General features: G+C 35.7%; 7 protein-coding genes across 7 annotated transcripts in view; 5 read left to right on the plus strand and 2 right to left on the minus strand.

Annotated features, from left to right (window-relative positions):
• Positions 1 to 6308: 6308 nt before the first annotated feature.
• LOC140885252 (uncharacterized) lies at positions 6309 to 8318 on the minus strand. The gene is made up of 2 exons (XM_073292197.1): positions 8123 to 8318; positions 6309 to 6979 (listed from the first exon to the last, which is right to left on the minus strand). Exons 1-2 carry the CDS (start codon positions 8288 to 8290, stop codon positions 6443 to 6445), a joined length of 705 nt encoding a protein of 234 aa, XP_073148298.1. The 5' UTR covers positions 8291 to 8318; the 3' UTR covers positions 6309 to 6442.
• A 6636-nt stretch (positions 8319 to 14954) lies between these two features.
• LOC140883342 (anthocyanidin 3-O-glucoside 2'''-O-xylosyltransferase-like) lies at positions 14955 to 16710 on the plus strand. Its single transcript, XM_073289775.1, has one exon. The coding sequence runs from the start codon at positions 15093 to 15095 to the stop codon at positions 16461 to 16463; it is 1371 nt and encodes a 456-aa protein (XP_073145876.1). The 5' UTR covers positions 14955 to 15092; the 3' UTR covers positions 16464 to 16710.
• A 3331-nt stretch (positions 16711 to 20041) lies between these two features.
• LOC140883092 (uncharacterized) lies at positions 20042 to 22712 on the minus strand. Its single transcript, XM_073289403.1, has 2 exons — positions 22343 to 22712; positions 20042 to 21547 (listed from the first exon to the last, which is right to left on the minus strand). Exon 2 carries the CDS (start codon positions 21421 to 21423, stop codon positions 20455 to 20457), a length of 969 nt encoding a protein of 322 aa, XP_073145504.1. The 5' UTR covers positions 21424 to 21547; positions 22343 to 22712; the 3' UTR covers positions 20042 to 20454.
• A 1905-nt stretch (positions 22713 to 24617) lies between these two features.
• On the plus strand, positions 24618 to 28001 carry LOC140883093 (uncharacterized). The gene is made up of 4 exons (XM_073289404.1): positions 24618 to 24937; positions 25930 to 26064; positions 26877 to 26963; positions 27605 to 28001. The coding sequence occupies exons 1-4, from the start codon at positions 24809 to 24811 to the stop codon at positions 27761 to 27763; spliced, it is 510 nt and encodes a 169-aa protein (XP_073145505.1). The 5' UTR covers positions 24618 to 24808; the 3' UTR covers positions 27764 to 28001.
• Positions 28002 to 34634: 6633 nt separating this feature from the next.
• LOC140883090 (transcription factor VOZ1-like) lies at positions 34635 to 38080 on the plus strand. The gene is made up of 5 exons (XM_073289401.1): positions 34635 to 34736; positions 35320 to 35592; positions 36016 to 36159; positions 36583 to 37105; positions 37201 to 38080. The coding sequence occupies exons 2-5, from the start codon at positions 35362 to 35364 to the stop codon at positions 37752 to 37754; spliced, it is 1452 nt and encodes a 483-aa protein (XP_073145502.1). The 5' UTR covers positions 34635 to 34736; positions 35320 to 35361; the 3' UTR covers positions 37755 to 38080.
• A 756-nt stretch (positions 38081 to 38836) lies between these two features.
• On the plus strand, positions 38837 to 40192 carry LOC140883091 (cyanidin 3-O-galactoside 2''-O-xylosyltransferase FGGT1-like). Its single transcript, XM_073289402.1, has one exon. It carries the CDS (start codon positions 38837 to 38839, stop codon positions 40190 to 40192), a length of 1356 nt encoding a protein of 451 aa, XP_073145503.1.
• A 28288-nt stretch (positions 40193 to 68480) lies between these two features.
• The window catches only part of LOC140881132 (uncharacterized), a 6546-nt gene continuing 2937 nt past the window's right edge, over positions 68481 to 72089 (plus strand). The window contains exons 1-5 of the mRNA XM_073286192.1: positions 68481 to 68754; positions 69206 to 69246; positions 69883 to 69954; positions 70049 to 70132; positions 70221 to 70255. Of these exons, the coding sequence (XP_073142293.1) occupies positions 68688 to 68754; positions 69206 to 69246; positions 69883 to 69954; positions 70049 to 70132; positions 70221 to 70255 (299 nt within the window). The 5' untranslated portion in view covers positions 68481 to 68687. The remainder of the gene's footprint in view (positions 68755 to 69205; positions 69247 to 69882; positions 69955 to 70048; positions 70133 to 70220; positions 70256 to 72089) is intronic.

Below are 72089 nucleotides of genomic sequence, written 5' to 3' on the forward strand. Positions count from 1 at the left end.
ATATCAAAAATATAATTTTGACATAAAGCTTGTCATCTTAATAATCTAACTTTCTCTGGTTTAGATTCAATCTTATTCCATAAGAAAGCTTTTACTTGAGTATTATCAACCTTTAAGGTAAATTTTTTAGGAAGTAAAAAATAAAGGCCATTTTTCAAAAGCCTTTTTAACTACTTAAAATTCCTTTTCGTTGATATGTCATCTGATTTCCTCAGATTCTGTAAAAAGGCCGCTACAGTATCTACATGGTACTTCCCCATTTGGAGTGAGCTTAGTAAGGACTGTTGCCCACTAATCATCATTGACATCTGTAAATAATACCAAATCATCCTCATCAACTGGTATAGCCATGTTTGGGAGTTTCTTACATATTGCCTTCAGTTGGTTTATCCCTTTAGTATGGTCATCGGTCCATATAAACCTTGCGTCTTTTTTTAACAAAGAACTGAACACCTTCTTGTACATTGCAAGGTTGTTTATGAACATCCCTGCAAAATTAACCACTGTGAGAAAACTTTGGAGTTGTTTTACGTTTTTGAGTTTATCTGAAAAATTCTGTACCTTTTCTGCAATATGGGGCTGTAGAATAATTCCAGATTCATCAATCTCTATGCCAAGGAATTCGATTTTCCTTGTTGCTATGACTGCTTTCTTTTCAGATAAAACCAGTCCTTCTTCTTTACAAATTTTAGAGAAAATCTCTAAGTGTTTAACATGTTCGTCTATGTTTTTTGATGATATAAGAATATCATCAATATAAAAAACATAAAGTTAAAATAATCTTTAAATAGATTATCCATCTTTATTTGAAATATCTGGGTTGCATTAGCCAATCCCATAGGCATAACTTCCCAAATATAGTGTTCTTGTGGAGTAGAAGAAACTATGATTTTTGACTGCCTTCTTCCATTCGAATCTGGTAGAAACCATACTTACAATCAAACTTTGAGAACTCTTTAGCATTTTGTACGCAACTTATTAAATTTTCTCTACTGGGTATAAAGTACCTATCAAACTCTAGGATTTTATTAATACCTTGGTAGTTAATAACTAGCCTGAGTTTTCCTCTTTTTATTTCATCATGATTTCTTACCAGGAAACCTGGGCTGCTATATGGTGAAACTCCTTCTTTAATTAAACCAAGGTCCAAATGTTCCTTGATAATTATTCTCATGTCCCTTTGATCTGTTATGTTCATTGGGATAGACTTATTTCTAATGAATTCATATTCTTTTCCTTCTTTTAGAGTAAGGTTGGCTTTGAGTTGATTTTTATCTCACCATTCCAGAGGGTGCTCGTTATAAATTTCTTTGAGCTTATTTTTGACATCTTCAAGGGATACCTTGTTCTCTAACTTTATATCTCTGTGCATTAGAGTTACCTTGAGAAGATCTATATCTTCTATTTGAAGTTCTTGTTCTCCTGTTATTTTTAACACGATTTCTCCAAATCTCCTGGAATCTTTCATTTTTGGGTGAAAAAGTTGTCCTTTAACACCACGCTGGCTGCAAAACATTATCGGCATTTGTCGATAAAAGGCAACCTTGAGTCATTGAACGATAATCTTATAATCACAAATGGTGGTGAACACAAGTCGTCTTAACTCGTTATCTTGTGTATACTTTTTAAACATTTGTAAAAAGTTATTTTCTAACAAGATATCAGCTCATGTATCATGAAAATATATTGGCGGTGTCTTTACCTTGTACCGAGGAGTTTGACCTGCGCCTCCCATAAGGATTTCTGCTTGTTTTATTCCTTTGCAAAGAATTAAAATTCTTTTCGAGAAATCCCGTCCAGCAATTTTTGGCAAATCTTCTTTATAATTTATAGGAAAGACTCCTCTTTTTGTTGTACAAATTCTTGCTCCTGAATTAATATATGCTGCAAAGTATTCAACCTTATATTGTTCATACAACATCCCAATTGGAATGTATATGGAGAAAGGGCTGGTTGTCATTTTATTTTAAGAAATTACTAAATGGCCCGGCCATTTTCAGTAAGCTGTGTTGTATCTCAGTAATCCGATTAAGACTATTTAGCCTTAATTTTTCTAAGGCCTCAGTAGGTAGAGTATGATTACTCTTTTCTACTTCTTCAATGTGTTCTAGTAAATCATGTTCATGATTTACTAACTTCAAGAGTTCTTTCTTTCTCTGTTTGTGAACAGAGTTCTCAAATCTGGTTAGAGGATTATCCCTTACCCAATTTTCTTGGTTGGCCATCTCGTAGAATTTTTTATTGAATTCTCCAAGCCTTTTCTTTTGCCATAAACTCTATTCCTCCTTCAAAGCGTTTTCATGATTTATGGTCCTCAAAGAACTCTAGGCCAAGAATGAGCTGATCCACTCTTTTCCTGGAATTCCACAGATTTGAACTTCCAATTCTCCAATATATATCACTCCTTGGTAAGTTCCTTTTTCCTGTTGTTCCAAATAGTAAATTGAGTTACAAGGGAACTGGTTCCGATGACTTGTAATTTCGAATACTATTTTCACTTATTTCCATCCTTCTGGAGATCTAAGTTTTTCTATTATAGAAAACTCCTTTTCTTCTGGTGGAATTTTTTGAGTAGAAGATTTGTCTCATCTCCTACTTTTCATTCGGTCACCCTGGAAAGATAACCTCTTGGGTTCTATTTTAAGTTCTCTGTATAGAACTAGTTAGTCTTGAATCTCAATGTCTGTTTTCTGGATTAAAGGAAACTCGATTTTTTCCGGGTATATTGCTTGAGCAACCTTCTCAAAAATCTCTGGAATTTCAATAAACTTATTTCTAATTAATAATTCCGAATGGTGAGTATTAGAAAGAGCATATGAAATTTAATATGTAATAGAATATGGTCTATTACCTTCTTTCATCAATCATTTTTCCTTGAAGTTTTGATGCAACGTCAAGGCTCGACTAAAATCTCTGTCAGCTAAATTGTAGGCTATTCTTGGATAAATAACTCCCACAATGTTTCCTGCACACAAATTTCCCGAGATAGTTCCTAGAACCGCATCTTGAATATTCCTCATTCTTTTATCGCATACTACGATATCTATGGGTGAATCTATTCCCTCTTTAAAATTTGCTTTGATCATAATCTGGATTGCTCCAATATGAATCCAAGACATTGTCTTAGCTACTTCTGCTTTCAATTTCTGTAATTTCTCTCTAATTTCTTCAAATGGAATTAACTGCATCTCAATTTGATTACTGGTTAACTCCATAGGGATCATAATTTCCCTTCTGGATACCTTATAAATCAAATTATTTCTTCTTTGTCTAAGTCCTAAGTTTCCTAAAACTCTTTCAACTTGTCCTGCCAAAAATTCTTGATACTTCTGTAAAGTAGGATTTTCTCTCATAATTCTTTGGACCATATTATGAGATATAGTAGTTTGACTAAAGAACCCAGCCAAACTCTCATGTGTTTCATGCCGAAACACTTCATCTTTACTCTGATTCTGATTTTGATTCTGATTCTGATTCGTCCTCAGATTCTTCTTGACTACCGAGTATTTCTTCCTTGTATATGCTTTCATCTGAGGGTATATCTTCAAACTGATATACTTGGACAAGATCCTGAAAGAAGACCGCATCATCCATGTCAGACGTTGCTTCAAAGAGTTTGACTCTTTTCTTCTCATTTTCTGGACAATTTGTTGAAATATGTCCCCTTGCTCCGCATGTCCAGCAGTTGCAATCTTTAAAACTTTCATTTGCTCTCGTATGAGTTCTTCTAAAATTTCTTCTAGATGGTATTCTTTCTCTACTTTGAGATGAGCTTGTTGCTGGGGATATTCTTGTAGGTCCACTTCTTTTCCCTGATCTATAAGATCTGGCCTTCTGCTTGGACCAAACTATCCTTGGATTCCAAGAACCTCTCATTCTTTTGCTATAGGGATTATTTTTGAATTTCTTTCTTTTAAATCCTTGTGATCTATCCCAATGATTGTTGGGAGATCATTTTCTCTACAACATAAAGGAGTACGTTTATCTATACTCCTTATCCTTTTGTAGTTCTTTTGTAATGTTGTCATGTGACACCATTATGCCAATTTTCCTTTCAAAAAAGAGGCGCGTCTTGCCAATGTATCAAAATTACCTTGAACGTATTCATTTATCAGCATTTCTCTCCAGGGGCTTAGCATTTTTGCGAAAAATAGCTGAATAGCTACATTTTTCTCGACTCCCGAATTTTATCTGTATTTAGTGAATAACATAATGTATTCATCAACTAAACAGATATCATGTAACTCGAGGCTATACAAAGCTTGAGTATATCTTCTCTTTTTCTCTGTATCTTGATTATGAAATAGTCTACCCCTATGAATTGTGCTTTAAATAGGGTTGACATTCTTCCTCCAATCTCGCTGAAAGATTCTCCTGCTAAGATTGATTCCTTAATTTCTAGCATAGTCATCTCCCAAGAGATCTTAACAGATCCCATTAGACTAATTTCTAGAAGTTTAATGAATCCTTATTTATTGAGATCTAATGTTCCTGCTGCAATTCTCATAGCTGACGTCCAATCATCTATAAGATCTTCTCTGTTTTTTAAATCCAACACATAAAGGTTTAACATAACCCAGTATGGATGTATTGGATCTAAAACAGTTTTTCCGTAAGGAGTTTGATGGAGTGGGATTTTACCCCGTCTTGTCCTTGTTCCTGCTGGATATGAATTTTCTCCAACCTGAAATTCACTAGGTGGTTCTTCTATTTTAACAACATATCTCGGAGGATTCCCAATAGGTATCTCACCTTCATGGGAATTCATCTTTAGGTCTACAACTTTAAGATTTGCAAATGAATCTGCAAGATTTTGTAGATCCTCAAGATTTAATCTTTCTAAAGTAGTCATCAGATCGTATTCTTTTTTGATACTGCTTTTATAAGATTAATCATCATCTCTTCATCAGTTAAAGGTTTTTGTACCATTTTGGTTTTACCTTTCTGATGTAACAAAGGTTCAGTACCAAACGAGATTGGTAATCTTCCTCCTTTCCTAGAACTCGATGTTTGTTCTAGATTTTGGATTTTCATTTGAAGTTCCTTTAAAGTTACAAGAATTTTTTCTCGTTTCTTAAGGATTTCTAACTCCAATTTGTAGAGGTATTTCATACAGCTGGTTGCTGTAAAATTGTACCGTCTTTTGGATTTCTCTAAGATCTCCAGAGAGTTTAGAGGAATCTGGGGTAATCTCTAAAAATTGAGAGTTAGAAATCATTTTTCTTCATCCTTTCAAAATCGAGAGCATTATTGATCATAACCTGTTGTAAGGAATCTATTGTGAATAGATTAACTTGTTTACAGGATTTCATATAAACAAAATCCTCTTGATTCAAACCTTCGTTTGAAGTCATCTTTTGTAAAAAAAATATTCTCCTTAACAAAGAAAAGAATGAATTAACGAATAATATTACGTCTGAACAATTAACCTAAGGCTCTGATACCACTTTTGCGGATAATTATTTGTACCATAATTAAGCACAAAATCTTCAGATTTTAGCATAAAGTCTTTAGATTTTAAACTTAAATAAGCATAAATCAAGTACAAGAATTAAACATTTAATTATTCAAGTTTGGTGGTCCTAGGGAGCTATTGCAAAGAATCTTATGGGTAAGGAGCGCGCTAGGGCAAAGTCAAGTTTGAGTTTGGGGATTTATCACCAATTTACTCCGATTGAAAATCATTATTGACTTTTAATTTGTTGTTGGGTAGATCTATCTTTATTTATTGAGCTATTTTTTGAACAGCTAGATAAAAATAATTATATACGTTTTTGTCACAAACATGGACATATGGATTAAAATAGTCATAAAATAAAATAATTAATCAAAAAAAACCCAAATTCAATCAAATACTTAAAAAATTCAATAGGCTTAATGAATTTTTCGAATTCAAGTAAAATCGATTGCATCTGTTCACACCAACTTAAGTTCTACTGACTACAGTTTACAAGTGTAGTAAATTCAAAATTATTCTTACTTGTATCAAATTTCATATTATGTATTTTATTTGTGTTGAAAAATCTCAAAGATTTCACAAGTTGGAATAAGAGCTAGCAAGATTGATTCAAAAATTTGAACTTTAATTATATATTGATGGTTACGTACATTATACTTAAAATATCCTTAATATAGTTTTGAAATAATTTTTTTTTCCAAGTAAATCGCAAAATAATTTTGTAATTTAAAAAATCGAATGTGTATAAATCTTGCTACTAATTACAAAGGAATTGCTAAACGTCAAAGTTGTTATTTTCCACAGAAACTATGGTAGTGTTTAGTAAGTACTTCTCAGATTTTTCGTCACAAAATTTTGAAATTTTATAAAATTTTATAAAGAAAAAACTAAAAAAGGCTTATTAAAAGCTCCCTCAAACACTACCTGGATAGACTCGTTCCACACGTGAAACATTAAATAATTCAGCTCAAATGAGAATACATTTTATATGTGGCCCCCTTCGAATTTCTGGAACAGCTTCTTCTTTCCCGCCGACCGATTCTTGACCAACGAAGCGGTGTCGCTGTCGAGGGAGTGCAGCAGCGCCACCATGACCACCGACGTGGCGAACATGGGTATGGGGCCGAAGAACCACAACAACAAGGTCGTGGCGAAGTAAAGTGCCCTCAGGCCCAGAGACCAGAAATCGCCGCCACGGATCACCGCCAGCTCGACGTATTCCGACGGGACGTCGGTGCCGGGGGTGCTGATGAGATAGTTGGCGTGGATGAAGCATCTGGAAGACTGGACGAAGCAAGAAAAGGCCGAGAGGAAGCAGATGAGGAGTGAGATGTACTTGATGGACATGGTGGCGGGTCGGGTGTCGCCATAGATGAGCTTGCTCTGGAAGATGGCGGAGTTGTTTGCGATCCACGCGCCGATCAGTGCGCTTAGTGTTAGTGATATGGATGCCAAGTATGTCGCCGCCGAGATGTTGGCTGATAACACGTCCAACGCCGTTTTCACATCTTTGTTCTCCGACTGAAGTAAATCATCGATTTCGTGAGACACAGATCTTCTCTTTCGGATCTTATTATCAAAAAATATTGTTTATTATGTTAAAAAATATTACTTTTTTCTTTTATATCGATCGAATCAACACGTGTCCTGGATAAATATTTGTAAGAACATAATACAGGAGACCTGCACTTTCCCTATAAAAATAATATTTTCATTCTATATACAATTGATTTAAACATACAAAGTTGATTAAAATATATGGATTCAATATAATTAAATTAAAAATAGACAATTAGATATAATATAAAGATACTGATGTTATTTTAGTGTCTCATCAAACCATTTGCCACCATACATAATTGAAAATCATTATCATAGATGTTTCTACCGATTTCTCACATGTATCTTTCTAACACTGTTCTCGTTTGGTTAATAATGCGGCGCATCTAATGGCGCAATTTTGTGGCCAGGATAAAGATTTAATATTCAGGGATGCTAATGATATCCCTTTGTTTCTAAAGTCTGTTATATCAAATGATTTGATGCGGTTGATATATTCATGTTTTTATTTTTAAAAAAAATTGAAAATCATTATTGACTTTTGTTGTTAGGAACTTCCCATCGCTCTCTTTTTAACAGCTAGAATTTTTTTTTTAAGGACAGCTAGAAATTTAAAAATAATTATACACGTTTTTGTCACAAACATGGACAATTGGATTAAAATAGTCATAAAATAAAATGATTGATCAACAAAACCAAAATTCAAATACTTAATTAAAAACCAACCAACTTGAACGCAAAACGAGCCAGATTAATGAACTATAAAGTTATTTTTACTTATAAATAAATAATTACACCTTGAATATAAGAAAATCATAAAGTTATATTGCCCACCACAAACCATAGAAAATCGTATAATCCATTGAGAAAAATTTAAAGAGATAAAATATAAGAACCAAAGTTTAATTTAAATTAATAAAAATATATAACAAATAATATTGTTTTTATTCGTGTTCTTTTCTCCCCGTTTTTACACACATCATCTCCTAGATCCAAAATAAGACAAGTTATTGAACTTAAAAAAAATTATTTGAATTACCTGGATAATCTTTTGGATCCAAACCGATACAAGTTAATGAACTAAAAAATAATAATTTGAATTACCTCCATAATCTTTTGAACCCAAGCTTTTTTGTCGATGTTTTCGAAGCCGATGACGGTGGTGTGAGGGAGTTTAAGGCATCGATAGAGCAGAACAAGATGATAAGAAAACATTATAAGTAGGCCACAAGGTACCAGCACTAAATCAAGGTACTCTTTTTGCATCTTCATTTTTCTAAAAATATTTGAAGTCCCTAGCTTGTTAACTCTTGATCTGAACAAAATTAAAGGGCTTTGGGTTTGCTTTTAATCAAATCTCCACTTTGTTAATGCTTAGAAGGAACATTTGAGTGTCATTATGTTTTTTTCCCTTGACTTTTCTTTTAAAAAAGTTATTTTATGGAGTGATCTCCAAATCTAATCAAGTTTAGCTTGCTTTAATTTGTTATGTTTTCCTGATTAAGCAACTTTATTAACAATATTGTCCAAGATTCAAGCATAAAATAAAGATAAAATTGTACTCTCTTCTCTTTCCATTTTTTTTTTCTTTGTTGTAATTTTGACTTTTGTGTCATAAGTAACTGATATGACACTACCGTGTAATTTTTTATTACTTGGTATGTAATTGAGAAACCACACGTTGGTTCTGAAATCGTAAATTATTTAATGAAGGTATCTCAAAATTCCAAAAACCAACAATTAATCCGTACGTTTTAAATTTTGAACCTGGGAAAAGATGCAAGCCGTTGAAATACGCAAAGATCCAAACTGACGTATGCCAAAGTTTTGGGAATTTTCTCCATACAACAGCAGCCCACGTGCAGACGTGCGCGAAAGAAGAGTTTTGTTTCGGTTTTTTTTTTAACAAAAGTGAAAACATGTGATTTACTTTTAAAAAATGTTGATCCCGAATGAAATCTTATCTTACATGAGTTAGAGGTTCATTGGCTTATGCGGGGTTAAATCGAAGAATGTGTACGAGCGATAAAGACCTGAGAGAGATGGTCAACCCCCAAAACATACCCCAGGGCGTCTCCAAAAAATTGGAGGTCCTAGGCTAATTTAAGTTTTATATAAAATTTGATTAAATATAAAAATATTGCATACGACTTGGTAATAAAATGAACGTAATGATCACCAATTTATAATTTAATAAATCTAGTTATTGCAATTCCTTTTTTTTCTCTTTGAACTTCTAGATTTAAATTTTTTTTTTTTTTGTTATAATTCCCAATAAAAATCTAACGAAACAAATACAAAAAATAATTTAAATAATAACAAAGATTGATTGTTGATATGAGATTTAATATAAACACAATATAAACGTATTATAGATCGTAATAAAATGAACGTAATGATCACCAATTTATAATTTAATAAATCTAGTTATTGCAATTCCTTCTTTTTCTCTTTGAACTTTTAGATTCAAATTTTCTTTATTTTTTCACAATTCACAATAAAAATCTAATAAAACAAATACAAAAAATAATTTAAATAATAACAAAAATTGATTGTTGATATGAGATTTAATATAAACACAATATAAACATATATATTTTAGATCGTAATAAAATATTAAACATTGATTTTAGAATCAATACAATAATTTCATATAATAATCAAAATTTCAAATTCTTGCTACTAAAAATAATGACATAAACAATTGTATTAAAACTAAGTAAACATAAATAATTGAGTTTTGTTTCTAACTACGTTTAAAATTAAAGAAAAATTTAATTTTCAATATTTATCAAAACACCAAATCGATTCTAATTTTTTTCTAACAAAATAAAAACATTTAAAAAAAATTAAACTTATTTAAACATTTTTTTTAAGTTACGGCTTCTATATATCCCTAATCCAAACTGACTTTTTCTTTTTTTAAAAATAATTATCATTTCAGATTACAGTGTTCTAAATTTTTTACTAATATGATTTGATTTATATATATATATATATATATAGAAATTTTCAGTTGTCCAACCATGTTTTCTCACTTGATCTGCGACCACTAAAACCCGATAGTAGGTTTTAGTGGTTTTTGTTTTTTTTTTTCGCATCACTAAAATCCATGGGCAATCACCATGGGCAACTACGTGAGCAACAGCTGACGTGGCGCCTTGTACATCCAATGAATGATTGTCACGTTAGCTATTGCTCACATGGTTGTCCATGTGATCAAAACTATATATATTATATATATAATCAATTAAGGTCGTTAATAATTACATAATATTACTCGATGCATTATTTGAAGATTTTAAGAGGGGCATGTGTATCTGTCAGGTTGAGCTCATGTGACAATGAACGTGAATGGACCATGAAATATATATATAATTTTCTGTTCATAACTTCATGAAGCTTCAAGAAGATCCGCGTGTTTCTCTACGAACCATCCATTGGGAGACTTTGACGAAATTACTAAATAACGAATAATGCATAATGTAAGAATAATTATTATTCAGTATATTTGAAAAGATAATATTCCATGGAAAAAATTGCTTTTTTGGTCCTGTATGTTTGTCACTTTGCGATTTTGGTCCTTTATATTTTCAGATTGCAGTTTTAGTCCGTTATCTTTATTTTTTTGGCAATTTTAGTCCTTTTTCCGATGTGGCGCTGACGTGGCACCAATTCAATGCTGATGTGGAGCTGACGTGTACAGTGTCACGTCAGCATTTTCGAAGAAAAAGTACCAAAATTGCCAAAAATCGAAACATACAGGACTAAAACTGAAATGTGAAAACATAAAAGACCAAAATCGCAAAGTGACAAACATACAGAACTAAATTTGCAATTTTTCCATATTCCATGATATTAATATTTTATCGAATTTGAGCTAGCATTGAATAAAACTAAAATATATAATAAATCAATATTTTATCTTCGATGTCAAACGACCGAACCAATCGGCAATCAATGCCTAATTGCACGATCAATCAAAGTATATTTTTATAACATTATTATATTTCTTAATATATAAACTTTATTACATATATTAATTATTTAAAAGGTAAAATTGTAATTTACGTACCAATTGTTTTTTGTAAATTACAAAACCATGTACAACTCAAACTTTTTTAATAAATATTATATAATTTTTTTATAACATCAAATCAAATTCATTCAAACAAACATATTGAATATTTAATAATATACTTGTTTAAATTTGATATAAGATAAGAAATTATTGCAGAAAATGTAGTGATATGATCGAAAACGTGTGTAGATAGGATGAATACACACTTTTAGAATATTTTGAGCTACAATAGCTCGTTTTTAAATGTTAAAAAATAAATCGAGCATCGAGATATTATATTGAGTTTGGTTACAAAACCAAGCGGAAGACTCTAGACATAATCTTTTAAAAATCGATTAAGCATTTTGGAAATCGTTTGAAAAGACTGTAAGTTGAGATAATAAAAACAGTTTTGTTGAAGCATTTTATCAAACACTTTGTATGCAACATTTGGTACTTTAAATAACATATAAAATGTTTCAACAAATCATACCAAAACAGCAACAAGAAGTAAATGTGATAAAGTAAAGAGACACAAATTTGTTTATGGGAGTTCGAAGACCAAATCCTTCTACATCTCCCTTTCTTCCATTTCCGAAAGGATTTCACTAAAAGACTTTGAGCATTACAACTTCTTGTAACTACCCTATTCCAATCTTAGGACTTACCCGCTTCCTAAATCGGAACTTCTAGTCTCTCACTCTCAAATGGACAACACGTCCAAAACACATTACAAAGTTTACAAAGATTTGCACATTGTTTAATGTCTTTGTGCAAAGACTCTCACTAAATTATTCTATAAAATGCATCTCTCTTTTGTGTGTGAGTGAGTTGGGGCCGGTGTGAAGAACTTGATTGTGAAAGCTCAAAAAATCTGTTGTGTTCTTCACACCAAGGGCAAGCTCTCAACTAGCTGATAAATCTGTTTAGACGCTCTTCTTCTCTATATGATTTTTTTGATTGATGTTGTATTTAAAGCCTCCAAGAGATATATGCACGTTAGACACAAGAATATGACCGTTAGTAATAGTTTTGTACTGTTTCTGTCATTTAAACGGTCATATTCACGCTTCTAGCAACTTTTCTTATCTTTTGCTGATTTTGGGCTCTACTGGTGCAGTAGCTACTGGTTTTCTACTGGTTTCATCAGCTACTGGTTGCATCGGCTACTGGTTTTCAGTGATTACTGGTTTTTAGCGACTATTGGTTTGGACTCTGCTGCATTTCGGAGTCTACTGCTTTTCTGCAATTCTGATTTCCGAACCGTTGTTTTTAGTAGTCATGTTTTCTTACTTATATCTCTTGATTCATTGATTTATGGGCAAAGTTATGAACATGAAAGTTGTAGCTCTTCGTATTTTCTTTCCAAGCATCAAGAATCACTCTATTCTGAGTTCATATAAGAGAGATATGCTCAAAATACTCGTTGTATCAGAAATTATGCTCTTCAGAATTTCAGTGCATATCCAGATACTTTAATGCAGTTATCATCTTCTTAAGCTCCGATCTAGACTTTGACTTCTGAATATGATTTGTAGATCATTGTCTTATCTTCGTAAAACATATCGAATTATTCCATACCGAATTTTTCAATACAGTGTAGTAACGGTACCGTATTTTTCGATACGATAACAGTATGAAATATTTTAAAATAATAAATTTAAAAAATATATATGATTCTTTTTATAAACGATATATACTCATACCGTATCGAAATCTCGATGTATTGTAAAATTTCGGTTTGATCGGGATGTTGGTTATATGTATCGAAAATACCGAAATTTTCGGTAATGTATCGATATAAAATTTTCTTATACGATAAATTGTGACACAATGTATGGATTTCGGTACGATATACAAGTATACAACCCCTACATATACATTACTAAAATTGGCATGTTGCCTTTTTAAAATTGAAGTGTCGTTGGATCGTATTACATGCTTATGTAGTTAAAATATTTCTCTAATCACAATAAGTTTTGTTAGAGTGTCGTTGGATCGTATTACATGCTTATGTAGTTAAAATATTTCTCTAATCACAATAAGTTTTGTTAGTTGTGTTATTATATAGTTGAAATATTTATATAAACGCGATATTTTTTGTTATTTTTAAATTAATAATTTTAATATTTTATAATTATGAGAGATTATCTAAAAATTTAAAAATATAGTTAGAGATCTAAAAGAAAATTTATTTTAGGATAATGAAATAATGTTTTTATTAATAAAGTTATATAATAAATTTATAATAGTACTTTTAAATAAGATTTCACCAAATCAATTATAACTTAGTTACTATATTAGTTTTATCTTTAATTAAAAACTATTTGTAGTTTATTTTATAAAAGTTGATCTCATATCTTTTTGTAATTTTTTAAATTGGCCATTAATAAAAATAAAAATTTATGAAACGAAAAAAAAAAGGAAAAAATTAATGGAATACACCAAACATTTAAAATAATTATTGTTATATAGATATGTACGATAAATATAAATAAAAAGTTATATGAATGATAATATTGTAATTTTGCATTCGATTATTTAACTGATGTGTGGACTGTGGTAGATAATAAATGACTTAATTGATTATTAATATAAAATTGCAACCAAGCATTTAAAATAATTAAAATATCAATCCAACCAAACAAATATAAATTACCACAAATAGTGAAAGTTGTATTTTTATCCCGTCGTGACATAAAATCAGTATCAGCTGTAATTTTTTTTTTAATTTTAATTACATTTTGATGTTGCAGGGATACGTGCAATGCTACATCAAAATTTCATGATAAAAATACTCATATTATATTGTAAAAAAACTTTGAATGCTACGAGATTTACATTACAATTTAACTGCGTGATAGTAAGCAAAATTTTTCTTGTTTTGTGTTTTAGCATGCGATAAAAGTATTTACATTCGGGTACAAGTCAAGTTAAATTATGTTTTGTCTTTTTTTTTTTTCTTAGCAATGATAGTAAGGATAGAGTTCAACTACCTTTTGAATATTACTTTAATGATAAATCTATTGTCATATGATTTGTCACGCCAATAATATATCATTAATTACGTGTATATAGATATATAGAAATATGAATTATTAGATGTATGATTTGAATATTATCTTAATGTAAGATCTCATTAACCGATAGGAAGATGGATACGTGAGTGTGAGCATTTTTCAATGTGAGTTCAATGATTTCTAGAGTCGGTGGGCATCTTGAAGTTTGGAGGGGTCCACCTTGAGATATTGAATCCGTTTGGATTTTGTAGAGATTTTTTAAAATAAGTGCTTTTAAAAGCTTCAATTTTTGGCATTTGAAAAAGCTCTAATTTTAAATTAAAAAAGTGATTATTTAAGCATTTTTTTGGTCAACCAAACACTTTGTTAACTGAAAATCATTTTTTTTAAAAAAATAAGTGATTTTTTGCCCTGACTTTTGAAACAAAACATGACCATTATATTTTTTTCCTGGAAAATGTCCGGTGTTTGGCCTCTCAGGATTCGAACTCGATTTGACCAAGTTCAAGTTCGAGTAGCTCGAATCTATTTTCGAGTCGAGCTCGAATTTTATATATTTTAGTTAGCTACTCGAATATACATATATAATATTATATTTATATATATAATTTGCTATATATATATATTTATTTATATATAAATTTATTTTTCAAATTCAAGCTCGAATAACTCGAAATATACGTAATTCGAATTTGAAATTTATTACAGAATCGAACTCGTATAAACAGAATATAAATTGAGTCGAACTCGAGTAGTACATGTGTTGACTCAACTAATTTGCATTCCTTGGTATGTATGTATAACTATAAATGGTGGGGATTAGGTTTGGGTTAGATATGAATACATCTAACAAACGTGAGTGCAAATAAGCTTTTGCCACCAGTTCACTTTTAGCCTCGTGCATCTCTTCTCCTACCTACCCGTTTTCTCTCTTGAGCTTGTATATATATATATATATCCCCACCATATTTCTACACCAATTCTAAAGCTCAAAATGGTTCAAATGAAGGAATCAAAGCTTCATATCGCCATGTTCCCGTGGTTAGCTATCGGCCACATAATTCCCTACGCCCAACTCTCCAATGAACTCGCTATCAGAGGCCACAGAGTCTCTGTTTTCCTCCCAAGAAAGGGCTTGCTCAAGCTTGGAAACCTCGATCTTTACTCGCCACTGGTGAAGTTCTACACCGTCAAAGTCCCGCACGTCGAAGGATTACCTGCAGGTGCGGAGACAGCGAGCGATATCGACTTCAGCGCCAAGGACCCTCTAGCCAGAGCCTTCGATGCCATGGCAGAGGAAGTGGAGGCTTTGCTCAGGACTCTGAAACCCGACATCGTCTTCTTCGACTTGGCGCATTGGATCACCGAGATGGCTCGTAAGATTGGGTTCAAAACCGTTTGCTACAACGTCATCTGCGCTTCTGTCATGGCTATCGGGGTCGTGCCGTCCAGGCACTTCCCCAAAGATCGGCCGGTGACGGAAGAGGAAATGATGGAATTGCCTAATGGGTATCCTTCTAACACCATCGTCCTCCGCGGCCAAGAAGCGCAGACCATGTCTTTTCTGTATTCCAGCTACGGAGACATCACATTCGACGTACGAATGGGGATTGCTCTGCAGGATTGCGACGCAATCGGTGTGCGGACAGTGAGTGAATTGGAAGGGCCCATGTGCGATTACATGAGCAGTCAGTACGGGAAACGCGTAATTCTCTCCGGGCCGGTGTTGCCGGAGGCTCCGAAAACCGACGGAGACGAGAAATGGGAGACCTGGCTGAGCAAATTCAAGCCCAAATCAGTCGTCTACTGCGCGTTCGGGAGCCAAAACGCCATGTCCAAGGAGCAGTTCCAAGAACTGGTGCTGGGCTTCGAGATGACGGGGCTGCCATTTTTCGTAGCCCTCTCGAAGCCCCACGGCGCAGACTCCATAGAAGAAGCTTTGCCTGAAGGTTTCCTGAAGAGGGTCGGAGACAGAGGGGTGGTCCACGGCGGGTGGGTCTCGCAGGCTCAGTTCCTGAACCACCCTTCGGTGGGATGCTTCGTGAGCCACTGCGGGTTCGGGTCCATGTGGGAATCTTTGCTGAGCGAGTCCCAAATCGTTCTGGTTCCATGGCTGGGAGACCAGATCTTGAACGCGAGGCTGCTGGCGGACGAGATAAAGGTGGGCGTGGAAGTGGAAAGAGACGAAAACGCCTGGTTCTGCAAGGAGGATCTGTGCAGGGCCATCAAATCTGCCATGGATGAAGATAGCCAAGTGGGGAAGATGATCAAGAACAACCATGCCAAGTGGAGGAAAACATTGGGGAGGCCTGGATTTATGAACGATTACATTGATGATTTCATACAGAAACTTTACCAACTATGATCTTTTACACTAATGGTACTCGTGTTTTTGTTTCATGATGATGATGATGATTAGCCAAGTTTTTTTTTTTTTTTTTTTTTTTTTTTATCGATGAACTGATGATGATATTAATGAGTATTGATCAGTGGGTGCTAATAAGTAATTTTGTGATAAATTATATATGTATCACTTTTATTAGTTGCTCCTTTTGACAAATGGGTTTTTGTTGTAGAATGTGTCATCTACACGTAATGAATCTTTTTTCTTTTCGGACCTAAACGAGAGCGCATTGATTCGATTAGTGGATTGGTCTGTGCATGATATGGTACATTGTCTACAAGATCGCAATGAAAATTTTGCAATTTGAAATGTAACGTGTAATCTAATGATGAACATAAAAATATATGCAGTTCCGATCTAGGAACGAAGAAAAAAAAACAGAAAAGGTGGGGGGAATATTAGAGATGGTTGTTCACGTGTGCTTGTTACACATTGACTTGACTTGTGATGCAACCGATGGTCCCTTGGAGCTACCGTGGAACCTGCTGCGCCGTTATTCTTATCATTAATATTTGTCACTCTATGTTCACATTACAACTGTCAAACGGGTTAACCCATGGCGGGACGAGCCGACCCATTAAAAACACATTTTTTGACCGGTCGATGGCGGGCTGAACCACCATCCTGGCGAACTGAAAATCCTCAACCCAACCCAACCCAAGATGAGTTACGGGTTAGACGGGCCGGTCCGCGGGTTGAATCACGACAAATAAAAATAAATAAAAAATATTATAATTATTTATAAATATCATTTCATAAATAAATATTAATAAAAACATATGAATAAAAATTTTAATTATTGATTTCATGTGTGTAAATTTTATATAAAGTAATTAATACAAAAAAAATTCACAACTTTTATTTAAAAATACATATATAAAAATAAAAATAAATTATTAATTATTCAGGCCCGCGGGCTAACCCGTGCGGGTCATGGGCCTAGGCGGGTTGGCCCATCTGTAGTGACCCGTATCCAGAATTATTGATTAATGAGTAATTAATCAAGTGATTATGTTAAATAAGTAAAACATGATTAAGAAGATTCCAAATGGATTAACGGAGTTCGAAAATAAATCCAGGACACCCGAAAATGGTGAGTTTGGTTTGGAAGGTTCGGACGCTCCGAACAGGGTTCGGAGGATCCGAACGTGACCAGAGCCATAGATCGGAGGCCCGAGGAGTTCGGAGGGTCCGAAGTCAGTTCGGACGGCCCGAACAGTAGTCAGCCAGCTGTCCTGAGATATTACATCATTGATGACGTCATTGATGTGACTTCGAAGGGTCCGAAGTCAGGATCGGACGATCCGATCGTGTTCGGAGGCTCCGAACAGGGTTCGGGGGGCCCGAACTTCGCCTATAAATATGAGGACCGAGACTTCATTTGAGGTGCACCAATTCCTCTCTTCTCTCTCTATTCCCAGGCCTTCTAACTCAGGTCTAGGGAGATCTAGGCGTCCTATCGGGATTTCGGAAGTGGCACAGCGATCTAGACGTCGTAGCGGAGCTGTGGCCTAGTTTTGAGGCTATCGACAGCAAAGAGCTAACGACGGACGCAAGTATAGCTTTGGCTTCCTAAAAATATTTAGGAGTATGCAATAGCTTAGTTAAAGCTTTTAGAGCTTAATTATTGATGCATGGGTAATTGCATTGTAGTAGCAGTAGACTGAACTAGTAGGCTTGGAGTCTAGACCAGCAGTGTTAGAGGTACGTAAGTACTGACCGAGATAGCCGACATGATATATTTGCATGTATGTTGCATGAGTATGTGCTATATGTTTTATCATGTTTTAGCATGTTTTACCGTCTTAGCACATGCACGATTTTACGTATGACTGCATCCCGAGAGATGTGAGTCATTGACAGTCTCCATAGGGAACAGTGATCCCATTTTTGGACTCGAGTCAGGTATGACAGTTTCCATATGAGACTTGTATCATGTTTTGGATTCGGGTCAGGATGGGGTTGGCTCAGCCCTGATATCGAATATGCGAGTACCCCGCGGAGTCGCTCTCTAGCCGGTACTGTATATTCTTAGCGCCATGAGCAAGTATTTTACCTGGGATTTTAAATCATCTGTGTGCGCATATTTGTACATATATCATTGCTTATGTATTGAGCGTTGTCGCTCATGCCCCTGTGTTTGGGTATTGTGGTGTACCTTGTGGCGGGGCAGGTTTGAGGTTGGACGGTCGTGGCGGCTCTCAGCAGGATTGAGGATCCGAGAGTGCGAGGTTAAAGGGTAGGGATTTGTTGTAACGACCCACTGTATCAAGACGGGTCTTTTCAGCGTGCTTATGTCCTCACTCACACGCACCCTGAGAAACTTTCCAGGGGGTCACCCATCTTATAATTGCTCCAAGTCAATCACGCTTAACTTTGGAGTTCTTATGTGATGAGCATCCGAAAAGAAGATGCACCTTCTTGATATGAGCAGTACATATGAAATCTTTTAAGCCCTCCTCAACTATGTAGTCCCATACCTAAACAGTCTCAAAATCTCCTCTCATTCCGGCACGGGATCGGTTCATTCATGTCTCCCTCCGCCTAGAAGCCTACCAGGAGCCGCTCATTGTCCGTGCAACCTCTTGGCACCGGCGATCACTCCCTGCCTCCTCAGCCCCGGGCGTCACATGCCCACCAGCTTCCGCTTGGTTCGTCCCCGAACCATACCGTACTAAGAGAGGTCGGCTCTGATACCATTTGTAACGACCCACTGTATCAAGACGGGTCTTTTCAGCGTGCTTATGTCCTCACTCACACGCACCCTGAGAAACTTTCCGGGGGGTCACCCATCCTATAATTGCCCCAAGTCAAGCACGCTTAACTTTGGAGTTCTTATGTGATGAGCTTCCGAAAAAATGATGCACCTTCTTGATATGAGCAGTACATATGAAATCTTTTAAGCCCTCCTCAACTATGTAGTCCCATACCTACACAGTCTCAAAATCTCCTCTCATTCCGGCACGGGATCGGTTCATTCATGTCTCCCTCCGCCTAGAAGCCTACCAGGAGCCGCTCATTGTCCGTGCAACCTCTTGGCACCGGCGATCACTCCCTGCCTCCTCAGCCCCGGGCGTCACATTTGTTTACCCTGAATCTTCGATTTGGTTGTATAATGATATTTATACACTTGTGTTATCGTTGGTTGTATTCTGCCGATTGGATTTGTTGTATTTTAATTATCCGCTCCTTACACTTTAAGTATTATTGCATGCGCTTTATTTATAACTCTGATTAGTTAGTGGATCCGGGTTGGGTCACTACACCATCTAGACCCACCTTTTGTTGGGTTGAAAAAATTTCAACCCAACCCACTAAAATTGTGTGACGGGCCGGGCCGATCCGCCGGGCCTAACCCAAATTGATATCTCTAGTCCACATAACATAAACGAGTTGGTAAGACCTGAAGTGAGAAGAGATTTTCCAACGTTGCGGGTTGTTGTGTGGTTGTTGTGTACATGAGAAATTACATTTAATATTCCAAAAATTTTAGACATGCATAAATCATAATTCATAAACTCTAATTGGGATCGAATCGATAGTGTTAAATATATATGTTAAAATTATTTCATTGGAAAGTACAGTAATCTATACTCTTGTCAAGAGACATTTTCTTTAGATGACCGAAAAATACAAGAACAATTGCAAGAATTGACGCAATGACATTCGTAAATAGGAATCTTCTAAAACTTCTTACAACCATGAGATCCCCAGAAATTTATTCATTTTCAGCATGTCTACGTACCACAATATTTTTGTACAACTCGAAACTAATCAACTCGCTTCAATCACACATCCAGAGAAAGGAAAAAAGGAACTAACTTTTCACCATACAAGACAGATTCAAAGGCTTCAATTCTACCTAAAAAACCTGATGTGAAACGAAGCAGGCAGGGAATGTAACTGGCTTTTGTGTTGGAAAACAAACAACGGCTGGATACTCGTGGAGCCATTAACGCCTGAAACTCACATTGCAACCTTTTGAATTCGCTCTTTTCAGCACACTTTTGGCAGGCATCTGATCTTTTGAGATTGAATGAGGAGATGCAGGCGAGGATGGATTTGTGTTGTTCAGCAACAAATTATTGGAAGACGGTAACTTTAAGATACTTTTCAAGGGCTTGCTGGTTGCACAAGAAATCTCTTTACTCCAATCATCAGATCCAACTTTATCTTTGTCGGATGCAATGGAATCAAAAGTGTCATCTGTGTGAAACCAATCATGTTCCATATCACCTTCTCGAGTCTTGGTATCGACAAGAAAGTCGTCAAAATGATCATCTTTGTTTTCGGGCTGGACTAGAACGCTACAGGAAAAGGTGTCCTCGATTTCGGCTTTCTGAAGGATAATGTCATCACATCCCTCTTTAAATTCAGCTTTTTGGGTTGTTTTCTTCACTTTAGGAAGTTTGAACCATCCTTCAGCCAATAGCGGGAGCAAATTCAAATTCTTCAGGAACGAGCCTTTCTTGGGAGAAGGAGACTCATCCGGTATTTTCTTGCCATCGGCACCCACTAGTCCCATGGCAATAACACTGGTAATGAACAACTGACAAATAGCGCACTTGATTTGTTCGTGTCTCTCAAATGAGGACGCCTCCGTTAGGCCTACCATTCTCTTGATCCCAAGAACTTTACGAGCCAACTCAGCCAATTCACATCGTTTAAACTTTGAATCCTTGAGTATTTTGCTAGCTAGGTAACCAATGTCCACCTCGCTTCTCGTCAACCCCAATTCCTCAAATGGGAACAGATCTTTCTTTTCAGGAATTCCAAAGCCAACAAAATGGATTCTCTTGTCTGAAAGAAACCTCTGGATTGAAGCAGGAAGCTCTTCCCCAGCTAGGAATTTGAGGATCACACAACCAACGCCAAAACACAATAGAACCAACAAAATGGAAGGATCACGAGGATGGCGCATAACATCCAGGCCAACAACTGGAGGATGGTCCCATACTTTACCATCTGGGAAGAGAAAATCTATTGCACATAAAGTCTCGAAATCTTTTGCTTTAAAGGTGATCCCTTCAAGTTTAACTTCGAACCTGTTGGTTCTCAAGTACACCGTCCCCGCCATCATGTACACAAAATTATATGGTTTAGAATCAAGAACAAGTATATTTTAGGAGGTGCATGAAGAAAATCGGCGAACAACAATAAAGAACAGAAACGCAAATCTTAGTGTGGCATAAAGGTATCTAAATCAAATCAACATCTATTGCCAAACATCCCAAGACAATGCAATCTGAAAACCAGTGTTGCCCCCCATGATATCTCAAAGTAATTTTTTGCACAAGGAAAATGATGAGGCTATTCAACCACAATAGAGGTAGGAGTAAACCTAGGAAATCAATGGTTTTTATCTTTGATACCTATATTGGGTAAGGATAAAAACAGCCATGAGAATCATAGCCACCCATTAGCTTGCAACAAAAATTTTGCATCCACAAATTTTAACAGACGGTATTAATCAAAATTGAGGATTTGACTAATTGAACAGATCCAGTCAAAACAAGATTCTCTACATTTATTTAAACGGCAGAGATTATAAGCCAACAAAAGTTAACAATGCTTATTAGCCACCAAAATGCATAAAGATTAAAAATAAAAGCGATTAAAGTCATTTGAAAGTATAACAATGGAAAAGATTAAAAGGAAGCTGGAAGCACAAGTCAAATACTAGAGTGTTACCCAACATCCATTAGATTTCAAATTTCAATATAGAACAACCAAGGAATAGAAGCATAACTGCTTTCCCACTTACTTGCCTTAAATCTATTTATCATCACTATTACATTCTCAGTCAGCAAACACTTATTGTAATCCTTAAGCAGACTTACGTAGAGCTGCAAATTACAAGTACGCTCTCTTAACCCTAATCCTCCTGGTCAGCTGAATGTCCTTGGGCATGATTGTCACCCTCTTGGCGTGAATGGCACAGAGATTGGTGTTCTCAAACAGTCCAACCACGTAAGCCTCAGCTGCTTCCTAGAACCTCAGATCGGTCTTGAAATCATGGGCAATCTCACGAACAGGACTCTGGAATGGGAGTTTATGGATCAACAGTTCGGTGGACTTCTGGTACTTGCGAATATCACGAAGAGCAACGGTTCCAAGACGGAAACGGTGCGGCTACCAGTAGTCGGTGTCGACTTCCTGGCGGCCTTGCTGGCGAGCTGCTTCAGTGGCCTCTTGTCCGTATGGCATCGTTTGGTTAATTTGGTCAAAAACTAAATCAAATTAACCAAATTTTTTAGGTTAATCCAAATGAATAAAATTCATACTAAAACCGATTTAATCGAATCATATTAAAATTCGTTAATTCGGTTATTTTTACAAAAAATTAAAAAAATTTATAAATTTAATGATTAAAATATGATATTTTAAATCATAATAAAACACATCAAGCTTAAAAAAATTAAGTACAATATTAAATATAAACCCATTAAAAATATTATAAATTATATATAAAGCATAATAAAAAAAAATTTAAATTTAAGTATTTATAATTCGGTTAACCGAATTAACCGAGGACGAAAACCGAAAACCGAACCGAATTAATCGAAATTTCTTAACATTAAAATCGAATTTTTGAATTAACCGAATCGAATTTTCGAATTCATTCGATTCGGTCTGTTAATTCGATTTAACCGAAATAAGGCTCACCCCTAGGTATGGGCCATCGGAGTTTCTATGATTGAGATATTGCTTTCATGGGAATTCTGGAATTGTTTCAGTTTGGAAACCATAGGGCTCATTTATAAATATGATTTGAAATTGTTGGCGGGATTTAGAATCGATGTGGACCGTTGATTTAAACAACATATCGACGGCTAAAACAAGCTTAGACCTATTGTTTGGGATAGATGACGTGTGAAAACACGAGTGATCTTGACATGGAAGAAAACATGGACTTTTGTATGCTTGTTTTAATCAACACATTAATATTACACCTGATCTTTAAATTAATATTTTTCCACGAATCGAACCAAAAAAGAGATCTATTTCACAAAAAAATTACAAGAGTTTTTGTGTATTATTGAACTTTGAGCTCTAATATTAATAAAATTTTATGTCTAGATCTGGATTTTTTTACTTAACATTATTTATTCAATTGTTTGAATCTTATGGGAGGCAGAATACCAATAGATCCAAGAATGCCTAACTTTTGCGTAGATGAGAGGCCTTCGAAGATTTCTGGTTGTCTCGGATTCTCTATCTTTGGTGCAAGCACTCACGGGAGGAATGAGATGAAGATCTGCGCATTACTGGAAATCACGTACCATCAATTCGCATATTGATGGACTTAGCATAAGCTATAGATACAATTCATATTTGGAGAAGGACTAGCTTTATTGTTAGTAGTACAACTCCCTCTCCCTCTCCCTCTCCCTCTCCCTGAGTTTTGGGAGACTATGATTCTAGAAAACGTTATAAATTGAAGTTTTTTAAAATATAAATTTTTTTATATGTATTTTTTTTAAAATCAAAACATAAGGTCAGTGGGAGGTTTAGTGAAATAGTGGATAGAAAATTAGGAATGAGTAATTATGGAACAATGGATTTTGGTGTCTTTAATGATAGTTAGTATAGTATGCTCATATTTTATATAATAAAAGAGATATGCTAGATAATAAATTTCCGAGTTTTCCCAAAAAAAAATAAAAAATAATTTTTTTGGTTCATTAACTTGTTCATTTTTTGGTTTTGATCTATTGACTTTTAAAAGTTTGGTTTTAGTACACTAGATTTTAATTCTCGATTATTTTGGTTCAATCGCAGATGCAACGATTTTACATACAACATTTTTTTTAACCAAATCATCATTTTTCAATGTCACGTCAACATTTCATGATGTCACGCCAACAATTGGACCAACGTAGCCAAAAACTAAAAGTTAGTGAACTAAAACCAAACTTCAAAAAATTAATAGACCAACTCAGAAAATGAACAAGTTAATGGACTAAAAAGCTATTTTTTTTTTTTAATAAAAAAAATCATATAAAATGTTGCACATGATTCCGGTGTGTTAAAATCGTTGGAGATGTAAACGCGACACACAGCAAAGAAACTAAACGTGTTTTTCTAACGTCGAGTACGGCCCAAGAACAAATGCACGCGTTCGCCTTCGTGTAACCTCACTCCTCCTTCAACACTCGCCATTTCTCAATCTCTGCTCCTCGACATTATGCGCATTCCATATCCGCCTCCCGATTTCCCTGCAGCCTGTTTCTCCGTAGATTGATTCAAAGATCGATCGTTCAGCTGAGGAAATAGATATCGATAAGTATATAGATTGATCAGTGATGGTGCTACCTCTAATGAAGCTTGGCACGCTTGCACTGAGGACTTTGAGCAAACCCATTGCGGCTAGACTCAAGAAAGAGGCCGGTATCCACCCTAAGTTCCGCAATTTTATCGTTAGCATCGCTCAGGTATTTGATTTTATTCCTCCCACGATCATGCATCTATTCAAGAAAACTCGAAAAGGGTTCCGTTGTTTGGTTTTTTCCCCTAATTTCGTGCATCTTCTATTGGGATTTATTCTTTTAATGTCAACCTATTTATTCCGGGAAAATATGTTGCTCTCAGTTTCGTGGATGCCAAGTCTTGTTAGTGTTATGAACCCGCTCACGTTTGAGTGCCTATTTTAAATAAATTTTAGCTACCTATTAGGCATTAGCATCCAATCATGTCAAAGAAGGCTGAAATTGCAATCCTCCGTAATCGGGTTGGGCTTGTGTAAACACAGTGTCTGTGTCAAAACCATCATGCTTTTGTAGCCTGTAGGAACCTTGGGGTCGGCATTTTCCTCGAGAAAATGCTCAGGGTTTATCTGGCACTTGTTGATCGAACCCTCACTCTTGCCATCAAGTGGGATAGGTTTCTGCTGCTCATTACACCTGTTTTAGTAATCTTGTGATTTCGTTTATTATTAATTCATCATTGTTGTTCTTGTCTTCATTATCATTTGAGTCCATGTTTTATTTCCTAATGCATATTCATATCTGTATCTGTTCTTGTTTAGGATACATTGAGTTCCTTTGGCCCAACCTCATCTGTGATGTACATTGGCTTATATAGGCGTTAGTGATTATCCAAATGCATTTCTTGGGTTGTCTTTCTAATATTTCATTTACTACATTCCAGATTTCCAGGGCTTTTGGTATTGCTTTGCCATTTCCCTTTCACTATTTTCAATATCTCTCCTCATTCATTGAAGACTTTTATCCTTTTCCCCATTGTTGTAAGACGACGAAAGCAAATTTTGGAAAACTTCCCAAATTCATATACAATGTTTTGCGTGGATTTCATTTTTTTAGTGATCATGTTCATGAATGGATATGTTCAAGAATGTGTAGTTGAATAATTCCGTTTGACCCATTTTACTTAAAATTTTTCTCTTTACGTTGATGATGGAAATCAGGCCAATCACCGTATGACCACAACCATGCAACGGCGTATATATGGTCATGCTACTGATGTTGAAATTCGACCTTTGAATGAAGAGAAAGCTGTGCAAGCTGCAGTTGATCTCCTGGGGGAATTTTTTGTCTTCTCGGTGCTGTATTCTATTCAGCCAGCTATTTTTTAGTTGCACAAGATTTGGAAATCTACATTTGACTTTTTTTGTACATTTTTGTTCGTGAATTTAATTGTAAAACAAGACAAGTAGTCGATGACAACTTAACATAACCTGTGTAGGATGCCATGCAAGTTTCCGAGACGTGACTTGACTTTTCACTAGACATTTTTGTGAGTGAATTTCATTTGAAAACAAGATATGTAGTTGATGATAACTTAATATATTCTGCCTGGGGGAAAACGAAGATGCGGTGCTGCAATAGAATTTTGTTTTACCTTATATTCTACTGATGTTCGTCTCAAGTTGATTCCTGGTCATGTTACCCTTGTTGGAGAAAATTGAATTTTAGTTGCTCAAGCGGCAAATTAAATTGTGTTTGTGACCGTAAAATAACTCCAAAAAATAAAAAAGAAAAAAAAAACTCCAAATGATTGTCTGTTTTGTGCCGTTACCATACTTCCTCTGCTTCCTGCCGCGTATAAATTTTACTTTGATTTGGTAAAATACTCTGAAAAACATGTTTTGCTGATTGTTGAAAATATATGGCACCTCAAAGTTGATGATTCCTTCTTCCCAGTGTATTGATTTCATACCTGGTAGTTTGATAGTTTCCACAAGGTTTCGTGATATATAGTTTGGGCCATTTAAAATCTGGCCTCATTTTTCGGTTTAGTATTTGTGATACCTAGGAGCAGAGTGACATTTCTATGAATTATTAGGAATTTGATTTCATGCAACAAAGTGTGCACCCACCCTTATATTATCTGAATCACTAATTATATGATTAGGTTGCTGTAGCTGCTCTGTTCTTTGAGGTGCAAAGAAATTCCAGATCAGAAGCCAAGAAGGAGGAACTTCGCAAACAAGAACTGCAGGTACTGTGTCATGTAATTTGGCACTTTTCCCCCTGTTTTTGTCCATGAAATCTGAGTTGATAGGATTTTCTTGAGTACCAAAAAACTGGGATGTATGGACGGACGTAATTAGAAAAATAGTGGCATGAAGTTTTTGTTATGTGCGATAAGAGAACATCGAGGTGACCATTAATGGGAGTACTGCTGGAAACAGTTCTCTGCCGTAATATTCACTTAATAAATATAAGTTGTTTTTGAGCTTTATCATTGTGGCATGCATGATTTAGGTACCGTTTGAAAGAGCTTTTAGGAACACTTCTTAGCTTTTTCTTAACAAAATTTCAAATTTTTATGAAGGAAAAGCTTAGAAGTTTTTCCTAAAAGCTCTCTCGAACACTACCTGTGATTAACTAGAGGAAAGCTATGCAATGTGTCACATTCCCTTCGTCGATTGTCGAGTATCTGACTCTTGATAGCATAACTTTGCTGACAAGTTTGTAACCACATGAGAATTAGTTGAGAACCAAATTGTGCAGCTTCGATGATGGAAGATGGGAAAAGTTTTCTCACTTATCTACACAACGTTTTATTAGTTTCCTTTTATTTATTTGGATGTTGCGTGTGTGAGAAAATCATCGGTAAGCTCTCACAACGAATTCCAGGGAATGAAGCAACGTGATGACGAGTTAGCCAAAGAGGTGGAGCTTCTCAAGCGAAAAATAGAAGAGATCGAGCAGCTTGCCAAGGCACGTGGACTCGCTGGTGTCTTTAATTTCAGGCATGCTCAATCTGAGGAAGCCAAGCCGAAAACTGCTGCTTGAACTGATAATATGAACGGCAAATTTGCATTTTTGGATTTAAAAGGCAAAATTTCTTCTCCTCGCTCATTGGACATAATTGCTACCCGCAGTGATTGAATTGAATTCATTTGTAAAGAAGTATGCGCACGCATTCAAAGGTTTGCGGTTTGTGAATCGGAAAACTATTTCCATATACTTGCTGCAAAATATCGATCTTGGCATGGTATTTGACGAAATGGTGAAGGATCTTCAAGTTTTCCATGTTGCTTATTAACCGCGTTAATCGGTGTGAATAAATTCAACTGCTCCGAGCGATGATTTTGAAAAATTCATATTTTAAGATCTAGCCGTCGGATTGACCTGAAATTTGAACAGCAGCTTCAAAACATCTTGAACTTTATTCTGAACGGTGGAGATCGGATTTGAATCTCTCAAAAATTAAATTTGATTTTTTTATTAAGGCTGCTCTGTTATTCGCTCTTCAAAAATCTAATTTCCTACAAAATTAACCGGGGAAGTGAAATACACACACAGGAACTAAAACACATAAAAACACATAAAAATAATATGAATGCACACAAAAATATATATAAAAATATCACAAACTAATGCATACAAACTGCACTTATCAACACCCCCATACTTAAACATTGTTCGCCCTCGAGCAAGACATGCAAAAACAAAATGCAAACAAAAACATAAGTAAGGACAAGTCATGAATGTGCACAACCTCTGAGAAGTTCAATTACCAACAAAAAATCACCGACATGCTCTCAACTTTTCATAATACACCTTCGGTTTAGCGTGAACGTACGTGTGTGAAATGTCATTCCAGTTTCATGCAACTTAGATCGAATTCGTTTCAAATCTGCTTAGCGACCTATGACAAATCAGTGCAAGTTTCACTTTTCAAGTGCTCATTCCTTCCAACGACCTCTAGACATACCCACCTCCCTTGAAATAATGAATTACACACCTCCGGATTTTGCACCCGGTATTGCTTTAGCCCCAATAATTACCCGCTGACTTAGCTACAACTGGCTAGGATACGAAAAATCATTCTATTTTTTTTTTCTAATCCCCTCGTCTATAGCCCGGATGGAGCATCAATCCCATTTTACCCGCATACTTAGCCTTAAATTTAATTTAATTTTTTTTAGGATTTTAATCCTTTCAAGGCCCGGATGAAATTGTATATAAATTTTTTCTAGGTGCGCCCAAGATCATAAGTGTAAACTAGAGCCTCATCAAAATTCATAGAACACAATCAAGATCCACAAACCACCTATTGCCGTGCAATGGTCAAACAGACAGAAACTTCATCAAATCTTTTGTTACAATTCACTGGTCTAACATTAGTGCTTAAAAATATTCACGGTTCAACCTACAGTTTCTCATGTCAAGTCAAGAGCAAAAAAAAATTTTCAAAAATCAATTTTTTCAAATAAACTTCATCATCATTGGCTATTATGACTCATCCGACCCATGCAATGCAAACAATAACAAAAACACACTATATGCAAACAAATACGAAACACAACGGATGCAAAACAAACACACAAATGCGATAAACTAGTCTACCCCCTCCCCCCCCCCTTCATACTTATCCAAAGCATTGCCCTCAATGCTTCAGAACAATGAACAGAATGCAAACAAACAACCCATGCAATGAAAAACAAAAACACAAAGAAAACACAAATAACACTCCCCTGGTTTTCGATTCATTCTCTTTCTTCTTGACAGAATCCTTCGGGACGGTATCAACATTCTAGAATACGGCAGGCACGACCAACTGGCATGGGAAAGAAACAAAAATCAAATAAAAACAAAAATAAAAACCAAAAACATAATAAAAAAAACAAAAACACTGGGTTGCCTCCCAGTCAGCACTAAATTTATAGTCTATAGCCCGACTATACTCCTCTTTGAGTGGCGAAATTAAAGGTGGTTTATCCACCGTCTGTGAAAAACTCGAATCAGTCCTGCACTTGCATGCTACATCATTAAAGAACTTGTGCAAGGGATTAATTCCTGCAGACAACTGCACCTGCAGACATGCACCAACATCATGCATCTCATCAACCAAACGAATAGCAAAACAAGATTTCAAAATTGGGCTCTCAGTAGCCGACTTAGACATAGTAAAAACTACTTGTTCATCGTTCAATCTCAGAACCAACTCTCCCTTCTCAACATCAACTAGGGCTCTACTAGCAGCAAGAAAAGGACGCCCTAAAATCAGTGGAACCTCACAGTCCTCATCCATGTCAAGAATAACAAAATCTACAGGGTATATAAAGTGTTCTATCTTGACTAGGACATTCTCTACGATCCCTCTCGGATATTTAATAGAACCATCAGCAAATTTAAGAGAGATAGCAGCAGGTTCTATATTTTCAACTCCTAATTTTCGAGCAATAGAATAAGACATTAAATTAATGCTCGACCCAAGATCACACAACACATTCTCAAAAGACAAACTTCTAATATGACAGGGTATAGAAAAACTCTCTGGATCCTGAGATTTTGTTGGAAGCTTCTTTTGCAACACCGTCGAGCACTCTTCCTTCATTGTGACTTGCGTAAGATCATTCAGCTTCTTTTTATTTTTCAGCAAGTCTTTCAAAAACTTTGCATATCTCGACATCTGAGCTAAAGCATCTGCAAAAGGTATGTTAATATGCAGTTTCTTGAAAATTTCAAGAAACTTCTTAAATTGAGAATCAAATAATAGTTGCTTAGCTCTAAGAGGCAAATGTAAAGTAGATAAATCAACATTTTTATTAACTTCAAATTTTGAAGTCTTACCTTTCTTACCTATCGTGGAGGATTTTTCTGTACGCACCTCCTCTTTTTTTTCATCAATTTTCGGCCCTTCCACAGCCTTCTCGTCTTCCGGTTGCTTCTCAGACTGTTCAGATTGTGACCTCGTCACTACCATAATTGCATTCACGCTTTTGGGATTGAGCTCAGTGTTGCTCGGTAGAGATCCAGTAGGACGATTTGACAATTGGGAAGCAATTTGACCCATCTAACTTTCCAACCTCTGCATCATAGCTTCTTGATTTTGTAAACGAGCCTCAGTACCCGCCACATATTTCATCATTATTTCCTCGAAGGTCGGCTTCTTCTCCTCTTGCTTGGACTGCCAGTTCTGATTATAATTGTTGTTGTAGGAGCTGTACGGCTGCCGTCCTTGATTTCCCATAAAATTTACAGCATCAACTTCAAACAACTGCTGATCCTCTTTCAGATTCCCTTGTGTTGGTGCTGTTTTCATGAGTGCCACTTGATGTGTTAGAGAGTCGATCTTAGCGTTCAGGGCCATCAAAGCATCGACCTCTAGAATTCCACCATTCTTTTCCTTCGTTACATCCGGCCACCCAATATTACTCTCTGCCATGTTGCCAATGATCTCCCAAGCTTCAGCTGGCGTCTTTCTGAATAAGCATCCATTGACTGCAGCATCCAGCATAGATCGAACCGACTGATCGGCTCCGTTGTAGAACGTTTGGGTCTGCTGGCTTTGAGTAAGATTATGCTGAGGACATGTCCTCAACATCTTTTTGAACCTGGTCCATGCCTCATGTAGAGATTCTCCCTCCTTTTGCTTGAAAGATATAATATCAGAGAATAACTTAGCCATCTTCGTAGGAGGGAAATATTTCTTTAGGAATTCTTGGACAAGCCCCGTCCAAGTAGTAATAGAACCAGTCGGCAGGTCATCAAGCCACTCCAAGGCTTTGCACTGTAGAGAGAATGGGAATAACCGCAGTCTTACTGCATCAGAGGTTACCCCATTGACTTTGAAGGTGTCGCAGATCGACAGGAATCGCTCCAGATGAGCGTAAGGATCCTCAGTAGAAGTGCCTCCAAATCGTGCTTGAAGTTGGATCATCTGAATAGTTGAGGGTTTAAGCTCAAAGCTGTTCGCCTCAACAGCGGGGCGAACGATGCTGGATCCATAACCTTCAACCGGAGGCCTAATAAGATCCCAAACAGTGCGGTTGTCAACTTCTTCTGCCATTTCTTCCTCAGACTCAGAATCAAGCTCCAAATTAAGATCTTTCCTAGCTCTTCGAATCCTACTAAGCGTGCGTTTTATCTCCAAATCGAGTGGTAGGAGATTTTTGAATAGTCGAGATCGATGCATGCACTAGCAGATGAGTACCTGACAAACACAAATAAAATAAAAAAAAATTCAGAAAGCAGATGAATAAAAAAAACAGTCTAATCTCAAGAGAAATAAAAATTTTGATATCAAACAGTCCCCGGCAACGGCGCCAAAAACTTAACCGCGTTAATCGGTGTGAATAAATTCAACTGCTCCGAGCGATGATTTTGAAAAATTCATAATTTAAGATCTAGCCGTCGGATTGACCTGAAATTTGAACAGCAGCTTCAAAACATCTTGAACTTTATTCTGAACGGTGGAGATCGGATTTGAATCACTCAAAAATTAAATTTGATTTTTCTATCAAGGCTGCTCTGTTATTCGCTCTTCAAAAATCTAATTTCCTACAAAATTAACCGGGGAAGTGAAATACACACACAGGAACTAAAACACATAAAAACACATAAAAATAATATGAATGCACACAAAAATATATATAAAAATATCACAAACTAATGCATACAAACTGCACTTATCACTTATCCAGTTTTTTACTATCGGATCTTAAATTTTTTTGCTGGCCTAATTTTTTCACCTCGTGCATACCACCAGTATGCTGAATGATGGAATATAAATATAAGGTATACTGGGGAATTTCGTTGATGATACTATCGTCTTATCGACCCCTTGAAATTGGATAAAAATAAGATGTTTGTGGTGACTCTCTTCCTTTTCAGGTAACCAAGTAATTGTATTGGGTAGAATGGATGTATAGGTTCAAGTTTTAGGTGTTCGCAGACTGTAGTTTGTTTAAAAATTAAATAAATATCCATAAATATCGTAATAAACGTAAAAAAGTCGAGGTGTATTATTAGTTTGATTTTCTCGGTTCCCATGGAATCTTCTGGGTCTTTAATTTCGGGAGAATATTCTGTAGAAATAAGAAGTACTTATTGTACTAATGTTGTTGGAAATTTGGAATCACCTTGTTCAAAAATTTATTTGATATTTGAGCCAGATCATGGAGCAAGATAATTTTTATAATTTTTATTTTTTTTTGGGAAAAAGGAAAAAAATGTATTGCACATATTTTGAGTTTACCACTTGATTTGTTGAACATATGAAAGGATAGCGAGCTATTATTTTTCTTCATTAAAAAAATCATGTAAAAAGGTTGAAAAGAATAAACATTGGCAAACCCACGATGCAGCAAGAATATATTTTGTTTTGATCGATTCGTCTACAAATAGAACGAGCAAATCAGAAAACCTACAATTTATTTCGAGATGAATAACATTAAAAAAAAAAGAAAAAAAAAGGATTTATTTGACTTGAATTAAATAAAAAATTTTCTTATATCGGAATATAATTCGTCTGCTAAACATAATTTAAAAAATAACACCAACGTTGAAAATAAAACTTATGTTCCTACAAATTAAACCTTAACCAAAGATTGATGCCTAGCTAGCGGTTAGTAGAAGTCGTGAAGTTGATATCACGTCTTGGAAATTGAACTCGGCGAAATTGAAAGATATAAGTATCATTTAATGTTATTTTTAACTCCAAACTCACATTTAATCAACAATTAAAAAAAACAAATAAATAAATTATATTTATTCGTGGTCATCTTGTAGTATTATACGTGTTGCTGGTAAAAATGATCAGGCATTATTTTTAATTATTCCAAAAAATCAGCCGGAAAAAGTATACAAAATGCTTCATATATTCTTTTAATAAGATTATCATGCATTTACAAGAACTTTTTTGTTCGATCTAACCTCACTTGGAGAGCATCAAGAATTTGACAAAACGAATCTCATTTTAGGAGATAGTGGATTCTGCCCTTTATGCCTTTCTTCCACACCATGTCTTCCTATTTTTGATTCGTTTTATTTATACATATATTCATAAGATAATTTTTTTTAAACAAAAAATTGTACTTTAGTCTCGTTAGTTTATTGCGTTTTTTGGCCTCTATGTTATCAAATCAAACTCTTAGGCCCCGTTTGGATTTGGTAGACATTTTTAAAAAAAAAACATTTTTGTAAGCTATAATTTTTGGCTTTTGAAAAAGCTCTAATTTTGACTTAAAAAAGTGCTTATTTAAGCACTTTTCTGGTCAACCAAACACTTTATTAAATGAAAAGCACTTAAAAAAATGCTTTTTTGGTCTGGCTTTTGAAACCAAACGAAGCCATAGTTTTGTACAAGTTGTATCTTTTATATATACTAATGTATTGATTCATCCGTTGCGTGCTTGTATATCATATTTTAAAAATTATCGAGGGACTAAACTATAATTTGAAATGTCGAAATTAAAAAAAAATAAAACAAAATATAATATTTATATCAAATACGGGCAATCTCGATAAAAAAAAAATGGTACCTAAGAGATAAATTTTTTATATATAGAGAAATATATATATATATATATATTTACAATTTTAGTAATTTTTTATTGAAAATTAAATTAAACATTGTATCAATTCCATGTATTTTTTTTAATAAACGAACTAACACTGATTTTGATAACTTAAATGATCAAGCACAAAAACAAACATGCATAACAAAAAAAAAAAAAATATTTCGATAATAAAATGATGAAAAAAATTTCGATCAAACAAGTGAAATTAATCGAGTGATTTATTGGTTTGATCAGTTCAAATCTTTGTAAGTAAATTAGATTTGGTTATTTAATATAATAATAAATTTTAATATAACTTGGCAATTATATTAAATAAAATAATATAATAAAACAAAATGAATAAGAATTACCGACCATGGTTTGCCCCAACAACTACTACTGCGGCTTGCACATTGGAGGATTGAGAAGAGAATCCCTTTCACTCTCTCCCTCTGCAGCCTCACACACCTTTACAGGTCTTTTCTCTTATTGACTTTGTTTCGCTTTGCTCTCGCCTCTTTTAAGGATTTTCTGAGATTTCAGTAAAAAAAAGGGATTTCGATTTTTCAAGGATTTGCTGGGATTTACTCTGATTTCGTGAGGCTTGTTTGAACTCGTTGATTTCTTCATTTTTTTTTTTAGGGTTGAATTATGTGTTTTCTCTGCTTTTATTCGCGAATTTTGGCCGAACCCTTTTGTTGTTTCTCCGAAATTAGGGTTTATAGGTTCAATTCCTTTGCTTAAACAATTGTTTTGTGGTTTGGGAATTTTGGTGTGTGATTGTTTTTGTTATTTCTAGTTTTTGATGTGTTACTTGGAGGTTCATCTTGGTATCGTTGAAAAGTCTTCTCCAAATTTTGGCGATCCTGAAGTTATACTGCATAATATTTCGGTGTGAAAGAACCTGTGGTCGGCTATCTGTCTTGTGTTTACTTGAAGGATTTTTCTCCCAGGATTTGATTGCAAATTTCTGAATTGGATGTTTTAGTGATTGGGAACAAATTTCCTCTTCCCATTGTTGTAACTTTTTTAGCATTGTCTGCTTTATGTTTTCAGCAGCTTCTTGCGAGTACTGGGTGATATTTGCTGCTATTTTCTTGGATGAGGAAGGGTTCAAAGACCAGTGCTTGCAAGTCTGCATCGCACCAGCTCTTCAAAGACAGGGCAAAGAATCGTGTGGATGATCTGCAAGGCATGTTTAGCGATCTTCAATCTGCTAGGAAGGATAGCCGCACTGTTGATGTTAACTTGCTAGAAGAGCAAGTTCATCAGATGCTTCGTGAATGGAAGGCTGAGCTCAATGAACCGTCCCCAGCTTCTTCACAGCAGCAAGTAATCCTTTTACCTCAAGATTGTGTCTACATTTTTATACTGAAGTGTTGCATGTTGCACTAATGAATTTATTTGTTACAATGCCAATGAAAATTTGTAGTTAGTCTGTAATATTACCTATTACAATTTAGTTGTTTTTATGCATGATAAGGTATGAAATCATGTTTGTTCCCCTACATACTTCAATCCGTCTTCAGAATCTAGGGTGTTACATGTCACAATTCACAAGGGTGTGGGAAGTTCTTGAATGATGGACATTTGTTTATGCAATCAATCCTTCGCCTTTTTATCATAACTTACGTTTTTAGCTGGTATTTTATTTTTATAATCATAGTTTTTGTGCGAACTGAAAATGTTGTTTGTACATTTGTGGGTGAAGTATCTGGGGCCTGAGTTTCTCAGTGTGTGATAATTGCTTCACAGGGTGGTAGTCTGGGCTCGTTTTCATCTGAGATCTGTAGGCTGCTGCAGCTTTATGAGGAGGAAGATGATGCAACAAGTGCATTAGCTGTACCTAAGCCAGATCCCGAGGCACAAAAAGTTGTGGAGAAATCTACTACGCAGGAGGTTGGCATTTTGTTTGCAAATATTTATAGTTAGCTGGATATGTTTGATTTCACTTTAATGGAGGTGGACAGGTGGTGTATAATTCTTTTATGGTTTTTATTCAATTGGGGTTTAAGCTTTGTATCACTGAATTTCGTTCCTCGCACCAAGCTTTGTGAGGTCAAACAATGCTGCATTCTTCACAAGTCGTGAACTAATTCTGTGTCATTTCTGCCATCAACTAACAGCTTTGTGAATTTTGGAATATGTTTTCTGGCAGTCGCATCTTTTTTGTCCTATGCGCTATTGAATTTATTTAGGCATCTCACTTTCAAAATTATCCCTTCTCTTTACATGAGATTTATTTTTAGTTACTATCTTCTAGTGTGTCTTGCTGTTGTATATTGTTCTTATCCATATATTTTGTTATTTTGTTTGTGGTAGGGCTTTAATGTGTCCAGTGGTCCTCAAGAACAAGCCCTTCAGTTCGTTGATCAATGCAAAAGCTCTGGGATTGGAGTTAACCAGATTGGAATGCACAATATGAATTTGGCCGATTTTCAATCATATGATTTCCATCCTGAGCTTGAGCACCATTATTTCCCTGGGTTTAATGGCCACTGTTTCATAGGGGAGGATGGTATGCCTCAGATTTCTGGTTATCAACAAACTATCTGCCCTCCCCCTTCTGCTTTCTTAGGGCCAAAGTGCGCCCTTTGGGATTGTCCCAGACCAGCTCAAGGGTCAGACTGGTGCCAGAAGTCTGATGACTATTGCAGTGCTTATCATGCTGGGCTTGCACCTGATGAAGGCTACCTTGGAAGGCCACCGGTTGTACGCCCTGGAGGTATTGGTTTAAAGGATAACTTACTGTTTGCAGCTCTCGGTACTAAGGCTCAAGGAAAAGATGTTGGCATTCCTGATTGCGAGGGGGCTGCTACTGCAAAATCTCCTTGGAATGCCCCTGGTTAGTTGTCTGTTCTTGCCATCTTCCTGAACAATGCTTAAATTTTCACGTCCATGTTTATTTGAGATTACTGATCCACCTTCTTTGCAAACCAGAACTCTTTGATCTTATTGTTTTGGATGGTGAAACGATCAGAGAGTGGCTATTTTTTGATAAGCCACGTAGAGCCTTTGAGAGTGGTAATAGAAAGCAACGATCTTTGCCAGATTACAATGGAAGGGGCTGGCACGAGTCAAGGAAACAAGTGATGAATGAATTTGGTGGTTTGAAGAGATCATACTACATGGATCCACAACCAATGGAAAATTTTGAGTGGCACCTCTATGAATACGAAATTAACAAGTATGATTCGTGCGCATTATACAGATTGGAAGTTAAGCGAGTGGACGGGAAGAAAAGTCCCAAGGGGAAACTAAGTAATGATTCTGTTGCTGATCTGCAAAAGCAAATGGGTAGACTGACTGCCGAATTTCCTAATGAAAAGCAGCGCATGGTTAAGGGGAGGGGAAAAGCCTGTGTGAAGGATGGAACTGGAAGCATTTATCCTGCATCGAACCAATTGTCAAGCCCAGTTGAAGTACTTGATTATTCAAAAGGTTCGCCGTACGATTATCTCGTTGACAATATGAACGGGTACTACTTGACATGAATCACATGATCGAGTTATTTGAATGCAACATGAATAAGGGACATTTTCCTTCCTTTCACCCGGTTGCCGAGCAAGTGGTGAAGTCTTTATTTACTTATCGCAATGGGTTTGTTGTCATCTAATTACAGCTTATAGATGGCTCGGACCAATTTAACTTCTAGAGAACAGCTATAAATACCGAAACTGGCCATCCTAACGCATCATTTATCGACTATGTACGTGTGCACTTTTGGTGCCAATTGTATGGAGAATTTGTTCATGTTCCTCTTGTGTATATTATTTTGAATATTTGAAATGACAAGCAATTATATATCATTTAAAATCGATGTATTTTTATGTGCTTTCATTTTATATCTTTTAAAAAATTTATTGCTTTAGATCACTCATTCATCAGTTTTTTAACCACCTCAAACTCTTTGGTGCTTGCAACTTGCAAGCCTAGTTTACATGAGACAATATAACTTGCTGTGATTCTCAATCCCTTTCTCGTTTCCAGTCTCTCTGGATTCATTTACCGATCCTTTCCATTTTTTGTGATCTAAACAGACTTCAGAGTTATCTCAAAATTTGGAAATCGACTTTCATAAGATTTTGAATATTTGGACATTCAATTATTGTGGTTTAACGTCCAAACTTTACAAATGATTATTCTATGTTGCTGAAGTATTTTATTTAGAGTCAGGCATGTTTTGCCATCTACCTAAAGTGTAACTATTTTTCATCTGTTGCTTTGAAAAGAATACACAGATCAAGTTCTACCCATGTTTGTCTCGCCCTAAAATACATCAAATTGCCGCGCTCGATCCATCTTACCCATATTTTATGAGTCCTCCATAATTTCAAATGGCATCATATGCTCCATTTTGGGATTTGTTCAGATGCACAGACAAAATTAACCAAGTTTGATATCTTCAATGGTAGTTGCACTATTCAAGGATAATTTCAGCACAACTAGGAAAAAAGATTATTGCAGATTTAGAAATATCACTTGCGTGAGATATGAAATCTTCTCAGTGATCCCAGAAAGTAGAGATAGCATCCATTTCACAAGAAAATTTTGCAGATTTTCTTGAAACCTTAATATGGGTGAAAACAGCCTGCGACTCGTCATGTATCCATGGTTTGCAATGGGGCATCTCACCTCATTCCTCCACATCTCAAACAAATTTGCAGAGAGAGGCCACAGAATTTTCTTCATCCTGCCAGAGAAAACACAATCCAGATTAGAAAAATTCAATCTTTACCCCGATTCCATAAGTTTCGTGCCCATAACCGTGGCTCACGTTGAAGGCCTGCCCCATGGGACTGAAACCAGCTCAGAAGTCCCTTTTCCTCTGTATTCGCTTCTTCGCCACGCCATGGATCTTACAGAACCAGTCATTGAATCTCTTCTGCAGGAACTCCAGCCCCACTTCGTGTTCTTCGATTTCACCCATTGGCTGCCAGATTTAACCCGTAGGTTGGGGATGAAATCCGTTCACTATTGCACCATTAGCCCTCTGGCTGTTTCATATCTGTTTCGAGATGAATCTACGGTGGAGGCTTTGATGGATCCTCCACCTGGTTTTCCTACGACAGGGATCAAGATTTACTCACACGAAGCTCGAGTCGTGAGTATGATCAACAACATGAAAGAATTTGGCAGCGAGATGAAGTATGTTCAACGTATGATCAAGTCAGTGGAAGATTGCGACGCCATTGGATTCAAATCCTGTAGAGAAATGGAAGGTATGTATTGTGATTTTCTTGAAAAAAGATTCAAGAAACCTGTTTTTCTAGCTGGCCCGGTTCTGCCGAAGCCACCATCTTCCAATCTCGACGAAAAATGGGCAAAATGGTTGGACCAATTCAAGCCAAAAACGGTGATCTTCTGCGCACTTGGAAGCGAAGCAAGATTGAAAATGGATCAATTTCAAGAACTGATATTAGGCCTGGAGCTCTCGGGATATCCGTTCTTTGCTGCACTAAAACCACCCATTGGAACAGAAACAACACACGAGGCTTTACCAGCAGGCTTTCGAGAAAAAACAGAGAGTAGAGGGGTGGTTCATGGAGGTTGGGTGCAGCAACAAATGATTCTATCGCACCCTTCCGTCGGATGCTTCGTTACGCATTGCGGGTCGGGATCTTTGTCTGAAGCCATGGTTAGCGAGTGCCAACTAGTGCTGATCCCGCAGATGGGCGACCAGATCATGAATGCAAGATTTATGGCTGGGGATTTGAGAGTTGGTGTGGAGGTTGAGAAAGGAGACGGTAATGGGTTGTTTGCAAAAGATGGTGTGGAGAAGGCCATAAGATTGGCGATGGATGATAGCAGTGAAATTGGAGATGAAATTCGAGGCAACCATGCAAAATGGAGGGATTTCTTGTTGGGTGAAGGGCTTGAAAATTCTTATATCGATCAATTTGTTGAGAAGTTGAGAGGTCTTTTGCAATAATCGATACTAGTCGAACTCTTTTTTTTTCCCCTAAAAAAAACTAATCCTCTTCCGTATGAATCTATAATTTATTATTATTATTATTGTTATTATTATTATTATTTCGTGAGATTTGAAAGAAAAAAGACAGTTTATTTTTCGAAGTTTTTCATTGATATGGCATCATCCTCATTATTATTTGTATGAAGATGGAACTCGGGATACCATGCTAACCAAGTCAAATGTATTAGGTAAATGTTGTGCGACAGACAGCAGATTTGCACGATAAAATATTGGTAGTGAAATCGAATTTCTAACCATTAATCAAATGTTCGTTTGTTTCACTATTTCAGACACCCCATATAATGTGTTTGATAAAAAAAAAATATTTGATGGGTTTTAGAATTGGAAATAGATTAATAGCAGGTATTTGGAAATTTCTTAACTTTTCATTAAGTGTTTGTGCAACGTTTTCATTTTTGTTAGTTTAGTTTAAAGAAGGGATGTCTATATCTGATGATCAGTTGATGTTTAGAGATTCACAATTTTATGGTAAAAATTGTTTTATTTTATTTTATTATATTTTATTTAAAAATATCAAAGTGGGTAATGCTATGTGTACATAGAGTTTTACTAGAGGGTTACACGCTCTATTAAATTAGAAAAGTATCTCAAAAATATTTTAAAAATTATTTCTTTTCAACCTAGAATTATTTTTTTAGCTCAAAAAAACTTTTAGTGAAAATATTATTTTTTATTTTATTATATATTGTGCATTTTTAGGATGTCAAAATTGAACCCGACCCGAGTTGATCAAAAGATATCCGACTAGAGTTGAAGTTTTTGTGTACGGGTCAGATCGGTTTGGACCCAAAATTTACCCAAAAAATTTAATCGGGTTGGGTCAGATTTGGGCCAACCCCAGATGACCCAAATTTTTTTTTTTTACTTATTTATAAAATTAAAAAATATTGACTATATTTTTATATATTGTATGTTTGAAAGAAATTTTTTGTATATTGTATCATAGATTTTCATCATGAATAATTATTTTGTAAAACTTTGATTTTTTAAAAAAATAAATTTTTATTTTTTATAGTAAATATATTTTAAATTTTGTACAATTAAACTTTCACATTTAAATTATATATAAGTGAGATTTTGTTATCATGTATTTAAATCAAAATATATTGATTATTATTATGTGTATTTAATTATTTTGTTAAAAAATAAAAAAATCATTTTTTATTAAAAATAATTATTACATGATTAATTTTTTCGGGTCCAACTCGATCTGACCCGAACCCAAAAACCTCAACCTAATCCGATATTTTTCTGGCAATCGTGTTAAATTTTTACAGCCCTAGAACTTCACAGTAAATAATAAAATAAAACATAATATTTTCATTAAAAGTTTTTTTTAGTAAGACAAACAATTCTAGGTTGAAAAGAAAAAAAATTAAAAGAATTTTGGAATAGTTTCCTAATTTAATAGTGTGTGTAACTCTTTATGTAACCCCCTATGGACACATAACATAATCCTATGTTACGCAGTGTTTGGTACAAGGGATTATGTAGGTTTGTGTGTTGATGACATCCCAAAAATTTCCTTCCAGCGTGTGTATTCTTCGTCTGTGTTTGCCTGAAAGTCATGGAAAAAACCGGTTAGGGGCGCCAGGATTTCTCCCGGCGTGACCCCTCTGATGCCTAAGTCAGGCAGAGAAACATGGGAGAAAACTAGAAGAAAACGTGAGAGAAAATCATGGGAAAGAAAGTGTTTCTTCCCACGTTACCTGTAATCAAGAAGAGAACAGTCTATATAATAAAAACTTTCCTGTCCTTCAGATAGTTGAGAACGTGTGTTCATGTCAGACGTGTAGTCCCTAGTGTAAGCCCATAACTCAAAGGGCAAGGCCCATGATCTGATTGGATGCGGCCCATGATCACATAATACTGACAAGTCCAAGCCCGATTGTAGATAGTGAATATATGCGAGGCCCATATCCAATAATAATTGCAGGACATCACTTACCACCAATAATATGCTTGTTATCACATATCCCGATCTAAGTTCATGCGAAAAAATAAATATATCCCGAGATATTAGACGATATCTCGGGATATATCCCATAACATCACTACACCCCCCTTAAGAAGTCGGGCTAGAGTCACCACTCGCTGTCCCGATTTGTTCACTTCCTCCATGAACTTAGACAAGAATGCACCAATCACCCTCCTGAATCGATCAGTCAGGTAAGAAGATTCCATGAATGCAAGGCCGAGAGAATGGCCATGGACTTGTGTTTGACGAGGGGTCGAATTAATATAATAACTGTTGAAGAACATAAAATCCTCGAGGTTGAATCGATATAGTCGTTGGTGAGTAAATGATCAAATAATCTCCCATGCCAAGTCAATAGACTTGTAGTGCCGAATGCATCGGGCTTTGGTAAGTGTCGGGGCATGGAACCTCCCGGACTTATATAATGCCAAGGGCTTATATATTCCTTGGGCTTGAATGGGTGCCGGGGCCTGGAACCTCCCGGGCTTATATAATGCCAGAGGCTTATATATGCCTTGGGCTTGAATGAGTGCCGGGGCGTGGAACCTCCCGGGCTTATATAATGGCAAGGGCTTATATATGCCTTGGGCTTGAATGAGTGCCGGGGCCTGGAACCTCCCGGGCTTATATAATGCCAATGGCTTATATATGTCTTGGGCTTGAATGGGTGCCGGGGCCTGGAACCTCCCGGGCTTATATAGGTGCCGGGGCATGGAACTCCCGGGCTTTATAGAGTGCCAAGGGTTAGAATCCCTTGGGCTTTGTAAGTGCCGGGGCATGGAACCTCCCGGGCTTATAAAGTGCCAAGGGCTTATATATGCCTTGGGCTTGTAGTGTGCCGGGGCGTGGAACCTCCCGGGCTTATATAATGCCAAGGGCTTATATATGCCTTGGGCTTGAATGGGTGTCGGGGCCTGGAATCTCCCGGGCTTATATAATGTCAAGGGCTTATATATGCCTTGGGCTTGAATGGGTGCCGGGGCCTGGAACCTCCCGGGCTTATATAATGTCAAGGGCTTATATATGCCTTGGGATTGAATAGATGCCGGGGCCTGGAACCTCCCAGACTTTGGATGCCATGGCGTATACAGTGCCATGGGCTTTTTTGGACTGCCATGGCGGAGATATTGCCATGGGCTTTTAAATAACTGTCCGGGCCTTGAAACTCCGGGACTTTAAATAAAGATCTCAGGGCCTTACTGCTAGATTGCATGCCCGATAAATAAATCCTGGCGGGGCTTCCTGCTAGATTGCATGTCCGAGAAATAAATCTGGCGAGGCTTACTGCTAGATCACATGCCCGATAAATAAATCATGGCGGGCCTTACTGCTAGATTGCATGCCCGAGAAATAAATCCTAGCGGGGCTGACTGCCCGAGTAATAAATCCTGGAGGGGCTTACTGCAGATTGCATGCCCGAGTAATAAATCCTGGCGGGGCTTACTGCTAGATCGCATGCCCGAGTAATAAATCCTGGCGGGGCTTACTGCTAGATCGCATGCCCGAGTAATAAATCCTGACGGGGCTTACTGCTAGATCGCATGCCCGAGTAATAAATCCTGACGGGGCTTACTGCAGATTGCATATCACATCAAGGGATATACTCGCCGAGTCATGCATATATTGGTTTGAATTCATGAAATATGTGAGACTTAATTATTCAGTACCTCCAAATTTATACTGAATCTTCAAAAAATTCCAACACAAGGATCTAGGAAAGTCAAGCATGTGATTTGTACTTTTCGCATCTTGATCTAGCAAGATTGAGATTTTGGAAGCAAGTGGCCGATTGACTTGAATTTTCATTTAAAAAAATCAATGTGGTTGAACTTGCTCAAATGGTAGTGGAATTTCTCGTGGAGCAATGTTCCATTTTGTGTCATTCTAGCACATACTTTTGGTTGTCCAATCAAATAATTTTGTACTGCTTCATGCTTTAACTTGGAACATATTCGACTAGTGGATTATGATTTTAAAGAAAACTATGACAAATTTTAATGGCACAATTTAATATGCTCGGTGTCTTTTTCTCGAGCTCATGTTAAATCATTTTTATTCCTGGGATAACTTGGTATTAGCCCGACATCTTGCTGGTCAGGCATTCTCGGTTCCTTGATAGCAAGCTTGGTGCAGCTTCACGAAGATAAGTTTTCTTACTTCATCATGTTAATACAATCCAATATTGAACAGAGCAATTATGCTAAATTGCTCAAAAATATGAATTTTTTATTGGGTGAAATCTTATACCGCTTCATATAGAATATTCTTGGGATTTTATGGATATGAGAGGCAGGGTGTTTGGCGATGACTTTCTTATATCTCCGGCTCTGCTTTTACAATATTATATCGGATTTCTACTACTTCGTATTTTGGCTGGATATTGTTTGCTCGGGTTTACCTGTCTTGCGTCGATGTTACTGCTCCGGCGGACAGAGTTCGCATAAACATTTCAGATAGAGCCAACATAATTTCATTAACCCGTATTCGATCAACTCACATTGGACCGAAATTCTTTCCAATGAAACAATGCTTTGGGTTCTGCCCCTGCACTCGAACGGCAGTGATAGAAGCCATTAACTCAAGCACTTGGCGGGCATAAGTATGTAACCCGAAGTGCAGCAGCAGGGTAGTGATTAAAATGACTCCAACGCATTACAAACAATTCCAAAAACACTCCAAAGCCGAACCCAAGCAACCCCAAACACAGCAGCAAACCGAACGACCAGATAAAAATGCAAGAACCTTAAATCTGCTCAGATTCGCAATCTCATTGAGCAGCAGGAAGAACGAGAGAGATGAAGCCCCTTCGAGCTGCAGGAGATGCCATGATGGTATGGGCCATAAAATTCAAGATTTAAGCAACAAAATCGATCAAATGCGCTTGAGAAAGCAACAAAAATTAATGGAAGGAGCTGAAGAAAGCTTTTAAAGTTACGCTTTTTCTTTTTCAGTGGGAGAAAGAAAAAGGAGAAATTCAATCCACGTCTCAAACTCAATTTCCCACCGGAGGCGCCAATGATGAAATCCCAAAAATTTCCTTTCAGCGTGTGTATTCTCCGTCTGTGTTTGCCTGAAAGTCATGGAAAAAACCGGTTAGGGGCGCCAGGATTTTTCCCGGCGTGACCCCTCCGATGCCTAAGTCAGGCAGAGAAACATGGGAGAAAACTAGAAGAAAACGTGAGAGAACATCATGGGGAAGAAAATGTCTCTTCCCACGTTACCTGTAATCAAGAAGAGAACAGTCTATATAATAAAAACTTTTCTGTCCTTCAGATAGTTGAGAACGTGTGTTCATGTTAGACGTGTAGTCCCTAGTGTAAGCCCATAACTCAAAGGGCAAGGCCCATGATCTGATTGGATGCGGCCCATGATCACATAATACTGACAAGTCCAAGCCCGATTGTAGATAGTGAATATATGCGAGGCCCATATCCAATAATAATTGCAGGACATCACTTACCACCAATAATATGCTTGTTATCACATATCCCGATCTAAGTTCATGCGAAAAAATAAATATATCCCGAGATATTAGACGATATCTCGGGATATATCCCATAACATCACTACACCCCCCTTAAGAAGTCGGGCTAGAGTCACCACTCGCTGTCCCGATTTGTTCACTTCCTCCATGAACTTAGACAAGAATGCACCAATCACCCTCCTGAATCGATCAGTCAGGTAAGAAGATTCCATGAATGCAAGGCCGAGAGAATGGCCATGGACTTGTGTTTGACGAGGGGTCGAATTAATATAATAACTGTTGAAGAACATAAAATCTTCGAGGTTGAATCGATATAGTCGTTGGTGAGTAAATGATCAAATAATCTCTCATGCCAAGTCAATAGACTTGTAGTGCCGAATGCATCGGGCTTTGGTAAGTGCCGGGGCATGGAACCTCCCGGACTTATATAATGCCAAGGGCTTATATATTCCTTGGGCTTGAATGGGTGCCGGGGCCTGGAACCTCCCGGGCTTATATAATGCCAGAGGCTTATATATGCCTTGGGCTTGAATGAGTGCCGGGGCGTGGAACCTCCCGGGCTTATATAATGGCAAGGACTTATATATGCCTTGGGCTTGAATGAGTGCCGGGGCCTGGAACCTCCCGGGCTTATATAATGCCAAGGGCTTATATATGTCTTGGGCTTGAATGGGTGCCGGGGCCTGGAACCTCCCGGGCTTATATAGGTGCCGGGGCATGGAACTCCCGGGCTTTATAGAGTGCCAAGGGTTAGAATCCCTTGGGCTTTGTAAGTGCCGGGGCATGGAACCTCCCGGGCTTATAGAGTGCCAAGGGCTTGTAGGGTGCCGGGGCGTGGAACCTCCCGGGCTTATATAATGCCAAGGGCTTATATATGCCTTGGGCTTGAATGGGTGTCGGGGCCTGGAATCTCCCGGGCTTATATAATGTCAAGGGCTTATATATGCCTTGGGCTTGAATGGGTGCCGGGGCCTGGAACCTCCCGGGCTTATATAATGTCAAGGGCTTATATATGCCTTGGGATTGAATAGATGCCGGGGCCTGGAACCTCCCGGACTTTGGATGCCATGGCGTATACAGTGCCATGGGCTTTTCTGGACTGCCATGGCGGAGATATTGCCATGGGCTTTTAAATAACTGTCCGGGCCTTGAAACTCCGGGACTTTAAATAAAGATCTCAGGGCCTTACTGCTAGATTGCATGCCCGATAAATAAATCCTGGCGGCGCTTCCTGCTAGATTGCATGTCCGAGAAATAAATCTGGCGAGGCTTACTGCTAGATCACATGCCCGATAAATAAATCATGGCGGGCCTTACTGCTAGATTGCATGCCCGAGAAATAAATCCTAGCGGGGCTGACTGCCCGAGTAATAAATCCTGGAGGGGCTTACTGCAGATTGCATGCCCGAGTAATAAATCCTGGCGGGGCTTACTGCTAGATCGCATGCCCGAGTAATAAATCCTGGCGGGGCTTACTGCTAGATCGCATGCCCGAGTAATAAATCCTGACGGGGCTTACTGCTAGATCGCATGCCCGAGTAATAAATCCTGACGGGGCTTACTGCAGATTGCATATCACATCAAGGGATATACTCGCCGAGTCATGCATATATTGGTTTGAATTCATGAAATATGTGAGACATAATTATTCAGTACCTCCAAATTTATACTGAATCTTCAAAAAATTCCAACACAAGGATCTAGGAAAGTCAAGCATGTGATTTGTATTTTTCGCATCTTGATCTAGCAAGATTGAGATTTTGGAAGCAAGTGGCCGATTGACTTGAATTTTCATTTAAAAAAATCAATGTGGTTGAACTTGCTCAAATGGTAGTGGAATTCCTCGTGGAGCAATGTTCCATTTTGTGTCATTCTAGCACATACTTTTGATTGCCCAATCAAATAATTTTGTACTGCTTCATGCTTTAACTTGGAACATATTCGACTAGTGGATTATGATTTTAAAGAAAACTATGACAAATTTTAATGGCACAATTTAATATGCTCGGTGTCTTTTTCTCGAGCTCATGTTAAATCATTTTTATTCCTGGGATAACTTGGTATTAGCCCGACATCTTGCTGGTCAGGCGTTCTCGGTTCCTTGATAGCAAGCTTGGTGCAGCTTCACGAAGATAAGTTTTCTTACTTCATCATGTTAATACAATCCAATATTGGACAGAGCAATTATGCTAAATTGCTCAAAAATATGAATTTTTTATTGGGTGAAATCTTATACCGCTTCATATAGAATATTCTTGGGATTTTATGGATATGAGAGGCAGGGTGTTTGGCGATGACTTTCTTATATCTCCGGCTCTGCTTTTACAATATTATATCGGATTTCTACTACTTCGTATTTTGGCTGGATATTGTTTGCTCGGGTTTACCTGTCTTGCGTCGATGTTACTGCTCCGGCGGACAGAGTTCGAATAAACATTTCAGATAGAGCCAACATAAATTCATTAACCCGTATTCGATCAACTCGCATTGGACCGAAATTCTTTCCAATGAAACAATGCTTTGGGTTCTGCCCCTGCACTCGAACGGCAGTGATAGAAGCCATTAACTCAAGCACTTGGCGGGCATAAGTATGTAACCCGAAGTGCAGCAGCAGGGTAGTGATTAAAATGACTCCAACGCATTACAAACAATTCCAAAAACACTCCAAAGCCGAACCCAAGCAACCCCAAACACAGCAGCAAACCGAATGACCAGATAAAAATGCAAGAACCTTAAATCTGCTCAGATTCGCAATCTCATTGAGCAGCAGGAAGAACGAGAGAGATGAAGCCCCTTCGAGCTGCAGGAGATGCCATGATGGTATGGGCCATAAAATTCGAGATTTAAGCAACAAAATCGATCAAATGCGCTTGAGAAAGCAACAAAAATTGATGGAAGGAGCTGAAGAAAGTTTTTAAAGTTACGCTTTTTCTTTTTCAGTGGGAGAAAGAAAAAGGAGAAATTCAATCCACGTCTCAAACTCAATTTCCCACCGGAGGCGCCAATGATGACATCCCAAAAATTTCCTTTCAGCGTGTGTATTCTCCGTCTGTTTGCCTGAAAGTCATGGAAAAAACCGGTTAGGGGCGCCAGGATTTTTCCCGGCGTGACCCCTCCGATGCCTAAGTCAGGCAGAGAAACATGGGAGAAAACTAGAAGAAAACGTGAGAGAACATCATGGGGAAGAAAATTTCTTTTCCCACGTTACCTGTAATCAAGAAGAGAACAGTCTATATAATAAAAACTTTTATGTCCTTCAGATAGTTGAGAACGTGTGTTCATGTTAGACGTGTAGTCCCTAGTGTAAGCCCATAACTCAAAGGGCAAGGCCCATGATCTGATTGGATGCGGCCCATGATCACATAATACTGACAAGTCCAAGCCCGATTGTAGATAGTGAATATATGCGAGGCCCATATCCAATAATAATTGCAGGACATCACTTACCACCAATAATATGCTTGTTATCACATATCCCGATCTAAGTTCATGCGAAAAAATAAATATATCCCGAGATATTAGACGATATCTCGGGATATATCCCATAACATCATGTGTGATTTTTGATTTAATTCATTGTTTGATAGGATTTTTATTAAAACAAGCTAATCTAACCTAAAAATGATAAATTTGTTTTATAGTAGGTTAACTAAACCCTCCCCTCACCCTGGTATTACTTATCCGTGTTTTTATCTTACATATAAATTCCATAATTACCATTACCCTCTAATCTAAAAATCATCCATCCAATAAAATATAAATGATATTTTTGGCAAAAAAATTTAAACCATTATTTAATCTTATTCCTAAAAATCAAACCAAACACAATACTATTTTCAACACAAATTACCAATTCTTATTTATCATGTCTTTTATCATTCATCTAATAATTATTCAATAATCCTATCATTTGAACCAAACACTGGTATGGATGCAGAAAAAAAAGTATGGATGTAAAATAATATTCTTTTTACGAATCTTTAATAGGTGGTTGAATCTTTTGTTTTTCTCTTAAATACTAAAATAATAAGAGATTCCGATTTTTTTTAAAATTCAAAATGTTGAATTAATTATGTAATCCTATTAGTTGAATCGTTATATTTATAATTGATATCATAATTCATATATATTATAATTTTTTTCAAATAATCATCGAATATGATTTGAGCTAAAAATGTAGAGGCTGTAAATTTAATTTTGCAATGTATTTAGGTAGTATAAACTACCTGGTATCAGAGGTAGTATAAACTACTTCACTTCAAGTAAAAATGATGTCACCCAAGTTTGAAAAAAAAAATGATGTCACCCAACTTGTAGTATTGACATAATAATATATTCCAACAAGGAATATATCATGATTAGATGTCAAGTGATATTAAAAAAACCTAATCTCATACCTCATATATTATTAACAATCATGGCACGTGGTATACACGTGCTCGCATGATTAATTACTTGAACAAATAAATATTTTTAAGAACAAATTGTAAGAGAGAGAGAATACAAGTTTTGATATTTGAGATAAATTGGAGAGAAGTTAGAAAAAAATAAGAAGAATTTGAAGAGAGGCATGACACATATCAAAGTTATATACTTTTTTTTTTTAGTTATATACTTGTATATAAAATATTATACAAAATATACAAAAGTTTTACGTCACATCTCGACAAATAGAATCAATTACTACGAGGTGTTTTATTATATAATCGTGAAGATATTGTTATAAATCATAATAGAAATAGAGAGATGAGTAGAGAGAATTCATGAGAGAAGAAAGAATTCATATGAGTCAATACTCAGGTGCAATTATTATTGAACTCAATCACCCTATTTATAGGGAAAGATTACAAGATACAAATCTTTACAGATATTATCTTGACATATTTATAAAGATCACGAATCTTCCAAATCTAACTAAATAAGATAATCATCTATAATATATTTATAACACTCCCCCTTAGATGATTATTTGCACAAGCAATCAATTCTTTAAAATCTCCATTTGGCAAGATTGATGTTCGGGAACTTCATCGGGACTCAAGTGTTGCCTCGTTAAAACCTTGACAGTAAAACCCCATGGGAAAAATCTGAACGAAGGAAAAAGAGTACATCACCATATACTTTCTTTGGATATCTTCCCGAAGATAGATGCGCCTCGTTAAAACCTTGTTAGGAAAAACCCAGTGGGACAAAATCCTAATGAAGGAAAAAGAGTACAACATCTCTCGCGATACTTGTTAATTGTCTTATTTAAAACCTTGTTATGAAAAACCACGTGGGAAAAATCATAGACAAGGAAAAAAGAGTACAACTTTGATTCCTCCCCCTCTTGCAAGCATCACTTAAAATTATTAACTCTTAATATTTCAATCTTATGCACTTATTTGCCAAAAATTGATTTAGATGCTGATTTTGTCAAATATATGGTACTTCAAGACCAAATATATTTTATTCTTCTTCAAGTTGACAAAAACAATATTTTGAGCATCAAATCCTTCGATGATGTTTTTAAATATATCACCGTCAAATCAGTGCATTCATGACAAGTGCAAATATTTTCTCATAATCTAATTGAAATACTTTGAGAAACTTTGCTAATATTTGCTCATATTGCCACATATCATTATTATTGAAAGTTCAACAAGTTGTAGTTCAAAATAATCATCATTTTGCATAATAGCAAAACACACGAATGATTATATCATTTCGATCCCAAATAATTTGTGAAATATCATATTTTGATATACTTGTTATTCTTCAGGAATAACATAATCCAACTTGGATTCATTGAAATAACTGGTCGTTCACGCTTCTAGCGTCCTTTTTCATTTACTTGCAAGTAATATAAAATATGGTCCTGCAGGACGTCGATTTATTTTATAACGATCAGCTTCCGTTATTCTTTTCACATTGAGATATTCACTCATTTTCTTTAAAGGGGTTATTCGTCACTAAAGACGATTTAAATTGTTTAACTTGAACATAAATGAAACTAAACGATCTTATACACAAGATCAAATAATTTATTTGAGATTTAAAATTTGAACATCATGTTCACTTTATATTTCACTGGGATCGATCTCAAATATTCTTGTAGCTTCTATTTCCTCCCCCGCAATGTTGGAAACATTGTTTTACAAGAATAATAAATGAGAATTTCGCGTCATAAAATCTCATTTCTCAAGATAATTGATCATAAGATTCAATTTATTTCCAACATATTTACAATCCCTTCAAGAGATTTATTGTTGTGCATTTCTCGCAAAAACATTAACTTTCAGTACATGAGCATTTGACATAATATTTATAATATATTTTCAGATATCCCAAATATGACGCATTTATTTTCATGGTTTAATAGTTGATTGGAGGCAAAATAAATCAACTAAACCAATGTATTTATAATCATGAAATTGATATGCATATCCTCTTTTGATTAAGCTTGTCTTGATTACATATTCTGGAAATTTTCTCAATACGTATTTTCGCAAACATCATGTTGCGCTCTGTGGACCCACGTTATTTATTCATTCCATATAATATGGGGATTTTCTATCAATTTGAGCTTTTATGATAGTGCTATCAAATGTGATAAGCCAATAAGAATTCATAAAATCTTTTGGATCTTTGATTTAAAAACTTTCATATTTATCGATCCAAAAACTTTTGGTTCATTCATCAACATCTTTGTGCACCATCAATAGTTTTTCAACTATTTATATAATTTGAATGCTCAATTCAATCCATCATGCCAAACTCTCAAAGTATTTGTATCAATGATACTTTTGGAGCTCTTTAGCTCTTCTAAAAATATTGATTTGTAATATACTATTTAAACCAAATCAATATCTACTAGATTCAAAAATACATATACATCATTATTGTGTATCACTATTTTATAATATCAAGCACATCATCTTTTTTCATCGTCAATCAAATGATCTTCAAGATCTTTCATACATTCATATCAATGTACGATGAAACATATAATTTGGATAGACATCAATGGTCTCCACAAACTTTTATATCTTGCTTGATAGATATCAATAAATATTTTTACATACTTCAGGTATGATAGTGATACGAGATACCGATGTACGTTTAGTACAATACTTGATTATGACGTATATCTCAATATTTTGTGTCGAATTTATGATTCATATCTCGCTTCATACGAGATGACATATTCTTCCTTGAAGAATTAAACTACAGTGTATCAACTGTGTTCATTGGCACTGTCACATTCACTTAAAAGAATGGACCACATTAATTAGACAATTGTCATAATTGTCTTTTCTTGAACAAAATAATGTAAATAAGATATTATATTAAAAGAATTGAAATTGAAAAATCAAACGTACCTTTTCAAATACTTGTATGCATCAAGTAGATCTTTTACCTTCAACAGTAACATTCGATCTATCATGAATATCATTTCACATTAAATTTGTATTCCTTTTCAAATTCTTGTACGCACCAAGTAGATCTTGTACCTTCAATAATAACATTCGATCTATCACGAATGTCATTTTACATTAAATTCATGTTCATACATGTAAAATAATAACATGTGATAAAAATACTCTATCATTTATTTAAAAAATGATAGATTAATCAAACGATTGAAAATTTTCAAAATTTATATCCACGGTCAAAATTAATGAATTTAAAATCCATAATCAAATTTTATTAAATAAATATTTAACAACCCAATATATCCTTAAAATATAAAAATTCTCAAATCAAAAAATTTATCACCAAATTGCATAATCAATATTTCATGCAATATATTGACTAATAGAATAGATTCACAAAATTTGTAGTTCTTATTTTATATCATCAAAATAATTTATGTGAATCAAAACACAACACATGCTAGAGTTTTCCACAATTTAGTTTAAACAAATACAAAATTAATTTATCAAATATAAATTAGTTCAATAAATAAATAAAATGACTTGAAGTTAATCATAAATCAACCCATTGACATCATCATGCATAGGCTACCATCAATCCATCATCGTCATTGCCCAATATAGATGATGGTCCAATTCATTGAGTTTAATATTTATTTTTCTTTTTCGATTGATAGTGTTGCGATCTTACTACCGCACATTCATAATTTTTAATCAATAGCCTATGCAGTTCATCATTGAACATCAAGTCGATATTCATAAAAATAGTGACAAATAATAGATCATGCTTCTTCTAGAGCATTAAAAACAAATATATGATTTGAATCGATATCAAATCAATATCTTTTGATATTTATCTCACATATATCTTTAATAATATTTTCTTATAAATATTGACAATTTTAGATCATATATCGATATTCATTGAGAAATTGTACTAAATTTCCCAATTCATAAGATCCTCAACAACCAAAAGGGCATTAAATTATATTCTTCGAGAATATTTCCAAATCTTGGATCTTATATTAATATTCTTCACGAATATTATCAAATCTTGCATTTTTTTTATCAATCTTTCAATATTGATATATTATGACATGAGAACAATTTCTTCAATGATATTTATAGATATTTGATATCATATCAGATATCAATCACGATTTCTTCACTTTTTCAATATACGAAATCATATATCTCATCTTTATCATGAATCTATTCAGATTCTTAATATATTATATTATAACTAGGAATCTCTTTAGATTCTCAATATATTTGATCTTATGTCAGATCTTAATCTTAAATATCTCAATATTCAATATATTATATCATGAATTCATGAATATCTTTCGATATATCAAAATTGTAATCAGGAATCTCTCAAAATTCTCAATATATTATATCATGATCATGAATTTCTTCAAATTCTCAATATAAAATCATGTTGTGGTACTTTATAGCCATCAACATATTCATGATATTTCATGGGCACCAATATATAAATTGTTTTCATTGTGCTACTTTTAGAACACCAATGAATATATCTTTGTGCTACTTCTAGAGCACCAATGAATATCTCTCATAAATTTGAGTATTGACAACACGTTGTGCTATTCCAATAGCATCAATTAAACGAGAATTATTTTCATTCTCAGTTGGTTACATCATCGTGCTGATAACGTGTTATAAATCATAATAAAAATAGATAGATGAGTATAGAGAATTCATGAGAGAAGAAAGAATTCATATGAGTCAATACTCAGGTGCAATTATTATTGAACTCAATCACCCTATTTATAGGAAAATATTACAAGATACAAATCTTTACAGATATTATATTGACATATTTATAAAGATCACGAATCTTCCAAACCTAACTAAATAAGATAATCATCTATAATAATAATATATTTATAACATTTATTATTATATAAAATTACTATATCGTTCATCATATTTTCTGATAATCTGAACTGTCGAATTATAATCTTATCCAGGAAATCTAATCCTACAGTCTAGATTGTCCATCAGATTCTCTTTTAATCAATACCATAGGATTGTCATCTTAAGCCATAAATTTTTTTGTTATAAATATAAGTTATCTTGGAGTGCAAAATTATACTTTCTAAATATTATTTCTTTTAGTTTTTTCTCTCTCAAATGGCATCCTCTCGTGGTGAGAATTATGCAACTGACGAAGATAAACATCTTTGTCGTGTCTACATAGAAATCTCGCAGGATCCAATTATTAGACGAAACCAAAAAAAAAATCAACTTTGGTCTCGAGTGGCAGAAACATACAACTCAGGGAAAGCAAACTCAATGCCCGAACGAAGCCAAAGGTCATTACAGACTCGAATGCAAACTATGAACAGTGCAGTTTCAAAATTGAATGGATGCATACAACAAGTTGAATACATGAACCCAAGTGGTGCCTCTGATCAAGATATCGTGAGTAGTAGTTTGAATGCTATATTTTTTCTATGTTTATATCTTCTAATTTTTTTATTATAATTTTATATGTAGATTGATCGTGCAAAACAATTAATGACGCTAGATCGTAAATATAAGAAAGGGTTCGTGTTTGACCATGTCTGGCCCCTTCTCAAAGATCTGGAGAAGTTTTCCAACTTCTCTCAAAGAACGCAAAGGACGTCTTCCCATTCTGATACAGTGCCGGAGTCACCCATATCTTCCGATAATCCCGAGTTATCTTCATTTTCTATCAATCTAAGTGATGAAAATGTTGGAGGTGGCTCATCATCAAAGCGACCAGAAGGGGTGAAAAAATCCAAACTGAAGAGAAAGAAAGATGAAGATATGTCTAAATTGGTCAGTACAATCCAAGAAGAAAACAAAAAACTTTGAGATTTATTAGCTAATACAACCACAAAAAAGAAGAAACCATTAATGTGCAAAAGAGGAAAGTTGAAGTGTCTCAATGGCGTGGGGAAAATAAAATATTACTGATGGATGTTGATTCTATCTCTTATCCCCGTCGACGGGAGTTTATTCGCAAGGAACATGAAAAAATTATGCAGAAAAGAGAAGAAGAACAACAATCAGGATCAAATAATAACGTCGACATGTTTGGACAATATTTGGGAGATTTTGGAGGTTCCGGTAGTGGTCTTCCGGATTATTAGATAAAATAATGTATTGGAGGTTCCGGTAGTGGTCTTCCGGATTATTAGATAAAATAATGTACTTTTGATTCTAGTTGTGGTTTTCAGTGATTTTATGTAATTTGCATTAATGTATTTCGGTATTTCAAATTTATAATTTCGTTTTATTATGTAATTTTGTTATAAAATGTTAATTATCCTATGTTAATTTTTTTTTATCATATATGCCACAAATTATTTTAAAAGTAACATATAAAATATTATTAATGTTTTAAAAAACAAATAATTTAAGATTATAAAAATACCAAAAAAAAAACTAAAAAAAAAAAATTTGGACCGTTCAAAACAAAAAAAAAATGAAAAATAAAAGAAAATATTATACCGTAGTTGCATTGTTCACAACTTTAAAAAACCCCTAAAATGCCGTCCACTGCCGGAGCAATTTTCTGCATCAATTTCCAGCAGCACACTATTTTTGTGTGCTGTTGGAGATGGTCTAAGCATGTTTACTAACTGTCATGGTACGACAGAGACATACCAATATTTTATTTCAAATTTATCCCAGTTTTATATTCGCAGCATAGCTTTGTGAGAGGATTAACCGGTCATTTGCATCCTTCTCCACTCAACCTCCCATTTTCCCTTCACCGTGTGATGGTTTTTTTTTATCGATACTTGTTTTCTCTTTTGCATCATTCTCGCACTTTGCCCTCTATTCTCCGCATGTTTACCAATTTCCCCCTTCTTCGCCCGCATCAGGTTTTCTAGTTTCCCTTTTCAACGCTTATGTTTTGATTCAATTGAAGATCTTCGTCGGCCATCAAATTCTTAGCTATCGAAATTTCACAAGTTTTATATGAGAGGAGATCTAATATTTCTTTCCTAGTATGTTGTTCATCTTGGGATTTTTTTGGGTTTTGAAACATAAGCAATCTTGATTTTGATGATAACAAAACTTGTTATTGTGTTTTTAACATATTTACTCTAGTGAAGTATCTTTTGTGTTGATGTTTTTGTCCATGAGTTTAGTCATATTAGTATCAAAAATATCTTAACATTGTTCATCTATGCTGTAAATCCCTAAATTCAGTGCTTAATGATTATTCACTTAGATATGACAATTTTTCACATCAAGAAACTATTTGGAAATCTTGCGGTCTATTGCTTCTCGATTGAAGGCACCACCTTATTATATTCGGTTAGATCCAAATTTCTATTCAATTATGTGTTATCATTTTCTTTTTTCATTTTGTTTTATTTGTAAGTTACGTGGCTAGAATATGTTTTTGTTGGTTTAAATTGATTAGGCGTAGTCTGAATCATTTGCGATAGTTTTTGTTTAGGTAATTGTTTGTCCCTCTTGAAAATAAATGTAAAGACTTAAAGAGTATTCGTTAAAAGAGTTTCTTGATTTTTTATATTTATTTTTCTTCATTAGGCTTACCAATTTCCTTCTCATTTAAAGTGACTCATCTCTCAAGAGTTTATATTGCAATATGATATGAGATTTACTCCATGTTTGTTTCAAATATCTTAGCAGTCCATCGTTTTTCTTTTTGTGGGTTGGGGGTTGTATAGATAGTTGCTTTTACCTATCTGTTTTTTGTTTTTTGTAATTGTTCGTCCAGGTTAAATGATAGTACTTTTATGAATTTTTGTTATAGTCTCACTTTCATTGTAGAGGGATACGATCATCGATCACTTCGATCATTTTTTCTCAAAAACTTTCATCCTTCATGTTGAAAACTTTTTGAATTTCGTAGTCTTCACGACAAACAGAAGAAGAAATCACCTTTGATTATCTCACAGGCTCACCGAATAAATCACCTCAATATAAAAAATCTAATGATTAACATGCTGTAAAATAGAAGAAGCGTCAACTCATTTAAAGCTCAGATAATTTTTCAAGCTCATTGAGTTTCTAACAACTGTTTGGCTTAAAATGAGGATGTGATTAATTAATTTTATAAGTTTTATTGTAATTAATTTTGTTTTGGTCTATTTTTTTAACGTGGATGGTTCCTCACAGGCTTGCTTAAATTTTGTCACTGAGGGTGACACTCTATCGATGCATGTTATGTAATTGCATTTAGTTTTACGGTCTATATATGATTTTCTACTTTGCTTATATGCAAATCCAATTTTGTGCGGGATGAATTAGGCATTTAGTTCATTAAGAGTGTTATTTTCAATTACAATCAAATGGTATAAAAATTCTATATTTTTTTCTTATGTTTGTACTATGTTGAGAGTTTCATAGTTTTTTGATACCTAAGATTGGATTTTTATGCATGTTAAGCTTTTGTCTATGACTAATTATTATTATAGTTGCTTCCTCGTGATCGAATTATTTTAATGCCATTATTATTTTCAAGTTCATTGATAGCAGTCAAAAAAGGTCACCAACAATGAAACTTCTGTCCTACCTGTGACCGAGACTGACTTCTCTAGAATCCAATTGCGTAAAATCTTCAATTTATTTTTTGTATACAGATATTTGACCAAGATGAATTTTTTCGCTTAGCATCATACGATTGATTTCCTTTCTAACTTACTCATGGAGTGACCAAATAAACTTTAGCGGGTTAATACTAGAGAGTCGATTTGGACAAGTATAATTTGACCCGATTTTAGGCATGATGTACTTTTACTTGAGTTAACCATGTACGATTCAATGTGGTTGAGATAGTTTTACAACGCGTTAAAACTCATTCCTACATTAAAATTGCAAATAACTTTTCATCAGTCTCAATAATAATCATTCATATTTTTTAATTTATAATTTACTTTTTCATGTTTATTTTGATCACCACCCTATTTTAGGGGTGTGCAATCGATTATAACCAAACCGACCGAACCGAAATTATGAAAACCAAACCGACCGATTAAGTTTTTTAACAAATCGAACCGACTGAATTTTTATAACAAAACCGACTAAACCAAACCGATTAAAGATCGAAATAACCGATTTTTTTTTTAAAAAAAGCCTTTTAAAATCCATTAAAAAAACGAAACTATATAAATAAATTTGGGAAAAGTGGAAAAGTGAAATGAGTCAAAGAGTCCTAGATATCTTTTATAGTTGGGTTGGGTTAAATAAAATTGGGTATATAATACTAAAGTCCAACATAAATAAAAAACTTGGATATCAAAGTTAAGGCTCAATATGTATTTTTTAAATATATAAATAAATATCGGTTTAATCGGTTAAACCGATATTTTTTGAAAAAAACCAGAACCGAACCGATTAAACCGATATAACCGATATTTTTTTAAAAAATAACCGACCAACCGAATAAATCAAATCGAATTTCCGATTTTTTTTGGTTCGGTCGGTTTTCTCGGTTTGACCGATATTTTGCTCACCCTTACCCTATTTGGGGGTGCTTCAATGCTACAGTGGGGGTAATATCCCCACTGTAGCCGTGTGGCCAACAATTGGTCACACATGCAAAATCATGTGGGACCCAAATCAATCATGTGAGATCCACATGATTTTGGGCCAATGAAGATCAACCACACTGCAGAGGGGTAATACCTCCTATGTAGCTTCGAATTACCCCCTATTTGGATACATTAGTCATCTTCAAATGGATCATTTTTTTCCCTCTGAAAGTGAACTTCATGAATTTCTATTCTGGATGACATTAGTATTGATTGCTGATGATTTGTGGCATTTTGTGGAAATTGAGGATGTAAGAAAAATTTGAATTTGGGAATGAAATTTGAATTTGGTGAATGAATTGAAGGAAAAACTTGTTTTTGGTTGTCCCACATTGGAACAATTTCAATGTGTTTAACTCCTTAAATAATCCAAATTTGGTTTATGAGATTGGACCCTTAGGGAACCGAATGTTTTGTAAAGGGAAAAGACGTTAATCGATGCAACTAACACGCGCGCGCACGCGGCCGGCCGGCTCAGGGCGGTGGGGTGGGGTCTTATGATCCAATTATTCTTTTTTGGATAAAATTTAGTTAAAATAATATTTATTATTATTTTATTATGTGCGCCCGAGCTGACAATTGTTACCGCTCGAGGGCAGCTCAGAGGACTGTCCGCCCGAGCGATAAAATCTTACCGCTCGAGCGCGTCGTATGTGTTCCGAAAAGTTACGACTCTTTTTGGGATTTTTCTGTCACTGATTGCATCCTTAGGCCATAAGACGTGTTATTTGGAGTATTAGACTATATATATGATTGATATAACGCAGAGAAAATAATGAAGAACATCTGATAACGTATAAACACCATATTTCTGCTTTTTCTGCGATTTCTCCCTCACTCTCTCAAAAGAAAGTTTTACTTATTTTCATTCGCTGAATTTTGTGATATTTGTAGTGCTGCTATATCACGATCATTAGTCGTTGTATCTTAGAGATGATTGCCGCCAACGTTGAGCACTGTTAACGGGCAATTTCGTCTTGTGAATAGAGAGAATCCCTCGCCTCGACTTGTTCGTTGTTGTTGTTGCTGACTTGTTCAGAATTCGGAATACATATCCAATAACAATCGAAAGACGAAATTCTTTGTATTTCACGAATTCTGAAGATGTCTACTGTCTCGTTCACTTCGCTCGCTTCAGCTCCCGCACATGGAGAAAAGCCGCCAAAGTTTTCTGGTGACGAGTTCAAACGTTGGCAGCAGAAAATATGCTCTTCTATCTGACCACACTCAATCTGTCCAGATTTCTCAAGGAGGATCCCCCTGTCGTCGTTGAAGGTAGGGGTGTTCATCGGTCGGTTCGGTTCGGTTTTCGGTTTTTTATTTCGGTTTTTTCGGTTTCGGTTTTAGAAATATATAATCCGATATCCGAACCGTTTTCCTTCGGTTCGGTTCGGTTTTTTACTAAATCGGTTCGGTTATTTCGGTCGGTTATTTCGATTTTGATATAATTATTTTAATTAATATTATAAATATATTTTAAAATATAATATATTATCTTTTAAATGATTTTTTTATAAAATATTTAAATCCAAAGTCTAAATGACTTAAATAAGCAACAATCAACTAAAAATTATTAAAAATGATTCTTTATTCACTAGGTATCATCTAATAAAATATATAATATAAACAATTATATAAATAAAATTATTAATTTAATAAAATTTTGGTTTTTTCGGTCGGTTCGGTTTTGAGATATTTAATCCGAAACCGAACCAAATAAATTTCGGTTTTAACATTTATATCCGAATTTCAAATTTCGGTTTTCGGTTCGGTTCGGTGTTTGGTTTTTCCGGTTTGGATTTTCGGTTTTTTCGGTTTTATCCGAAGTTTGAACACCCCTAGTTGAAGGCGATTCTGACACCCAAAGGACCACCGCAGTTCATGCATGAAACCACAACGATTTTCTGTGCAAAAACTATATTTTGAATGGTCTTGATGACACTCTTTATAGTGTCTAATCCTCTGTCAAGACTGCCAAGGAACTCTGGGATTCCTTGGAAAAGAAATACAAAACTGAAGATGCTGACATAAAAAAGTTTGTGGTTGGAAAGTTTCTGGACTTTAAGATGATAGACTCAAAAACTGTGATGAGTCAAGTGCAAGAGATACAGATTATCTTGCATGAATTATTGGCCAAAGGGATAGAAATCAATGAACCATTCCAAGTCGCGTCTATCATTGAGAAGTTACCTCCGCTGTGGAAAGATTTCAAGAACTACCTTAAGCACAAACGTAAGGAGTTAAAACTTGAAGATCTGATAGTGCGACTTTGCATTGAGGAGGATAACAGAAACACCGAGGCCAAGTCACATAAAAAGATGTTGGTAACCGAGGCAAAAGCAAATCTGGCAAAATCGAGTATGAATCACAAGAGGAAGGGCCCCTATGATGGAAAAAAAAAAAGAGGAAAGCAAAGAAATTCCAAGGAAGTTGCTACAACTGTGGCAAACCGAATCATATGGAAATGGACTGCTGTCTTCCAAAGAAAAACAACAAAAATTAGAAACCAAAGCAAACAAACATGGTTGAACAAAGGTATGTGCCTTTAGCGATTTCTGATATTGATCTTATTGTTGTTATCTGTGAGACCAACATGTAGTGACCCTTACCGAGATCATCTACTAAACAGAAGTTAGGCATGCAATTAACTTAATCAACAGTAAACCAGAATAAGCTGCGAAAACCATAAACAATAATACAATTCCAAGAAAATGAATCTGTAAATATCCGAATAGTTTATACAACCAAATCGAAAGTTGTATCAACCTAATACAACAGAAATAAAAACCTAGACGAAGCTCCAGCTGGCTAACCACTGCCTAGCCCCTCTTGGATCCACCCTCCTCGTCCAATCGCAAACCTGCCCCAAGGAATAGGATATCTAGAAACACAGAGTACGAGACGTGAGCATAAAACGCTCAGCACGAGAGTATGAGTATACATACATGCAAGTGTACCGTCTACTGACTGGAGGTCAAGAATCAGATAACAAAGATAGACCGGGCCCTGGTATGTAGCACGCTGTGCCGTCGCTTCAGGAGGTGGCTCACATACCGAAATACCAGTGGACACGCGGGACCCAAATCGATGGAAGTCCATCCACTAACAGGATAGGGTAAACCCTACTAACAGACATCTCAATAGAGATAGATCAAGATGTAAATGTATGTAGCATAAAATCATGCAGTCACATAATACATGCATACTCGGTCAGGATATCCCGAACAGTACTTTCGTACCTCAAATACTAGGCGCGCTCTACCAGCTCTAGGTCTAGGCCTATAATTCGCACTACATTGCCAAATTATACTAATATCATTATAGAGCTCTAAAAGCCTTAACTAGACTGTTGCATACTTCTAAATATTTTTAGGAAGCAAAAGTTATACCTTCGTCCGTCGTTAGCTCTTTGCTGTCGATTGCCTCAAAACTTGGCCACAGCTCCGCTACGACGCCTGGATCGCTATGCCACTTCCGGATTCCCAATGGGAGGTCTAGAATTCCCTAGATATGAGTTAGAAGGCTAAGGAATCGAGAGAGAATAGGTGAATGGTGTGCTTTGAAATGAATCTCGGCACCTCTATTTATATACCACGAACGGAACATCCGTTCCTCATCGTTGCGTCTGTTCTGCCTGACAAACGTCGCATCCGTTCACCATCGTTGCTTCCGATGGTGCCAATGTCACATCAAATACGTAAGCAGTGACGCATTTCTGATGGCACGAACGTTGTATCCGTTCCTAGAACATTGCTTCCGTTCTGCCTGACCTTTCGGACCATTTCTGATCATTCTGGGTCTAAACCCGGGCTCCGCTAATCCATTAAGAGTTCCCTTAATCATGTTTATCGGTTTAATTAGAAATTACTTACTAAAACTGGGTACGGGCTACTACAGATCGATACTGACTCTACGAGCCACATTTGTGCCGAAAAAGATATGTATTCCACCTATGCCACCATTGGTAATCGAAAGTTGTTCATGGGAAACTCCGCAACATCTGAAGTCGTTGGAGTAGGAAACGTGGTGTTGAAAATGATCTCGGGCAAAGAGGTGACGCTCAAGAATGTGCTGCATGTGCCAGACATTCGAAAGAACTTAGTTTCGAGGTCTCTTTTGAGCAAGACAAGATTTAGAATGGTTTTTGAATCTGATAAATTTGTATTAACCAAATCTGATGTGTTTGTTGGTAAAGAGTACCAAGATAGTGGTCTCTTTAAATTGAATGTAATGAATGTTAACCGCCCTGAGGCGAAGAATAAAATTGTTGGTTCTGCTTACTTTACTGAAAGTTATGATTTATGGCATGAACGATTAGAACATGTTAACTTCAACAAGTTGCAAATACTTGCAAATTTAAATGTCATACCTATGTTTAAAAGAAATCTACAACATAAGTGTGAGATTTGTGTTGAAGCGAAAATGGTCAAAGCTCCATTTCATTCTGTCACGAGAATTACCTACGCCACTCGAATTAATACACACTGATGTATGTGATTTAAAAATGGTACAAACACGAGGTGAAAATAAGTACTTTATAACATTCATTGATGACTGCACCAGATTTTGTTATGTATATTTATTGAAAAGCAAAGATTAAGCAATTGAAGCTTTCAAGAAATATAAGACTGAGATTAAAAATCAACGAAGTTCAAATATTAAAATGATTCGAAGTGATCGAGGTGGAGAATATGTGGCTCCTTTTGAAGAATTTTGCTCAACTTCGGGCATCATTCATCAAACGAAAGCCTCATACTCTCCTCAATCTAATGGTGTTGCATAACGCAAGAATCGAACCTTAAAGGAAATGATGAATGCGTTGTTAGTAAATTCTGGCTTATCTCAAAACATGTGGGGTGAAGCGATTCTCTCAGCAACTCATATTCTAAACAAGATACCAATCAAAGAAAAAGATGAAACACCCTATGAACAGTGGAAAGGTCGTAAACCTTCTTACCAATACCTCAAAGTGTGGGGGTGTTTGGCTAAAGTAGAAGTACCTAAGCCAAAACAAATAAAAATTGGATCTAAAATGGTTGACTGCATATTTATTGGATATACATACAATAGTAGTGCATATCGATTCTTAGTGCATAAATCAACAATTCCTGATGTAAAGGAAGACACAATAATGGAATCAAGGAATGCGGTGTTCTTTGAAGATATATTTCCTTGTAAAGAAAGGAAAGAAATAAGTTCGAACAAGCGAACTTATGAACATACAATTGAAACCCTACAAACCAATGATGAACCAAGACGAATCAAGCGTGTAAGAGTTGAAAAGTCTTTTGGTCCTGATTTTCTAACATACATGTTAGATAATGAACCAAGAACTCTTCAAGGAGCTTTATCAAATCTTGAGGCTTCTTTTTGGAAGGAAGCCATACAAAATAAAATAGATTTCATCATGCATAATCATACGAGGGAGTTGGTTGATCTCCCTCCAGGTTGTAAACCTTTGGGATCCAAGTGGATCCTTAAAAGGAAATACAAAGAAGATGGATCTATAGATAAATATAAAGCTCGACTAGTGGTTCAAGGTTTTAGACAAAAGAAAGGATATGATTTTTTTGATACCTACTCTCCAGTTTCTAGAATAACATCCATTCGTGTTCTCATAGCTATTGCTGCTTTGCATGATCTTGAAATTCACCAAATGGATGTTAAAACTGCATTTTTGAATGGAGAGTTGGAAGAAGAAATATATATAAAACAACCAGAAGGGTTTATTGTACCCGGAAAAGAACAAAAGATGTGTAAACTTGTCAAGTCATTGTATGGACTTAAACAAGCACCTAAGCAGTGACATCAAAAGTTTGACACTGCTATGTTGTCAAATGGTTTCACAATTAATGAATGTGACAAATGTGTCTATATTAAAGGTACTACAAATGCATATGTAATTGTTTGCATTTATGAATATGACGTGTTAATCATGGGAAGCAACCATGAATTGATTGAGAAAAGAAAGAAAATTTTGAGAGAACATTTTGACATGAAGGATTTGGGATTGTGTGATATTATTCAAGGGATTAAAGTCTCTAGAATATCTGCTGGAATTATGTTATCCCAAACTCATTATGTAGAAAAGGTTCTTGAACGATTTAATGCCACAAATCGTCCTCCGACTAGAACACCTATGGATTTGGGTATACATTTAGCCAAAAATAGAGGAGAACCTGTTTCACAAGTGGAATATGCAAGGGTGATAGGAAGTTTAATGTACTTAACTAACTGTACCCGTCCTGATCTTGCATATACCGTAAATAAGCTAAGTCGATTCACAAGTATTCCAAGTGAGGATCATTGGAAAGCACTAATGAGAGTGCTTGGATATTTGAAATACACTTCAAGTTATGGAATAGTGTATACAAAATATCCCGCGGTCGTAGAAGGATTTTGTGATGCAAATTAGATTTTTGACACAAAAGACTCCAAGTCTACTAGTGGATATGTGTTCACAATTGGCGGAGGAACGGTGTCATGAAGATCCTATAAACACACATGTATAGCTCGGTCAACTATGAAATCCAAGTTTATTGCTTTAGATAAAGCTGGTGAAGAAGCCGAGTGGCTTCAAAACTTTCTAGAAGATATTCCTTGTTGGAATAAACCGGTGTCTTCCATTACTATTCATTGTGACAGTCAGTCAGCAATAGGAAGAGCACCAAGTAGTATGTACAATGGTAAATCTCGACATATTCGTCGGAGACACAATACCATAAGAAAATTGATCTCAAATGGGGCAATTTCGGTTGATTATGTAAAGTCAAAGGAAAACTTTGCGGATCCGCTTACAAAAAATATAAATAGAGATCAAATGTACAAACTACTAAGAGGAATGTGCTTAAAATCTACAAAATAAAATATTTATAGCGGTAACCCAAACTTGATAATTGGAGATCCCAAAACCTTAGTTTGAGTACTTGAAATCTTTACTCGCTCATTCCTAGAACATCCAAGTAGAACGTATCTGCAACATGTGGTGAGGTTAAGTTTTTTTTTTTAATGATTCCTATACCTATAAGGTAGAGTAACGATGACACTCTTGATAGGAGATCACCTATATAAGTGCAAAGTATTGGCTTGGCTCGGTGCGGTGAGGTGGGGTGGGGTCTTATGATCCAATTATTTTTTTGAATAAAATTTAGTTAAAATAATATTTATTGTTATTTTATTGTGTGTGCCCGAGCTGAAAATTGTTACAGCTCGAGCGCATCCCTCACCTGCGGGATAGAAGTTTGGCCGCCCGAGCGGTAAAATATTATTGCTCGAGCGTAGCGCCAAGAAGCTGCGGGACAGAGGTCTGTCCGTCCGAGCGGTAAAATATTACCGCTCAAGCGCAGCTCTCCACCTGCGGTACAGAGGAGTGTCCGCCCGAGCGGTAAAATCTTACCGCTCGAGCGCGCCGTTTGTGTTCCGAAAAGTTACGACTCTTTTTGGGATTTTTCTGTCATGGGTTGCATCCTTAGGCCATAGGACGTATTATTTGGAGTTTTAGGCTATATATATGATTGATATAACACAAAGAAAGTAATGAAGAACATCTGATAACGTATAAACACCAGATTTTTGCTTTCTCTGCGATTTCTCCCTCACTCTCTCAAAAGAAAGTTTTACTTATTTTCGTTCGCTGAAGTTCGTGATATTTGTAGTGCTGCTATATCACGATCGTTAGTCGTTGTATCTTAAAGACGATTGCCGCCAACGTTAAGCACTGTTAACGTGCAATTTCGTCTTGCGGATAGAGAGAATCTCTCGCCTCGACTTGTTCGGATTGGATATTTCTCCAATTATACTTTGTCAATGCTGGAGTTGGTCAAGTTTTGTGATATAACATACATTCAGTTAAAACGTCGTGTTAGTTGCTATTTTCTTTCCCTGCAGGTCAACTTGGATTTGTGTTTTCGAATTGTACATTTGATTTTGTGGGAAACAAGAACGTTGAAGCGAATATTTTACGTATATGTTGTTCATAAATTCTTAAATACAAGTTATTTATATAGCTTTTTTTTTTGATACAGTTATTTGTATAGCTTTGGATTCATTGAAATGATTATATTGTTGAAAATATTGAATATGAGTATTATTTGTGCATGCAATGGTGGTATTTTCATTTTAAAGTTTCAATGCTTTTTTACTTATGATTATGATTATGCAACAATTTATTTTTAAAAATATCATGATTTAAATCTATCATAAAAAATATTTTTCGTTCAAAATTTGTTATATTTAAATTTATCTAATGCGTGTGTTTCGATTGATTATATATTATATTATATAATTTTTTTTTAATGTTTGAGCCTGTTTGGTATCAAAAGCCAAACAAAAAAGTGTTTTTTTTTTAATTTAAAAAAAGTGTGCTTTTCTAATTTATAATGTGTTTGGATGAGCTTTTTAGTGCTTAAAAAAACACTTATTTAAGCTAAAAGTAGAGCTTTTTCAAAAGTCCAAATTTAAAGTTTAAAAAAGTATTTTTTTAAAAAAACTATTTGAAAAGCAAACGGGCTCAATAACTACTTTTGTTTATCAATGTGATACCAAAATTTATTCCGCAAAAAAGTATCATTGATCTCTCGTTTACATATCAAAATTTTCCTCCAAAACACCCTTTCCTCACAGTATTATTATTTATAAAATAAAATAAAATAAAATAAAATAAATGAAAATTTAAACAAGTATGTTTTAAAATATTTAACCTCATTATATATATTTAAGGGATTTTTTGTTTTAAAAAAAAGAAAAAAAGATTATATTGATCCCGAGTCTCGACTCTCGACCACTTGGGTAAATTCTAATACAACCGAATGGAATAGAGAAGGTTTCACAGAAAGGGGAATTCGATTCAGTAGAGAGAGAGAGAGACAGAGAATAAACCCTTGGAATCTGCTAGCTTCTTGAATCCAAAGGGTCGTGAATTTGTCTCTGCTTAATTTTTAAGCAGTGAAGGAATTCTTCTCTTTGGATCGAGGAGAGCACACGCGCTGAAATGGGAAGAGGGAAGTTCAAGGGCAAGCCCACTGGCCGCCGCCAGTTCTCCACGCCTGAACAGATGAGTATGTTGTCCCCGCCCCCCGCGTAATTCTCATTTTCTTTGGTTTCTTTATTTGTCTTCTGTTCTATCTATTGTTTTATCGGGCGAGTTTTAAGATCCATAATTGATTTGGTATCTGCGACAGTGCGACTGATGAGTGAAGAGGGGTAAGCGGTGATTCTTGAGCCGGTGACGGGTCCTTGACTTAGCTGTTCGTGGGTTATTTTTGTGTGCGCTGTATTTATGGTTTTTTCGGTGTTCTTTTTGTATTTGTTGTGTGCTATATTTATGGTTTTTAGGTGTTCATTTTTTGTCTTTCTCTATCGTTTTAGTCCTGTTGCTCTTCGTTCCTTTATACTTTGGAATGCGGGATCTTGCTAGTTGTGTGTGTTTAAGTTCTCTCATAAAATCTTATTCTCATAAAATCTAATTTTATGTAACTTTTTTTCCTTTTCTTTTTTTGATGAATCCAGTGGCTGGTACATCTGCATCCCGTCCTCGCACATTTAAACAGGTGAATTATATTGCTTTAGATTTCCCTCAACGTTTGTGCTTGCTGAGATTGGATATATTATGTTTGATTTATCCTGTTTTGCTAAGAATACCCTGGGATGTTATCTTTTCGGCACCAATGTTGAGGAAAGGAGTATTATTTAAATCTAACCAATGTAATTGATATCAGTTGTTTATAACTCTCATGTACCTTGCAATTCACTTGGTTATTCATGGATATATTGTATAGAATGATGAAATGTGCCATGTCAGTCTGCCTAAGCACGCTAAATACCAAAGAACCATAGTAATAGAGCTCTTTTTCATGGATAACCCATAATTAACCTGGTATCATAATGATAAAAGTCTACGAGTTTTTAGGAGCTTGGTATTTGTCTTGTGCAAATTATAGGAGGTAAGAAATGAACTGCTGATTTTTTAATTATTATTATTTTATCTTGTTTTCAGACTCGTTTTAGTATGTTTATTTATTGTTTTTTATATCACCCTCACCCTTCTTATTTGTACACACATTTTTATTTACAAATGTTTTCCTTCCCCCTTTATAAACCAACAGATGTGCCATAAGTTGTACTTGCTCTTGTAATTTTTATACACTCATCAATGTGATTTATTAGATATATGGCTATTGTTACAGGAAGTGGCTGAAGTGGAAGAAGATGAGAAATCTGATGTAGAGTCCGAAGAGGAATCTGAGGATGAACCTGAAGTCAGTACATTGCGATTTGATTTTGTTGAGCATTTTGGTTTCGGTAGAACTTACTAAACTGCTAACATGCTCACCCATTTGCTAATGTTGGCAGAAACAAAAAGGTGCAGAGGGTGTCATTCAGATTGAAAATCCAAATTTGGTGAAGACAAAGAACTTGAAAGCACGCGATGTTGATGTATGTTACTCCAATTATTCATTCTCTAACTTAATAGTTGCCCTTTTATAGTTTTCTGATTTCTGAATGTTGTTTCTTTGCCTTGCAGATGGAGAAAACAACTGAGCTTTCAAGGCGGGAAAGGTCGTGAATATTTTTTTATTACTATTATTAATATGCTATTAGATTTCCAAGACAAGATTATAAATATTAATTGGGTTTTTCCATTTCTCTTTCACTGTTAGACTTTATTATTTTCGGTAATATCTGTAGAAGGCAGCTTAGAGAATTTCTTTTCTAGAGAACTCTCCCTGAGTCCCTGCTACATTGTGTTCTGAATTGCAACTTCATATTTGCTTCATTGAGCCTCACTTTTTTCTCTGTCATGGGAACAAGGTGGGTAGGTTTTAGGATCTAAATCTCCTTACAGGTTCAATTCTGCAAATAATAACTAATGGAGAAGGAAGAGAGATTTACTAATACCAAATATGAAATAATAATATGAGAAATATCTCAGCCAAAGATAGAATCCTTTTACAAGAAGAATGCAAACACTCTCTTGCCCCTAGCGTAAGCCAGTACCCTAGCACAAGCTAGTAAGAACAAAACACAATAAAGTGAATGAATTCCCCGTATTCTACTTCTTCGCATTTTATTCAAGGTTACCCACTGTCTAGATTGTTCCTAGATTTGTCTATTGGGCTTATATCTCCCTGTTGGTTTGAATCCAGCCCAATAACATATTGGGTCGTAACAATACCGCCCTCCTCAAAATTAGCCTTGTCCTCAAGGCTAAGACATGGAAGTTGTTTCTTCTTGATGTAGTTTTAGTCGTCACTTTTCTTGTGTGCATTGCTGCCACTACTCTCAGATAATTGTTGCCAACCACTTGAGCCTTTTGTCCGAATCCAACCACCCTTTTGTCCGAATCCAACCACCCTTTTGCATTCTACAATTAGTGTATTGTTTTTCTCAAATATCAGAGAACACATTGTCCATACGTTTCCAATCATGTCCTCAACAAAGATGGAGATTTATTTCCCCCTATCCCATGTCTTGTTAGCATCAATTATCCCAACAATTATAATAGGGAAATATCCCTTTTTATCTTCAGCAAAACTTTTAACTTCCCTCTCTCTGTCCCATTTCTTGTTGGGATCATCCACCTTTTTCGCCCCATGCAACATACCAATTAAAACATTATACACAAAACCATTGAAACTCCACCTGCATCTGTTCATCTGATTCATCAACTCCAAACCCTTAATCAAGCCTCCCAATGTTACCACCAAGTTTTTTAAATTCGCCCAACCTAATACAAGAGAGTTCCACTAAAATTCACACTGGATTCCAGAAACACCTTAAAAGCAGAAATGGTAGAGAAATTACCACCTTCGGTGTAGTTATGCTGATCCAAAACCCGCCACTCCAGCAGTTCTTCCTTAAGTTGGGTCAGAATTCTTGAATCCACGACGAAGGAGCAGTATAAGGTCCCATCACCCCATTCAAAACGTCTAATGACGTGTTCCACCCATAATAGCCCACCTTCGTCCAACTCTCTTCCGTCACGCCCAATATCATACTTGGGCTTGATGCAGCAATCCGCCCAGTATCCTTCAAACCCCAAAATCCTCCCCGTCTTCCTAATCTCAAACTCTCCAATGCGCAACCCCGCAATATTGCTGCCCGAGCTTTGTCCGCTGTGAGATCCTTTGACTTGGATATTGTATTCGGACCAGGGGCCTATTCCTCTTGCCAACAATAAAAATGGCCCGTAAGTAAAAAAAGCCCATATATTTTGGCAAATTATTAACGCAGTCCTGTGCAATAACCTTCACTGCATCTCCTCCCAAGCCCTCTTCCAATTGCTTAATATGTTAACCCTAGTAATTTTGTTCTTAGCCTCAAGCCTCGATTCCATGATCCCAATAATTGTGATTGGGCCCGGGTCTATTTCTCTTGTCCAAATTCCATTGTT

Source organism: Henckelia pumila, chromosome 2 (assembly GCF_033568475.1).
Source record: "Henckelia pumila isolate YLH828 chromosome 2, ASM3356847v2, whole genome shotgun sequence".
NCBI classification, from domain to species: Eukaryota; Viridiplantae; Streptophyta; class Magnoliopsida; order Lamiales; family Gesneriaceae; genus Henckelia; species Henckelia pumila.

Coding starts and splice junctions, on each gene's coding strand:
- LOC140883093 (XM_073289404.1), top strand. CDS start 24,809: ATGGTGCTACCTCTAATGAAGCTTGGCACGCTTGCACTGAGGACTTTG. Junction 24,938..25,929: donor TTATCGTTAGCATCGCTCAG/GTATTTGATTTT, acceptor GATGGAAATCAG/GCCAATCACCGTATGACCAC. Junction 26,964..27,604: donor TTCGCAAACAAGAACTGCAG/GTACTGTGTCAT, acceptor AACGAATTCCAG/GGAATGAAGCAACGTGATGA.
- LOC140883091 (XM_073289402.1), top strand. CDS start 38,837: ATGGGTGAAAACAGCCTGCGACTCGTCATGTATCCATGGTTTGCAATG.
- LOC140885252 (XM_073292197.1), bottom strand. CDS start 8,290: ATGAAGATGCAAAAAGAGTACCTTGATTTAGTGCTGGTACCTTGTGGC. Junction 6,980..8,122: donor GGGTTCAAAAGATTATGGAG/GTAATTCAAATT, acceptor GATTTACTTCAG/TCGGAGAACAAAGATGTGAA.
- LOC140883090 (XM_073289401.1), top strand. CDS start 35,362: ATGAGGAAGGGTTCAAAGACCAGTGCTTGCAAGTCTGCATCGCACCAG. Junction 36,160..36,582: donor AGAAATCTACTACGCAGGAG/GTTGGCATTTTG, acceptor TGTTTGTGGTAG/GGCTTTAATGTGTCCAGTGG. Junction 37,106..37,200: donor ATCTCCTTGGAATGCCCCTG/GTTAGTTGTCTG, acceptor TTTGCAAACCAG/AACTCTTTGATCTTATTGTT.
- LOC140883092 (XM_073289403.1), bottom strand. CDS start 21,423: ATGCGCCATCCTCGTGATCCTTCCATTTTGTTGGTTCTATTGTGTTTT.
- LOC140883342 (XM_073289775.1), top strand. CDS start 15,093: ATGGTTCAAATGAAGGAATCAAAGCTTCATATCGCCATGTTCCCGTGG.